Below are 72,089 nucleotides of genomic sequence, written 5' to 3' on the forward strand. Positions count from 1 at the left end.
ACATTACAACTTTTAGCACGCATGTGGGCCTGCGCAGATTTAAGAGATTGAACTTTGGCATCTCATCGGCCGCAGAAATTTTTCAGAATATCGTCAGCCAGGTTCTGTCTGGCATTGCAGGAGTCCTCAACGTCAGTGATGATATTCTCATTTATGGCACAACCCAAGAGGAACATGACAATCGCCTAGAACAAGTGTTTCAAAGACTCCAAGCCTGCAATCTCACTGTCAAACCGTCAAAATGTGAATTTAACCAAAAATCATTAACTTTTTTTGGATACATCTTTTCTGAACAAGGAGTTTCAGCTGACCCACAGAAAGTGGCTGCCATAAAATCGGCTAGCCCACCGCAAAATGTGTCAGATGTTCGCAGCTTCCTAGGACTGGTCACATACTGTGGGCGATTTATACCTGACCTAGCCACCGTTTCTGAACCTCTGCGAAAGCTCACAAAGAAAGACTCTCCGTGGACATGGGGTAATGAGCAGCAAGCAGCTTTTGACGCATTGAAAACCAACCTAACCAGCGACACTGTCATGGCCTATTTTGACCCGTCAAAACCCACACAGCTACTGGTGGATGCTAGTCCAGTAGGCCTAGGGGCAATTCTCACACAAGTGTCTAGCGCAGGCGACATATCCACAATCTCATATGCCAGCAAGACACTAACGGATACAGAGCAGCGATATTCACAAACTGAGAGAGAAGCCCTGGCAGTTGTGTGGGGGTGCCTTCATTTCCATTTATACCTTTTTGGACATCAATTCACAGTGATAACTGACCACAAGCCACTCGTTCCAATTTTCAATAAGCCCTCGTCAAAGCCTCCCCTGCGTCTTGAACGCTGGTTGCTCCGCTTACAGAACTATCATCTCCAGTTGAGATACGAGGCGGGAGCTGGAAATCCCGCAGACTATTTCTCGAGACACCCAGCACCACAGCCCACCACAGGCGACATCCCCGCGACGATTCTGGCGGAGGAGCATGTCAACTTTGTCGTCGTCCATTCGGTACCGAAAGCTATGACCATACAGGAAATTAAGCAAGCGCTGGATGCCGATCACCAACTTCAATTTGTGATAGAGACGGTTCGGTCCAAGAACAGGAGCAGTTTTCTCGCTGAGGCACGCCTTCACCCTCCTGATCAGGCTGGGTACCTGGAGGTTTTCTTTAACGCGAGACATTCACTATCAGTATCAGACTCAAATATGCTCTTAAGAGATAATCGCCTGGTGATACCTCAGAAACTTCAGAGCAGGGTAATAATAATAATAATTTTTATTTATATAGCGCCAACATATTCCGCAGCACTTTACAATTAAGCGGGGACATGTACAGACAATAAATTCAATACAAGTTAAGACAATTCAAACAATGACATTAGGAGTGAGGTCCCTGCTCGCAAGCTTACAATCTACAAGGAAATGGGGGGACACAGTAGGTGAGAAATGCTTGTTAATTCAGGTCTGGCAATTATAATAGGGATTTTCATATAAAGCTGCATGATCCGGTCATCAGCCCGTGTGTTTAAGTGCAATAGACAAGTATCAAGTGCAGTTATCATGTGCATGAAGGGTGTGGAGACAGATGAATAGTAGGGTGCAGATTCAGAATAATATTTGGAAGGAGGGAACAGGGCAAAGTTAGCTTGCTGAGTAGTTGATGTGATAGGCTTCTTTGAAGAGATGGGTTTTCAAAAGAGATGGGTACTGGATCTGGCGCATGAAGCTCATCAAGGGGTCGTGAAAACGAAGCAGCTACTTTGGGAGAAAGTGTGGTTTCCCGGACTTGACAAAAAGGTAGAGGCACTCGTTGAAACATGCATACCGTGCCAAGCCACTACAGTTGCCCATAGACGTGCACCATTACAAATGACACCCCTGCCAGCCGGCCCATGGATAGCTGTTAGCATCGATTTCTGCAGTCTACCAGATAGCTCCTATCTGCTGTTGATCATGGATGACTTTTCAAGGTTTCCAGTCACCGAACATGTTTCTACAACCTCGGCCAAGGCTGTTTTACCAAAATTAGACAAGATCTTCTCGGCATATGGCATACCTGAGATCGTGAAATCTGACAATGGACCGCCTTTTAATAGCACAGACTTTCAGTCCTTCGCAACCTACCTGGGTTTCACACACCGGAAAATAACTCCTTGCTGGCCTCAGGCCAACGGAGAAGTCGAAAGATTCATGCAATCGCTCAACAAAACCCTAAGGATTGCTACCATGGAGCACAAGGACTTACAGCAAGAGTTGAACGCATTCCTCAGACAGTACAGGGCTACACCCCACTCTACAACGGGAATACCACCTGCAACGGCACTGTTCAACAGGCCCTTACGGGTCAAACTTCCAAGCATTCCAGCAATCTCCGTCCAGACCCCGATTTCTATTAATGACTCCATATCAAAGGAAAAGATGAAACGGTACGCAGATAAGCGCAGCCATCGAGGCAGACAGCCGGCAATACAGGTGGGCGATTGGGTCCTGGCACAAAGGTTAAAAGCGACTAGCAAGTTTGCGTCACCGTACTATCCGGAACCCTTTCAAGTTATAGACGTTAAGGGCACCATGGTTACTGCCCGGAATCAAAGTCGTCAGGTCACACGAAATGTGTCCCACTTTAAAAAACTCCGCGGCCACGTCCCAAAAAACACGCCTATTGAGGAAGCGGAGAGCGACGACTTCCTGCCAGAGACTGGAGATGCCGTAAGCCTAACAGGGGATGTCTCCGGGGATACTCAGGGCTCATCTGGTGATGGGCTGTCTCACCGCTATCCGACTAGGACCTATCGAAGACCACCTGCCCACCTTACAGACTATGTTCTGCAGTGAGACTTAATGTTTGAACGACAATATTCTTCAAATGTTTCAGTTTTTTTTTGTTGTGAGAAAAGAAGAGGTGTGATGTTGTCACATCTCCTGTTGTTTGTGGGCTGTTGCCCTTGTTTGCATTCTTTGCCTAGTAACAGTGATGTAGGGGAGAGGAGGAGTCGGGGGGAGGGACGTAGAGAGGAAGTAGGAAGTAAGGAATAAAGAAAAGCACGGCCTGTGCAGCCAAGCACCAGCACATCAGCGTACGTCTCTGAATTCTTTATCGCCGACATCACGACACTACACTCTCCTTAACTGACTAGAAGCAGGAAGTGCTTCCGCTTCTTATATGATTTAACCCCTCCCAGTGTTTGGGATAATCCCAAACTGTTAAATATACTACCTTGAGTGTTGCTAACTATATCCCTATGCCTTGAAATGGTTCCCCGAGTGAACAGACCTCTCAAATACCTGGGCACAGCCTTGAGGTAAAACCTCTAGGAAAACAGAGACACAAACCAGCTATAAAGGATAAAATGCAAATACTTTATAAAAACAACCATAAAACATTCAAATTCATTACTGATCACAATAACTTTTCTTGACTTGGTTTTGTCTTCTACCCCCATACATTGCCATTGGTGTTTTTCACAGAAGGTTAAAGTAAGAAATTGCAGAGCTTTTTCCACGCTTTGCAATCATAAACACAGGCAGAACATGGATGCCTGTTATGATTGAGTCACCGTAGGAGGCAGACACAAAAATAGAAGCTACGTCCAGAAAACCAGAGAAGTTGGCAACTATCAGATTGCAGACCCCTGAACCTATCAACACAACTAGCAGTAGCCATGGGGGGTTCCTACGATGCCCTAGACCCCTCGATCACAGCCGGAGCGCTAAATAGCCTAAAGACAGAAAAGGAAATCTAAACTGCCCCAGAGCAGACCCCAAAGTAAAAGGCAGCCCCCAACATATAATGACGGTGAAGCAAGATAAAAAAACACTCACACAGATAGAAAGATAGGCTGAGCAAACGATGGGGCCCAAGCTAGCTAAACAGAACAGGAAAGGAAGGTTGCTGTCTGCAATCTGCCAAAACCCTATCAAAGACATAAGCCAACAAGCTGATATGAAAAAGACCCTGAAGCAGCTTGGCTTCAAAAACTAAATCAGCACTCAGGTATTTTCAGAAGACAGAGCTAAAGGAATTCAGTACACCCCAGCAGAGAATGGCAGAAATCCAGAAAAACAAAGCAAAACAAAGTCTAAGCACAAATGCAAAAAGCCGAGCAGAAAACTTAGCTTTAGAGGAGCAGGAATTCAGACTGGTCTCCAAGGATCCCACAGAGAAATCACCTGCAGGGCAGAAGGGCGTCGGCAGCCTTATATCCAGTCAGTAACTCCACTCAGCCAGTCATCATCATCAGACTCAGGTGTTTGATAATCAGGCTCACTACCTTTCTTTACCAGAAGAGGGAGTTCCTCGGGTCTCAGTAGTGAAGGGGAAAATGAACTCACAACAGATGCCATTCGTGTGATGCTCGCGGTTTTCACAGACCCATACATTTGGATTGGTCCTTGTCATCCGTGCTGCTGGGAAAAAACGGACATGTCTCCATGTTTTGCATGGACACTTAGCCCGTGAAAAACACGGAAATGTGAACAGCACCATGAATGTGCAACAAGGATGTTTGAAGGAGGCCTCAGGGGTCACACAAGCATTTACTCTCTCATCTGAGAAAATTGGGTCGATATACAAATTACTCTGATCAGTGTTTGATCCGATTCTCTCAGATGAGGAGAAGATGAAGGAAAAAATGTCTCCATCTTCTCCATTCTGTGAGTCCGTGGAGAAGTGGAAGTGCTGATTGACTTGCATGGCCTAGTGCGAGCTGAATATTGGATCAAAGTCGTGAATGCTGCGATTTTTTTTTTTTCCCGGACCGGCTCTGTCCAAGGAAAAAATCTGACATGTGAACGGCCCCCTAGAATAACATTGGTCTGAGTGCGATCCAATATTTTATCTGTTAATACGGTCATGTGCACTAGCCTTTACAGGTATATTATGAGGCTATTGCGTTGTGATCGGGAGCCCCACAGTGGAATCTGAAATTATGATACTTGGAACATAAAAGTTGTGTGTGTGAAACCAGCCTAGAAACTATTTTACCGTATATATTATGAGATAAAAAGAAAATCTTTGCTAAAAGAAATAGCTAAAAAGTGATCGTGGACTCAAGGCATAAGTCCAACCCACAGCAATCCTGGTAATATGTTGATAAACAGGACTATAATGTGCAAGGCTTTATTCAGACAAGTTAATTCACTTTCCGTATCACTCTGCAACAGTGTCTAATAAGCATCGCCATTTCTGATACCCATAAGTTTTTTATTTTTCCGTTGTTAGAGCTGGTGAGGGCTTGTTTTCTTGCGTGGCGAGATGATGTCTTTATACCTTTTTTAGGTACATAGCAATGTTTTGTTTCAGCCTCCTCATGTGTTGCTTTTTCTTTTGATTCTACTATGAAGTAATATAGTTTTTACCAGATTTGGAGAGCGCTGATGGAAATTCTTAAAAATGTTTGGATATCCTTGTTCTGCCCATTCTGTGCAGCAAGATGTTTTAAGTGCTGTTCCAGCTATGGCCATTAGGTGTCATAGTTGCCTTTCTCTTTCTTACTCATGTGTTTGGAATCTTCTGTTTTCCTAAATGGTTAACTGTTCAGCACCGCCCGTCTTCCTCCCCAGGCTTGCAGCATGTAACTATTCCTGCTGGACTTCTGAGAGCTCACATGTGGTCAGCTCTCTGCCAAACCACTGTTTATAATAAGCAGATTCTGGAAAGATTAATGCAATTATGTGCTATGCATCTGTGTTAGCAGCCATAATGCAGCCCCCCATGACGTTTGCAATGCATGTTCAGCTCCTGTAATGTTATGATAGTTATATGCTTCCTCTGGTCAGTGAATGCAAAGCTGGCAGCCCTGCTGTGTACGTTGCATTGCTCAGCTTCTATATAATGCATTCTCTGTGATATTGTCTTCCTGTACTGACCTGCTGCATTATCTGCTTCTTATAGTTTTTACCTGAATCATTCACATTCTGTACAATCTGCTGAATCATCCATATCTGTGTTCAACAATCTCTGATATCATCTACAACTTTGTACAACAACCCCTGATCTCATCTACTACTGTGTTCTACTATACCATCTGTTATCATCTCCCATTGTTGTCCATATCATCCCAATAAATAATAGACTTAAGCACTCATACAGTCTTGTTACTGGGAGTGGATGAAAGGTTTAGCCGTATGCTGGAATCCACACAGCGTCATATGTGGAAGAAGGCAGAACAGTAAAAGCGGACTGCCGATCGCAGGAGGTCGTTACCCAGGCTATACGGGATCGCTATCGTTCAAACTGCTCCACATATGGGTATTACAGCAGCCACCATACAGCCGCAGGGATAAGAGCCCAGAGCTCAGTAAAAATGGACCGCTGTAATGGACCGCTATCACCCAGACTGCTCCGCATACGGGTACTACAGCAACCGCCATACAGCCGCAGGAAATAAGAGCCCAGGGCTCAGTAAAGGACCGCCGGTCGCACGCAGTGATTGCATAGACTGTACGGGACTGCTAACACCCACACTGCTCCGCATACGGGTATCACAGCAGCCACCATACAGCCACAGAATGCTACTGCAGCCTGCCAAGAAGTGCTACATCTTTCCCGCCATGCAGAAGCCCACCATATATTGACTCAGTTTCTCACCAATATACTCAGCAGTACGCAGTTAAATGCACAATGTCTCGAAAAAGCACATCCTCACTCAAAATGAGGTCACGAGCAAGCTCCAGCAGGTCATCATTAGCAGAGCTCGCTGCTGTCGCTCGTGCTGAAGCCAAAGCGGCCAAAGCAAGATCCTCCTTCACCGAACAAGAGATGCATCTAAAGCTGAGAGAAGCAGATCAAGGTGCCGAAACCGCACATCTGCAGGCACGGCAAGAGACCGAAACCGCACATTTGCAGTCAGAGAGAGGCGGAAACTGAAAGCCGAAACTACAGGTTTGCAGGCAGAGAGAGAGGCAGAAACTGCACGCCTGCAAGCCGAAGCCGCACATCTGCAGGCAGAGAGAGAGGCTGAAACCGCACATCTGCAAGCCGAAACTGCACGTTTGTAGGCAGTGAGAGAAGCGGAAACTGCACGTTTGCAAGCAGAGCTAGAACAACTTACGGCAGACAAAGAGACAGCAGCTGCAATAGCTAAAGTAGAGTATTTGGAAACTATGAAAGATCCTGATTATGAGAGACGCAGCAACATTCTCGGACCAGATCTAGAGCAGCAAGATCCAGCGCAGCGCGTCGCAGAGTACATCCGTCAACGTTCCGGCGTGGATGACAGCCCCGACGCATCATATCGATCAGCCCATGCCAACTACCAGCAATCAAACCCCGAGCTTCACTACCATAGGCAAGGTGATGTCCAGCACAGAAATGTCGACTACAGCTCCCATCCTGCCTTAAAGAGACACCTTCTTCACCGACAAAGTACTGCACAGACTATCTGGAGTCAGAAGCGTCTTACAGGTATGGTGATGCACCACACACTAGACATGACTATAATACACTGACAGAGCCAGTATGGACTTTGCAAAGTTCTTTGCCCGCCAAGAACTGGTTACAAAGGGACTTGTAAAGTTCACTGACAAACCCGAGAACTATAGGTCATGGCGAGCCTCGTTCCGGAACACCATTCATGGTCTGGACCTTTCTTGTAGTGAGGAGTTAGATCTCCTAGTAAAGTGGCTCGGACGTGAGTCGGTCGAGCATGCCAAAAGACTGAGAGACATTAATGTAAAGCATCCTCGCACAGGTCTACGTAAAGTGTAGGAAAGACTTGATGAATGCTATGGTACAGTAGAAGTCATAGAGAATGCTTTATGTAAAAGAATTGATGATTTTCTTAAGATAGGACCGAAAGGTTATCAAAAGCTTAAAGATTTGAGTGATTTATTGATAGAGTTACAGATTGCCCAGGAGGAAGGAGATTTGCCCGGATTGTCAATCCGATAGTACAGAAATTTCCTTACAACCTACAAGAAAAGTGGATTACATGTGGTTCACAGTATAAACAAAATCATAATGTATCATTCCCTCCTTTTACTGTATTTGTTGATTTTGTCACCAAACAATCTAGGATTAGAAATGACCCTAGTTTTGACTTTACTTGTCATGTTCCACTGCCCCTGGTGTCAAACCCAGTAAGACACCCATGGCAGTCCTCAAAACTAACATTGTCTCCACAGGCCCTCCTCATAAGGTGAATGAAACCTCTCCAGACGAGAGCAAGCCTCAGGATATCAGTGAAAATTGTCCTCTACACAAGAAACCACATCCTCTACTAAAAAGCAGAGCCTTCAGGGAGAAGACTTTGGAGGATCGCAAAGGTTTCCTCAAGGAGAACATCTGTTTCAAATGTTGTGCCACAACCTCTCACTTCGCCAGGAACTGCGAAGCTAGCATGAACTGTGCAGAATGCAGCAGCATGGATCACAATACAGCCTTGCTCCCTGGATCACCTCCACGAGAGTTGTCGCAGGCAGAGGAGCATAATGGGAAGCAGAAGGACACTGATGAAGACACCCCTGAGGTCAGCTCTAAATGTACGGAGATCTGTAAGGGACTCACAGGAGGAAGGTCCTGTTCAAAAATCTGCCTTGTCCGAGTCTATCCTGCAGGCCGCAAGGACAAAGCCTTCAAGATATACGCAATCCTAGATGACCAAAGTAACAGGTCTCTAGCCAGGTCCATCTTCTTTGACAACTTCAGCATTGTAGGCCCTGGTTCTCCCTACACCATGAGGACATGTTCAGGTACCGTTGAGATGGCGGGGAGAAAAGCAACTGGATGCAAAGTGGAGTCAATAGATGGCCAAACCTGCCTATCGTTACCGACCATCCTGGAGTGGAACCAGATTCCTGACAACAGGTCAGAAATACCTACACGGGAGGTGGCGAAACATAACCCCTATCTGAAGCGTATAGCCCACCTGATACCTGAGATGGATCCAGGAACCCCAATAGCTCTACTTCTGGGAAGAGATATACTACGAGTCCACAAGGCTAGAGAGTATATAAACGGCTCCAAGAATGCTCCGTACGCACAGAGGCACGACCTTGAATGGGTCATCATTAGAGTTGAGCAAAACAGGTCGGTCAGATTCAAAAGTCGCCGACTTTCGCCAAAGTTGGGCTTCGCCGAGCGAAACCCGACCATAGCGTGAGGTCGGCCATGCGGTCGTTAACCCGAGCGCCAAACTCGGATTTCACAGAATACTTGCACGTGACTTTTTTCAGCCAATGAGCAAGGACATACACTGTGGGCAATGAGATGACATGTGCAGCTTCCGGGGAGAGAGAGAGATTTAGCGCACTTTAAAAAAGCGGTCCGGCATGTAGGTGTCCTCCACTACCTCACTACCTGCCGACTTTGCTTCCCCATTGACTTGCATTGGGTTTCATGTTTCAGTCGAATCGACTTTTCCCGATAGTTGGACGATTTCGTTCGACTCGACTTTTGAGAAAGTCTGGTTTCATGAAACCCGACTCGACCCTAAAAAAGGCAAAGTTGCTCATCTCTAGTCATCATAGGAGACATCTGCCTAGGAGGAGCACACAAGCCAGCCTCAGTCAACAGTATGCTTACCAGAACACTAGAAAATGGACATCCGTCTCTCTTCCGGCCATGTCACAATAGTCTGCTGGTAAAGGAATTGCCAAACAGCACTCCACTACCTTGCCCTTTCTCAGCACCTACCAATGAAGACCATGCCTGTGAAGGTGAACAAGACCACATAGGATGCATGGTCTTCCACAGGACAAAGGAGGATGACAAGGTAGCGATGTCCACAGAAGATAGGATGTCCCTGGACATCATGCATACACAAATAGTCAGACGAATCATACAGTTGGGTCGCACCTTTACCATTTCGGCCTCAGAGAAGGCGCCTACCCAACAACAGGGAACTAGTCTACAGCCGATTCATCTCCCTCAGGCACAAGCTTCAGAAGTCACCTGAGTTGAAAGAACACTTCTTTACCTTCATGGGGAAGATATTCCAAAACAACCACGCAGAGATTGCACCTGCACTTCAGCCCCTGGAGGAGTGTTGGTACCTGCCCATCTTTGGAGTATACCATCCCAAGAAGCCAGGTCAGATACAAATGGTATTTGACTCAAGCGCCAAATGCGAAGATGTTTCATTGAATGACGTCCTACTGTCGGGTCCAGACCTCAACAACAGACTTCTGGAGGTACTACTCTCTTTCCGCAGAGATACAGTGGCATTTATGGTTGACATACAACAGATGTTCCACTGTTTTCTGGTCAAAGAGGAACACAAACTTGAGGTTCTTTTGATACCATGACAAAAATCGAGATAAAGACATCACAGAAACGGGATAAGGGTGCACATCTTCGGGAACAGCCCTTCCCCAGAAGTCGCTATCTATGGCCTCTGAAATTCCGCCAAAGAGGGCGAAGAAAGGTATGGGTCAGACGTCAGATCCTTCATAGAAAAAGACTTCTACGTGGACGACTGTTTGAAGTCCACACCGACAAACGAGGCTGCAATCAGTCTACTAAAAAGGGCTCAAGAAATGCTGGCCCAGTCTAACCTAAGGTTACACAAGATTTCCTCCAACAGCCAAGAGTTGATGGAGGAAGCCTTTCCCTCTCAAGACTATTCCAGTGATCTAAAGGACCTAGACCTAAGCATCGACTCCCTTCCCATGCAGCGGAGCCTTGGATTGCTTTGGGATCTGAAGATAGATGCCTTCACCTTCCAGATCAGCAAAGAGGAGAAACCCTTCATGCGCAGAGGAGTCCTCTCTTTTGTGAATAGTCTATACGACCCCCTGGGATTCGTAGCTCCAGTAACTATCCAAGGAAAAATAATGCTAAGAGACTTCACCCAAGATGCGTCTGATTGGGATGATCCACTCCCAACAGAAAAGGCAGACCTGTGGGAAGAGTGGAGGAGTTCTCTTGAGGCCTTAACCGACCTTCATGTGAAACGACCGTATGCTCCTGTGCCATCCACAGAAGTCAAGATACGAAGACTTTGTGTCTTCTGTGACGCATCAGTCAAAGCGATTGCAGCAGTAGCATACCTCAAAACCATAGACATGGAAGAACAGAGCCACATCGGGCTTGTGATGAGCTGGACTAAACTGGCACCACTCTGTGAACACACGATACCCAGACTGGAACTCTGTGCTGCTGTCCTCGCAGTCGAGTTGGCCGAGCTTATCTCGGATGCTATGAACCTGGAGATCAAGGATACAGAGTTCTACACCGATAGCAAGGTGGCATTAGGATACATCTGCAATGAAACACGATGCTTTTATGTCTATGTCAGTAACCGGGAACTGAGGATAAGAAGATCCACCTGCCCTAATCAGTGGCACTATGTGCCTACTCACCTCAATCCTGTGGACCACGCGACTAGATCCATTGCTCCAAGTCATCTTAAGGACACTACATGGTTTACAGGCCCTGCTTCCTTATACCGTTCAATGCCCCACATCCACAGGCCCAATATGTTCGAACTAGTGGATCCAGATGCCGACGAAGAGCTCCGCCCTCAAGTGTCTGCTCTGCATACAGGGATTTCAAGCCATCACCTGGAATCTCATCGGTTCAGCAGGTTCTCAACCTGGAAATTACTTGTTCGAGCCATAGCCTGTCTAATTCATGTGGCCCAGTCCTACAAGTCAGTGGGTCGCCCTCCCAGGGCCGTGGGGGTACTCGGTACCGGACCGGTGTCAGGGGAATGTGTCAGAGCAGCGGTGACCCGGTCTGTGGCCCTGGGCGCCCAAGTAATGGGGCAATGTAGTTTATGGAATGGAATAGTTCGTGACGCCACCTGTGGTGTTCTGCAACTAGGATGTTAGGCCGACGCTGCATGCAGATCCTCTGGGGCTGGTGGTGTGTTGCAGCCTAGATGGTGTAGCTCCCCACAGGTGAAGCTGTAGCCCCAGGGTAGTGTGGATGCAATGGAAGAGGAGAGGTGCAGGCGGTGTGGAGAATGGTACCCAGCTATAACGGTGCTGAATGTGTTAGCACACAAATGAATGGAGGACACCGGGGCTTGTAGTTCCAAAGCTTTACTCACAGTCCATTGTACACACACACAGGTGCCTGCCTCCAGGCCGTGTCCTCCGGGTCAGAGACTCAATCAACCTCCGGACAAGTTAGGGTTCTCCCCTCCACCGCTCCGCCAACATGTACCCTTCTGAACGACTCCTCTATAGCGCCTTAAAGTGTGAAGATCTCCTAGTACTGAGTTACACTGGAGTTCCTCCTGTCTGATGTTCCCAAGAACTCTACTTGTACGGCAGACAGCTGTAGCCTGCTTCGGGGCCTCCTTTCTCCTGAGTCCCGGCTCTCTATCCAATTGCTGTTGTGCCCCAAGTCTTAGATGGGAGTAGTGCATTTACAGCCAACTACTCCACCGGTGTCTGCTGCAGAACCATAAGTGTCCATACAACCTCGGGGACCGGGCCCCGGCCTTGCGCTGAGAACCTATAGGCAGGGTTCCTCTTCTAACCCACGTCCTCTCTGTTCTCTCTACTCCTTCATTCCGTACTTGTCTTTCTTTCTTATGGAGGCTTAGATTTCAGTTCTACGTCTTTCTCCTTTTCCTTTCCCGTGCCAGCTGGCTCAGATCACTGAGGCAGCTGCAGCACTCCTTCTTCCATCCCTTCTTCCAGGGATCTTCACTCCTGTCTGAGTGACTTCCTACCTGACTGACCTTCTGTCAGACTGACCTGTCCTCCTACACTTTCCCACTTTTATGTATCTTAACTCCACCTACCTCTCAGCACGTCCAGTGTTCCAAGCAAGGAACCACCAAAGGTGCTCTGCTACCCTCTGAGCAAGGATCCGCAATATGGTTGTGCAGAACTACCCTGTTGTGTGGGGTGCGAGCATTGGAGTGTGGAAAGGAGTTCCCACCTTACCCGTATGGTGGGGCACTACACCTTAGGAGGTGCAGTACCTCTGTAGCGACTGAGCCTCAGGGGTGCCATATCAGCATCACCTGCAAGCCAGGGATCTTGTAAAGGATGGCATCACTACAAGTATGCGTTTACTGCCCTCAACCAAAAGAGCCAAATAGTGGCATCCTTTGATGCCAAGTGGGGAGTGTTCTGTCTATTCTGTGCAGCAAGATGTTTTAAGTGCTGTTCCAGCTATGGCCATTAGGTGTCATAGTTGCCTTTCTCTTTCTTATTCATGCGTTTGGAATCTTCTGTTTCCCTAAACGGTTAACTGTTCAGCACCGCCCTTCTTCCTCCCCTGGCTTGCAGCATGTAACTATTCCTGCCGGGCTTCTGACGAGCCCACATGTGCTCAGCTCTCTGCCAAACCACTGTTTATAGCAAGCAGATTCCGGTAAGATTAATGCAATTATGTGCTATGCATCTGTGTTAGCAGCCATAATGCAGCCCCCCATGACGTTTGAAATGCATGTTCAGCTCCTGTAATGTTATAGTTATATGCTTCCTCTGATCAGTGAATGCAAAGCTGGCAGCCCTGCTGTGTACGCTGTATTGCTCAGCTTCTATATAATGCATGCTCTGTGATATTGTCTTCCAGTACTGACATGCTGCACTATCTGTTTTTTATAGTTTTTACCTGAATCATCCACATTCTGTACGACAATCTGCTGAATCATCCATATGTGTTCAACAATCTCTGATATCATCTACAACTTTGTACAACAACCCCTGATCTCATCTACTACTGTGTTCTACTATACCATCTGTTATCATCCCCCATTGTTGTCCATATCATCCAAATAAATAATAGACTTAAGCTGGAGTCACACATAGCGACTCACCAGCGATCCCGACAATGATATCAATGTGTCTGGATCGCTGGTGAGTCGCTATGTGATCGCGGGTGAGCTGTCACGTGCGTCCCTTAGATACCCGATGTGTACGTTAGTTACCAGCTCCCTGCATCAGCGCGCTGGTAACTAACATACACATCGGGTATCTAAGGGACGCACGTCCCTTGGATACCCGATGAGTACGTTAGTTACCAGCAGATCGCTGGTCTCCCGCCTGTCACACGCAGCGATGCGTGCTAGCCAGCGGGAGACCAGCGACAAAAAAAATGTCCAGCGGTTTCCTACAGCGATCAGCAATACCGGCAGGGGGGCCGGTCGCTGATCGCTGTCACACACAGCGATCTCGCTGGTGAGATCGCTGTTGTGTCACAAAACTTGTGACTCAGCAGCGATCTCGCTAGCGAGATCGCTATGTGTGACGAGGCCCTTAAGCAGCCATACAGTCTTGTTACTGGGAGTGGATGAAAGGTTTAGCCGTATGCTGGAATCCACACAGCGTCATATTTGGAAGAAGGCAGAACACTCCTCCTATTGAAGAATTCAGTGTTGTGACGACTGAAAAAAAAATTTGTTTTTCCTCTTTACCAATCTAGTTAATTTTATATTTTGAGATATCGTACTATAATATCAAATGTGTGTGTGTATATATATATATATATATATATATATATATATATGTACATTTTAATTTTCACTTTATTTTTTAGTCATCTTAGAAGACATGAACCTGCAATTGTTTTATCGCTTGTACTATATAGAGCAATGCCACATTGATGCTGCATATAACAAAAATCATGGTCTCCTATGATGCCCAGCCTGTGGCTGGATGTCAAAGGAGAAAGACATGGGATCCCTAGCTAGCATGGCAACCGACTGGCTCCCAGCCATCGCATCATGGGTAGGGGAAAGATCGGCCCTCAAATGAATGCCCGATGCTTAAATGCCGATGTCAGTGATTGTCAGTGGCATTGAAGGAGTTAACAGCAGCGATTAGGGGTGGTGCTGATCTCCAATGTTAAAGACAGATACCAGCTATGTAATGTGTGAATCTGCCCTGTGTAGAGCTCCATAGTGTATATATCTGTCATGGAGCTTTAAGAAGTTAAATACCCCGAAGCTGGAATTGGACTGGTTGCTATAGGCAACGGATACTTTTTAGTTTTTATAAATGAGACCTCTGTTCCTACGGTAACAGTGAACTGCTGCAAAAGGGAGGGAAATGTGGTCATCAGGCCTAGAATTCCAGAATCGGGCCCAGAATTGTCACGGAAGTAAATTTACATAAATACCTTCAGACACTTTAGACAAAGTAAAAGTACATTTGTAGGAGTGGTGGAGGCAATGGTCTGCTTTCTGACACTATAAGGGGTTTAGTGTGTTTTTCTGAAGGTAGAACCTACTGGGGCTGCAGTTTAGCCTAGGTAGGGTTAACTGTAATGGCCGACCCAGTTGAGGGAGGGAGGGAGGAACTGAGAGTTAGTGTGAATTTCAGGAATGGAGTGTGTGTGGAGCGAAAGTTGACAACAAGCAGCCCTGACAGGTTAAGGGCTGCTAGAGACAACACGGGCCTAGTACCTCAGGGCGGTGGATTGCCAGAGAATCCCTCAGCACAAGTCCCCTTGCTGGTAAGGTGACCTCGAGATAAACGTTGTAGTTTGGGGGCACACGCTTCCTGCGAAGCTGCAGGAGATATTATACTCAAGCTCTCAGAGGCGGAGTGAGAGGCGAAGAAGAATCCCTAGGGCTAGGAAGTTAGCAAGAGGGATGCTCTGCCTATACTGAGAAGTAGGGCTGAAGTTGTGTCTGGTACCTGTGGGAAAGATGATGAGAACCCTTTGGGCCTTATCTTTTATGCCTGCCTGTAAAGACTGCCAGTTACCCAGTAAAAGTTTGTTTTTTTTGTGAATCTCGTGTCCCTTGGATTGATTGCTGCAATAGTTCCAGAAGAGGAACTCCTAGAGTCGTAGGAGGCCTGCAGGCTTGAAGTAAATGTGATGTACCACACACACAGCAGCACACCAGGATGGGGACACAATTTGTCTGTAGGGTGACAAAGCAAGCAGGGGCAGCCCACAACTACCTCGCTCAGGCACCTTCCAGATTCACTTTAACTTTTGGGAGCTTTCCAGCTGTTCTTCCTCTTTTAGTTGCCAAGTATTTTATAAATACTTGTTGTTAATGTTAATAACAGGGGATGTGACGTCTGGTGGTATTTTTGACATCACCTAATACTGGATGCCATTATTTTTTCACAGCATGATGTCAAAATGACTGTGAGTCTATATAAACTGGTGTTCTGGTGGCAAATTCTCATTTCAAGAAATGAAGACGAGGAGAGTGGAGGTTTGAGGATGCAGATGCTCATTTCATGGGAAAAAGGCGAGGAAAGTGGAGGATGTAGGATTGAAGACACAGATTCTCATTTCAGGAGGTGAAGTTAAGGAGAGTGGAGGATCGAGGATACACATGCTCATTTTATGTGATTAAGAAGTAGTGAGTGGAGGATCCAGTTTCGAGGAGACATATTTTCATTTCAAGAGATGAAGACAAGGCGAGAAGAGCATCCAGAATCAGGAATACAGATGCTCAATTTATGGGATGAAGCGGAGGAGTCAGGACCGAGGACACAGATTCTCATTTCAGGAAATGAAGACAGTAGAGTGGAGGATCAAGGACAGAGGACACAGATTCAAATTTCAATAGGTGAGATAAGGATAGTTGAGGATCGAGGATACAAATTATTATTTCAGGAGGTGAGAACACGGAGAGTGGAGGATCTAGAACCGAGGACACATATTCTTATTTCAAAAGGTGACGACGAGGAGAATGGAGAATCTAGGATCGAGGACACAGATTCTCATGTCAGGAGATAAAGACGAGGAGAGCGGAGGATCCAGGATCGATTACACAGTTTCTCATTTTAATAGGTTAAGTCGAGGAGAGTGGAGGATCAAGGATCGATGATACACATGCTCTATTCATGGAATGAAGACAAGGATAGTGGAGGATCCAGGTTCGAGGACACAGATGCTGAAATTTCATGGGATGAAGATGAGAAAAGTGGAGGATCCAGAACCTGGGACACAGATTCTCATTTCAGGAGGTGAAGACGAGGAGAGTGGGGAATCCACGCCCGAGGACACAAATTCTCATTACAATAGGTGAAGATGAGGAGAGTGGAGGATCCAAGAACTAGGATATAGATGCTAATTTTATGGGATTAAGAATTAGAGAGTGGAGGATCCAGGACTCAGGATACAGATTTTCATTTCAATAGGTGAAAATGAGGAAAGCGAGGATCCAGGATCGAGGATTAAGATGCTCATTTCATGCAATTGAAATTTTTTTATACCCTTCTCCTGACGTTAATAATGTTTAATAATGAGATCCCTTTGCTGTGTTAGCTGTTTACGGACCATGGCTTTTGCTGTAAAATCCAACTAAGAAAATATCAGGAAAATCCTAGTAGAATAGCTAAACTTTATATGGGGCTAATCAGAATCACTGTAAATGACCACAGCTGTGCATTGACTACTATTAATAGGAGTTTAAATGAAATTAGCTAATTCTGAACACAAGCACATTCCCAATTAGAAGATATATGTTCACACTTATGAATCCGCATTATTTTAGTTTTGTTATTTGCATTCGCCCAATCCCCCCCAAAAAAAAATATATATATATCAGTTTATCCCTCAGTTGATTTATACAGACTATGAGTGAGATTAAAGGTGGAACAAATTCAGAAATTATTGTTCTTGGTGTAATTTTTTTTTCAAGTCAAAAGACTGGCATTTTAACAGTGGTGTATGTACTTTTTATATCTACTGTATTCTGTAATCGCTGCTGATGTCTTGGTTAACATAAATCCAAAAATTATACGAGAGTATATTAGTTCTCATGGACTTTTTATGGCAGCAGGGGTAAAACCATAGTGAGTGCAGAGTTGCGCCACGGCCTTGGGGCCCAAGAAGATCCAAAAGGTCCCTTTGACCCATATGAGAAGACCAATACTATTAAAGACCCATGATGGTTGGGGACCCTGTTGGAAATTCTGCATTGGGATCCAAGAGTTTCAAGTTTTGCCTTTGTATGCTAGTATGCCATTTAATAGGCTGGTTAAACATACGGGTGCCAAGATGACCATGGTTGCAACTGCAGCCACTTAATAATGCCAAAGGTTAAGAGAAGTTGGCAGGGATGTTAATTACAGAAAAATACTATGCACTACTCACTGATACAATTCCCTATTTTCACTCTGTTTCTTCCAAGTGTATTAAGATTAAATAGTCCGAAGAGCAGAAAAGCCGCAGGGAGTTCTTTATGTGTACACAATATATCCTGTAATTAGCAACCAAATCTTCCTCTTTAGTTTACAGCTGTAAAAATTATTGCCTTTCAGGTTTTACCATAAGTTTGAGAAATGACCCAAGGCGATGAGAAAAAGACTCCTCAAACGTACCGTAATTTCATTTTAATATCCAGCAATACAGATTATTATACCAGAATAAGTGCACACAATGATTTCCAGCTCCTTCATTTTTAAATACACGTATAAAAAGGGATCACACTGAGCAGACGAGGACACGCTTTTCTTTGCAAACGACAGTAAAACAACAAATTATCTGTTCATACACGTAAGATTACTGACTGTCAAACTATGCCGTGATGTCGACACGTGGTGGAAGTGAGGGCTTCATTATAGTGGGGGATGCAGTCACACTTGGGCCCTAAAGCCTGGAGTCATTCAAAAGATTCCTCTGGCCCATTTCAGAAGACCAATACATTATTAAAGGGAAGCTGAGAGCTGATATATGCCGGCCGAACCATGGTAAAGTGCAAGAGTTGCGCCACGGCCCTGGAGCCTAAGAAGGTCCAAAAGGTCCCTTTGACCTATGTGAGAAGACCAATAATATTAAAAACCCTTTATAGTTGGGGATCCTGTTGGAGATTTTGATTTGGGGGTCACAAATTTTAAGTTACTTTTTAACTCATTTAAAGGGTTTATCTCATTAACACAAGTCTGTCCATATATCTTTATAGGGCATATCGACGTTGTATATGGGGCACACATTGGTCAACCTTCCTTTGATCAAAACGTGGTTCCATAAGAGCAACTACCGTTTTGGCTTATGCAGCTTGTCAAAATGTTACAAGGTCAGACGTCAGACATTTATTCAAAGATTAGGGCCAGATGCAGATTCCCTTAGTTCAGTGCTAAAAGTTAAAGAAACTGGACCCTGGCAATCAGGACACACTTCTGTTAAATGAGAAAACCCTTTTAGGTCAGTGGGGAGCAACTAACACAAGGAGGCTCAAACTTTACATCCATTTGCACTTGTTGAGTAACTTATTCCAAAAACAATACATACAACATAGATTAGATAAATGTTGGTCAAAGCCGCTGAAACCATGGATGTCTGAACTCTTCCTTGATGACAGATATCAGGGGTTGGTGGGGGGACAGGGTAAGGCATAGTATAATTCAACATGCTCTACCCTTTTGTTTGCACTGGAGATAAACTATGACCATCTGGTAGCGGCTTGCACCCACAGGGACAGACAACCCAAAAAATAGTGTAAAAAAAGGGAAAAGATGCAGCACTCACCCAGATTTGCAGTGCAGTGTTTCTTTATTCAACCATTAAAGGTCACATTATTGTGTCCTTTATTGTGTGACCTTTAATGGTTGAATAAAGAAACACTGCACTGCAAATCTGGGTGAGTGCTGCATCTTTTCCCTTTTTTTTACAAATTTAGCATGTTTTTTCTGATGCTGAGCACTGCTTTTCCCTGCAGTGTTTTATACACTGTGTGTCTGTGATTGATCCTCGACTTGTTGCTGGTGAATTAGAGCCTTGGTGCCGTTCATCTGGGCTTTCTTTGAATTGAACCCAAAAAATAGTGTTGGTTGATATTGTGGCCTTCTTCTTTTATCATGGATGTCCAGCAGTGCATTACTATTGTGACTAGGTATTGGGAAGTATGGCTGCGCTCTTTTTATCTGTTTTTTTTGTTTAATGTGGGAACACAGATGTCATATCTCCTCCAGGACCTGCTCCTGTGACATCTGCTTCTGTGATCAGGCGACGCCATATTCATTTTTCAGGGGCTAGTGATGGAGGACAAGTGAGAAACAGAAGCTCTGGGCAGCACAGACTCTGTACAGACACTAAGATTAGGGTTGCTGGGACCTGTAGTCCCAGCAACAGGGAGAAATGCAAACTACTACATCTGGGCAATAAAAATGAAAAAAGCATATACAGAATGGGAGGAATAGGGCTAAGCAACAGCACATGTGAAAAAGACTTGGGTATACTAATAGATCACAGACTGAATATGAGTCAACAGTGTGATGCAGCAGCAAAAAAGGCAAATGCAATTCTAGGATGTATTAACAGAAGCATACAGTCTAGATCACGTGAAGTCATTATTTCCCTCTACTCCTCTTTGGTCAGACCTCATCTGGAATATTGTGTCCAGTTTTGGGCACCACATTTTAAAAAAGACATCAACAAACTGGAGCAAGTTCAGAAAAGAGCGACCAGAATGGTGACCAGTCTGCAATCCCTGTCTTATGAGGAAAGGTTGCAGGATTTGGGAATGTTTAGTTTGCAAAAGAGAAGACTGAGAGGAGACTTAATAGCTGTCTATAAATATAGAATCATAGAATCATAGAATCATAGAATCGTAGAGTTGGAAGGGACCTCCTGGGCCATCTGGTCCAACCCCCTGCTCAAAGCAGGATTCGCTAAATCATCCCAGTCAGATGTCTGTCCAGCCTCTGTTTGAAGACTTCCATTGAAGGAGAACTCACCACTTCTCGTGGCAGCCTGTTCCACTCATTGATCACTCTAACTGTCAAAAAGTTTTTTCTAATATCTAATCTGTGTCTCCTCCCATATCTAAAGGGCTGTCACATTGTAGAAGGATCAACTTTATTCTCATTTGCACAAGGAAAAACTAGAAGCAATGGGATGAAACTGAATGAGAGGAGACACAGATTAGATATTAGAAAAAACTTTTTGACAGTTAGAGTGATCAATGAGTGGAACAAGCTGCCACGAGAAGTGGTGAGTTCTCCTTCAATGGAAGTCTTCAAACAGAGGCTGGACAGACATCTGTCTGGGATGACTTAGCGAATCCTGCTTTGAGCAGGGGGTTGGACCAGATGGCCCAGGAGGTCCATTCCAACTCTACGATTCTATGATTTTATGATTCTACCATACAGACTGGTAGTGTGGGTGTGTGTGCTGTCCAGCTGAAGGAATCAGGAGTATTGGCAGTATAAGGTATAATCACATTAACCTTTCAATCATGCTTGGTAAACGCATACACAAGGTATAATAATGTATAGACAGATGGTGAAAAAGTGTGTCTATACTGCATATATATACACACACACAACTAACAATATACAGTATATATAAACCTATAAAGCACAATCAGTGGTGCATCAGACAGGATAATGTATAGCCTGAGCCTGTGACTCACCATTCTGATCATCCAGGTAACCTTCCTTGTATATATATATATATCCTTCCCATGTGCCTCTGTTTTTACATATATGCCACTTCAGTCCTATAGGCATTAATCCTCTCAATGGTTTTCCATACCTTGTCTCCTATGCATCTTAACTTTTACAAAGGTGTCACTATTCAATAAGTTTTTATTATCCCACCAGCCGTGGGCACCCTCGTTCAGTCTTCTCTTTGAATTATCTACAACATCTTCGCACCCAGAGACTGAGGCTGTGTTCACACGTTGCGTTTTTTTTACGGTTTCACCAAAAAATCCGCTTAAAAAACGCTTCAAAGAAGGTTCCCATTCATTTTAATGAATTCCGCACTTTCTGTGCATATTGATGTATTTTTTTCTGCAAAAAAACCGCTTTGCAGTAGAAACCGCAGCATGATCATTAATTTCGCGGAGAATTCTGCATTTCTTGCTATTTTCTATGTGTCTAGGGACGCGCGGAAAAATCTGCATAAAAAACGCGCGTTTTCTGGGAAGGAGTCCTGTTTTTATGCAGAAATTTTGTGCATACGTGTGCACAAAGCCTTACTGTACAGCAGCTGATTATCCTGTACTCTATACACTGCACCTCTTCTTTACTTGCAGACCGAATATTAGGTCAGACCTCCTCTGGTCATAGGCTCAGGCTACACGCCCCCTGAAGCAGCAACTAAGCGAAACGCGCGTTGGGTTCTCCCTGTTCACACTCCAGCCAGGTTGGTCCTTGATATTATATGTCTATATTGCCCTATATGTCTACATTGATTTTTTTGAACCACTGAATCTTATGGGTAAAAACGCTGCTGCCATTTTATACATATCTCTTTTGTAGGTCCGTTTTTTGGTCCACACATACTGCACTATTGCACTTTATATTGTATATTATTCACCTTTTGAGAGATATTGGCTGTTTTACTTGTGAGTATATATGTTTACTTTAAGAACGTCTCCTTGTGACCATACACAGTATATATACATATCTTTTTGCATTGTATATCTGGCAGCAATTTCCTATTGGCATTCTCATATTGGTGGTTCACCATACATATAGTGGACTGTGAATTTTTGTATTATTACTCTGGTTGTATTTGACGTATACAGACTCTGCTAACATTTGTATCGACGTAGTTTGAGTTTGGTATCTAGGTGTCGCTGATTCCCTTGTTCTTACATTGCTATATTATATACTATATTTTTATAATTAATTTTGCAATAATACGATTCTTATATTTTATCTACTGCCCTTTTGTCCTTTTTTTTATTTGGGTTTTTTTTATATACATTATCATATCTGATGCACCGCTGCTTGTGCTTTATAGGTGTATATATACTGTATATTGTTTGTTGTGTCTATACATATATGTACACACTTTTTCACCATCTGTCTATACATTATTGTAGCTTGTGTATGCGTTTACCAAGCATGTTTGGAAGGTTACTCCTGTATGGTGTCCTATATTTGGTCACAACCTTGTATATTGTATGTATATCCTTTTACTATATACAGGAGTGCCCGCACTCTTTTGCCTTTAGTGCCAATTTTCCCAGTTTTTTCTCTCAATAAAGTTTATTTTTCTAATCATTTCTAGTTCCATTTTTTTCAGACATCTGTGGGGGGGTTTTTTTGCCTACAAAATGTATTTGAAAAAAAAAAAAACCAACAAAAGCGACATACGTGTTTTCGATATGAGTCGCCGATCTAACTTGTCCCTTGGAGTGAATGGTTCTGCCATATGCATGTTGTGCTGTCAGCTGAGTGCTGAGGTGTTGTGGAGTTTTTGGGGTTTTTTTACTGTGTAATGGGTAGGAGAACACAGGAATTTTTTTTTTTTTTTTTTTTGCACATACAAAAATCTTCTGAAACATCAATGGTGAATACTGCCACGAGCCAAAAACAAGTAAAAAAAAATGACTGATAGTCCTTCCTCTGACTGAGGCTATAGGCCAACAGCACTTATGTCCTCTGCCCCCTCCTGTCACCTGGCAGCTGAGCTCTAAGTGCTGTTTGATAAGGACATACAGCATCCATAGCAGGCAGGACGTGTAATATACAGCCTCCTATGCCATTCCATATACAGAATAAGCCGTCCCCACATTTACAGCACGTGATAAAGCAGAAAAACCATCGCTTTTCCCTCAGCAGCACTGCACGAACGCTCACCGAAAGGTGGCGCCATAGAGGCAGCTGACCGCGGAACTGTTTCTCTCCAGTCTCTATTCCTGACCGGGAGGATTTCTCTACAACCCCCTGTGCATCGGTTACCAAGGAAACGGATCTGCAAACAGAAATCTGCTCCGTCCGGGTCCGGGAGGTCTGATGCAGCTTCTCCGTCCACAGCCGGGAGTCGTGCCGGTAACAGCAGCCATCTGTGGGGGGGTCGAAGGATGAGTAGGTAATGACATCCCTGAGCTGCCTGCCTGGTATGGAGGCTCCTGCCTCTGGTGTCCTGAGCAGCAGGGAGGGGGGATTTCCATTGGAAAGCATGGAGCTACTTACAATGAAGTCACAATACAGACTGTGATTATTTTTTGGGTGTTGTTGCAGTGTTTTGTGGGGGGGGGTTTTGGCGCATTTAATATTTTTTATCTTCCAAATGCTGTATACTCAGTGGCAACAGTGGATGAAGTCGCCACCGCCCCGGTGCCCGCACCGACAGGTACACTGATCAGAGCAGTCATAATGTTGTGGTTACTACGCTCAGATCACAGTAATGAGAGGGGAATCCATCCGACGTCGAGTACACGTCACTGTCTAAAAATACCGCCACATGGTGCCCGGACTTGTGCGCACCGACTATTTGATCTGAGCAGAGAAGCCATAATGACGTGTCATCTCCAGTCAGATCAAAAAAAGTTGTCAGAGCCGCCCGGGCTGGAAATGCCAAAATTTGCAATTTTCTGGGGTGTTGCGCCAAATTTTGGTCACATACATCTTAATCAGTTTTACATCATAATTCATGCATAAACTGCTTGGTGAGTCAGGGCTTATATGTGGTGTTTGTTTACACGTGGGTATTAAAAAAATTACCTAAAAAAAATCTACGTGTGAAAGAGTCTTATTTTCACAACAGTGTCAGTTTTCAATGCATTTTTTGGGGGGAGTGGGACATATTTTGCTTTATAAATGTAGCAGTTAGATGGTACATTACGCACACTTAATCTATTGTGCTGTTTTTTTAAAGACTTTTAGGTGCTTTTTTTTTTTTCTCAAATACAGCATGCTTTGTGTGGCTTTCTTATGTTTATCCATAGGCGTTTCAATGGTAAAAAAAATCTAAAGCATTATAAATGCTTGTAGAAAACATGAAAAATGATGACTTTTATTTCTTTGTTATAAAAAAAAAAAAAATGCTGTAAAAGAGACTGGAAGCTTAATTACATTCAATCAGGCCTGAAATAGCCAATAAAATGTATTTTCTGGGAATATATATATATATATATGTATATGTATACATACTGTGCTATGTTTTTTGGGGTTTTTTTTAGGACTAAAGTCAGTGGAGTCGCTTGTAAAGTCAATCTATCCAAGGTGAGACCCTTCCTTCCTGTATGTAAAGTGTCTAAACGTGTGATCATGAAGACTGATGAATAGTGTAAAGCTACCTAACCTGGGACACTTGGGCATTTGATCTGTGTTCTCCCACACATTGTTTAGTATATATAAAAAGCCTACAAGAAACAAAATGATCATATACCCTGCTGCAACTAAATAGGTAAAACAAGCAAAAGTGCATTTAAATAACATAGGGTTCCTAGTAATCGCTGTTTTTGATTAAAAAAAAAAAAAAGCATGAAAGCCATCCCACCATCGGCAAGGTGACCCTGTTTGGGATGGTCTTACACTGTCTAATATTAAAAACCTTGCCATGTGTCATACCATGTGTCAGAGTTGACCTCAATGTGTATAAGGGCAGACAAAAGACCTGATCCCAAACAGAAGATACAAGCCATGGAAAGCTGTTTAAATGTAATATCCAGCTCCCTGGCTTGCACAAAATGCAAAAATACAAAGAAAAAAAAAATTGTATGCCAACTTAATCCCAAGCTCAGTTTTTGTGTTTTTTTTATTGTGTAGTATATGCATAAGATCATTCATGCATTGGTACAACTGCTGGTGAGTAGGATTTCAGCTGCAGTGATTCTTTGACTATGCTTGTTTTAAAACCCACACAGTCCAACTGTGTGTAGGCGTAGCTATGGCCAAAATCCAGCACACCTGAATTTTGCCACTAGCTGCACCCAAAGTTTGAAAGGTTTTATATGCAGCTATCGGGCAGCCGCAGGTGGGTGAGCTTTTTGGCCACAGCAATAGCCAGATTGTGTACTAGCATGGCAATCTTGAACAGTAGGATAAGGGCAGTTTCACACGTCCAGATAATTCCAGTACCGGAGCTATCCGTATCCGTATCCGTATGCATACGTATGCCATCTGTGTGCTATCCGTATGTCCGTGTTTACCATCCGTGTGCTGTCCGTGTGTCCGAAAAATTATTTTCAATGTTAACCCTTTGACTTTTAAAAACGCACACGGATCGTACACGGACAGCATCCGTGTGCGGTACGTGTTTACACGGACCCATTGACTTGTATGGGTCTGTGTGATCCATGCTGTTGCACAAAAACAGACATGTCAGCGTGTTTTGCACACGGACACACGGTCTGTGAAAACACACTGACATCTGCATAGACACATTCATTCGAATGTGTCTACGTGTGTCAGTGTCTCCGGTACGTCAGAAAACTGTCACTACACGTACCGGAGACCCTGACGTGTGAAACTGCCCTAACAAGGTGTGACTAATTTCAGACTGGCAAGGCTCCTATAATGTCCTAATAAATTTAATAGGAAAATGCAGAGGTATCCATGAGTTGGGAGGCCCCCATTCATATTAGATTGTCAGCCGATCCCACCAGGCAGGTTCGGATGACCAGGGGTATAATGCTTTGTTCCTGTGACCCCATTGCCCTTGATTGAATCTGTATGCCTATTGTGATTTGAGTTGGCCTATTGTGTGGTCTGTGCATAATGATAGAACTATGCTAGATCTATAGCTAGTGTCTGACTTGCTCTCCTTATAATCTGGTCCTTTCCTAACTGAAAGGGAAACGCAATGTAAAGTATGTAAAATACTGTATCTGCAGTGGTGCTGGATTTGTGTTTCTGGCTGATAACCCAAATGACTTCTGTGTAGATCTAGATTATTGTTTTATTTCCTGTTTCTTAAAAGGGTATTCCCATTTCTAAGACCGTATCCCAGTATTTAGTAATAATATAAGCATTTCTAATTGTAGGTATTTGCTAATATTATGATTATTACACCTACTACATACTGGGATAGGATCTTGGAGATGGGAATACCCCTTCAAGTTCTGTGTCAGAATGGGCAAACGCACAGTCTCACGTGACTGACCATGCCCAAGTGTAATGGTAACACCAGACATCCAGGAGGTGCGGTCATGTGGGCGATTCGTTCTTTGTGACAAGCGCATGTTGTTCTGAATCGTGCGTGTGCGCTGCATTCGCAGTTCTGACTGTTTGCACACTATTTTATGGTCCTTTTCTGACTGTGATTTCTTTTCCAGGCATTGGGAAAGCTGGAAGTTCTTGACCCAGAAGGTAAATATTTGTTTTATGATTTTTTTTTTTTTAAACCACTTTCCGAATGTAGCTTGAGAAATTTACAATAAGGCCGGAGTCACACTGGCGAGGAATACGGGTGCGTGAGAGGCGCAAAAAGCACGCATTAGACACGGACCAATGATTCTCTATGGGGTCACTCGCACCAGGCGTATATTTCTCCTCCGTATCCTACGCTGCGTGCCACTCGCAGCATGCTGCAATTGTCAGCGTACTACGCCCGTAGCACGCCAATGCAAGTCTATGGGTGCGCAAAAAATACGGATTACACACTGAACACGAGCAATACGCAGGTCTTTTGGCTGGTGAACAGGAAATGGGTCAATCCATCATCAGGAAGCGTAGACATGCAAATGAGCTCAAAAAGCGCTCCAGACATCCAGGAAGTCCGCCTCCACGGAGTACAGCAGCAGCATGGCGTCCACTTACATAAATGTGGAGATGCTAATTGTGCTGGTGCAGGAGCGTCCAGAAATATGGGACCCACGCGATGCAAACTATGCGAACCGCACAAGAAAGGAGGCGTCATGGAGGCGCATCTGTCGCCAGATGTACCATGACTTCGGTGACAGACCACGTGATGAGCAGCAGAAAATTCGTAAGTGCACCCATAAAAATGTAATTAACGTTAGCGCGCGCTATAAAATGACTCTACTATCAGCCCCCCCCCTTCCTGGGCATGTAATTTTAGCCTCATGAGGCCGTTACATTAGGATGTGACACGTGGCTTCACACAGCCATAATTAGGGGTTTAGGCCACAAGCTCCTCATCCTCCTAGCCACAAAAATTAGTTTCATGGGAGCTAATGAGACCCTGGGTATCGGCCCAATTACATATGCCACCATGGGTAGAACGCACACCCCATAAGGCCCAATGCCTAGACTACTGTTTGAAAATGTGACCTCTCAAATATGTGAGTTTGACAATCTTTCCTGTCACATTGCAGTGGAAGATGTGATGAAACGGTGGAGAAGTATCCGGGACCAGTACCGCCGGGAACGCCAGCAGCGGTCCAGGAGTGGGGATGCTGGCCATGTCAAGCGGAAATATATATATTATGACCGGCTGAACTTCCTCGCCCCAATTCTGGCTCTGAGACCGTAAGTAGATACCTCACACCACATGACACAAAAACATTACACAAATACTTTACAGGGACAAAAATATTGATGTATTTTTGCCTCTGTTCTATTTCATAACAGAACTCAATCTAACCTTACGGATCGAGGAACGGCCTCAGAGGCAGAGCCCGTTATTGATCCTGTAGGGGATGAGGTGGCTGGCCCATCTTCTCCCCCTACAAGAAGGATGTCTGAAGAGGAGGCATCACAAGAGCACACAATGGCTGCCCGACACAACACACCACCAGGACGGTCTGCAGCTGCAACCTCACCCATCCTGGAAGAGATGGGCAACTTGAGCAGCAGCCCAACTGCCCAGATCAGGCCCTCCCCACAGGCTGCTCTAGCAACACGGCGAATAAGAAGAAGGCGCCAGGTCGCCATTCAAGAGAGCAGGACCAATGTGGACACTGGGGTGCTGAATTACTTGTCCAGAGTCACTACAGATGATGGTGAGGAGGCCTATGCACGTAGCCTCACCCTTTATCTCCGTGCCCTTACCCGTGAGGTCAGGCTCCGTATTAGGGGGTGTATTCAGATCCTGCTTGATGCAAGCACCCCCCCCAATACCCCATATGAGGTGTTTGAATTTCTGGAGAGGTGGCAGCTGTCACCAAGAAATTTAATGCGCATGAGACCATCCACACAGATGCGTGCTCAAGCAGGGTCTGAACAGCCCCTAATACGTGGGCCAACACCTCAACCCCTTCCTCCCCCTACCCATCCTTCTATTCCGCAGCCCCAAATGTCTTCATCAAGCCAACCCCACCAATATGGCCACTTGTACCCACCCAGTGTTGGAGGCTGGTCCCAACCTGGTTGGGGACGATCTGGCTTTCTTGGTGGGTATGAGCCACGGGCCTACCATAGCCAACAAGAAGCCCCTCACCATCATCATTATTACTCTGGCCAGTATCACCAACAGGCCCAGGAGGCTGGACAACAACAGCATCATGGACAACAGTATGGCCCCACACAGGGCGATGTTGGCCACAATGTCCAGCAGCACCCACAGGCTGATCCTCCACGTTCCCCTTCCCCTACATATGAGGATTTATGAATCAAAACTTTGGAGATGTCCAGTGACATGTAACTGGTGCTTCTAATCTAGACAAAAAAACAGGTGTTCTCCTTCACCAACATTTAGAACATAATTTAACACTCACATTTGTAAACAATGTTTTCCAAACATATGAAACAATCCATCATGACAGGCAACGCTACCTCACGCCTTTCACACAGATATTACATGTGTGTATAAAAGAGAATATTTAAATGCGCTATACTGTTACCTGAAAGGATGAAAATACACTAATCACTTGTTAATGCATAGGAAAGGTGTGCTTGCCTTAGTTAAGTAGTCAACTTTGTTATTAGCATTCTCTAGTAAACCAATTTGATGCGACCAGCATTCTCTATGTCTTAACAAGTGAGTTTTGTATTTTCATCCTTTCCAGTATAGCATGCTTAAATATTGTCTGTTCTACAGACAGGTAATATCTGTGTGAAAGATGTGAGGTAGCCTTGCCTGTCATGGTGGAATCTTTCTATGTTTGGAAAACATTATGAGGAAATGTGAGTGTTATCTTATTGACTTTATTTTGGTGATGGAGCTCACCCTTTGTTGCCTATTCCAGGTTAATGTAGGCATGCAGCAATGTTGTTATTGCATAATGTTTGTTGCAGTTTTTTTCTGGTATGTTAATGTTACATCAAGTTAACGAAGGCCCAAAGGGTCATTTTGGCCATTGCCAAATTTGTGTTATGGCAAAATTATGTTTGCCTTTAAGCAAAACCCAAAAAAAAAGGCAAAACTAAAAATTTGTCTACTCTAGTTAACGTCTCTGTGTGATTTCTCACTATCCCTCACAACATACTAACAGACACCAACCAATGCAAAGAAACACTCATAGAATCATAACAAGGCTTGAGTAATATATATTTAGACACACTTTGACCAAAAAAAAATTAGAACATAGACACAGCATTCTCTTGCCAAGAAGTTGCCCCCTCAGGTGAGATAAAGTAATTAGTGAATATATCACGCACTTTGAGTCCAGAGAGCGGTCTACGTTGAGGGATGATAGGTGGTCTCACCCTGCGCACATTGTCCGGCCTACGCACAACACCATCAGAGGAGGAGCAATCATGTATCCTGGTGAAGTTATGCAGAACAACACAGGCTTTCACAACTTCATTCACATTTTGCTCACTCAACTGAATGGCAGACTGGAGTACCCGCCATTTGGCACAAAGAATCCCAAAGGAACACTCCACCAGTCGCCTAGCACGTGATAGGCGCAAGTTAAAAATTCTGTGCCTGTGGTCAAGGTTGCGCCGGGGATATGGCCTCATGACATTACGTGATAACTGAAAGGCCTCATCTGCCACAAGGACATAAGGGACTGATTGTTCGGGGGAGCCTGGTAGCTGGCGTGGTGGTGGTAGATCCAACTGGTTGGTGCGTAGCCGCCGACCCATTATGGAAGTATTGAAGACTCCATAGGCCCCAATGTCAACAATTATAAACTTGTATTGAGGGTCTACCAGAGCCAACAATACAACAGAAAAGTATTGCTTATAATTGAAGAATTGGGACCCTGAGTTCGGCGGCTTACGCACCCTGATATGTTTGCCATCCAGGGCCCCAATACAATTTGGAAACTGGCAGTCCTCCTCAAAGTCCCTTGAAATCCTTAACCAGTCTTCCATCCTGGGCTCAGGTAGGAACACCTGATGGAGTCTTGTCCAGATTTGGGCACATGTAGACCTCACTATGCCTGAAATGGTGGACTTTCCAATGAGAAACTCATGGTGGAGGGCGGCATAAGACAGGCCAGTGGACAGGAAGCTGTAGAACAACAGAAATAGTCCAGGTTAGAATGGCTAAAGTAAAAAAAAATCAGTTACATGCCGACCAAACTTGGTAGGAAATGAGAGAGAACAACACACACATATTTGGTGGCACAATGAATAAGTGATATGCAGGACATATTAGATGTAACATTGTGCTGTGTCAGGTGAAACATATTTTGAGTTAGATGAGGGTATTAAACATTGTCCAAGAAGGCCAAAAAACATAAATTAACACACACATTATGAACATAGAGAATGTGGTTGTGGAGTACATACCGTATTGTGAGTAGAAGTCGCTCCTCTGCAGATATGGCTTGGCGCATCCTAGTGTCCTGAAATGTGATCCCAGGGCGCACTGTCTCCAAGAGGCGATCAAATGTGGAAATGCTCATTCGACAGTACTGGTAAAGTTTGTCCGGATGCTCCCGCAGAGACGAATAGAGGCGGTGAAAATGCCCTCTTGTGAGTCGTTGCCTCAAAAGTGGATGGACCCACATGCGTCTCCTCCTCCGCGGATCCACTATCACAGGATATGGTTGGCCAAAGCGCCGTGACAAAAGCCAGGTAAAGAGAACCTGCTCGGTTGCATTGAATGTCAGACCCTCTGACATGCTGCACAAAGAACACCAACACACCTCGTGAAAGCAAGGTGAGAAATGTACAGAATGTAGGCAGCCACCTGTTTCTGAGTGTCTAAATAGGGTGCAGGCTAATGATTTAAATAGTTTGCAGGCCTCAAAACCGTTAAATGTCCATTTTGCAAGGCTGCGAGAAAATCTCGCCATACGGATTGCATACGGATTACATACGGAGACACACATGCGCAAAATATGCGACCTCACCTTGCTTACGGATGACCTACGGAGCACTATTTAGTGGTCATTGATCCGTATTACGCATGTAAAATACGGAGCGTATTTTGCGCAGGTTAGTGTGACTCCAGCCTAATAGTGCAGCACTTTGCACAGCAGGGACATGTATGTGGGCTGCTGGGTAGGAAATAAGCTGGGGGTCTGTCATCTTCTTATCAATGGCGGTCCCACTAATCAGAATGTTTAGATCTAACTTCAAAGAACCCCTGTGAGATATCCTTTATACAGGTGGTTTTATAATGTTTATCAGATCTTACCAACTTTCACAGAGATTTTATTGCATCCCTTTTTAGCTTACAGAAAATGCACCTTAGCAATAAATCACCAAAATAAAAAAAAGTTATTCTGCTCCTAGATTAACATTATTAATGCCCTCAGTTCACGCAATTGTAAATTCATTAAAAGGAATTTGTCACCCCTAAAATGCATTTTAAACTAACTATACAGTTAAATAGGGATCTAAGCTGTCAATATAAAAAATCATACTACCATGCACTGCCTGAGAAAATAACTTTTAATGCAAACGAGGGGGCTTCAGTTCAGTCACCTTGGCGTGGCCAAAGGCTCAGTGCTCCCATTTTTAGGACTTCCGCCACTTTTATTGACAGCGCTTGCTTTCTCAGAGCAAGCGGTGCCAGAACTCCTATTGAAAAAAAGGAACGGAACCGCTTCCAGAAACTAATTTGTGCACCAATGATTATGGAGAGATTAGTTATAAATGAAATTATTTTTTTTATATACTGTATATATCATATAAAAATATTCCACCAGCTACCCAACCGAAAAGAAAAAAATCTGAGCATATAGAAAAAACAAAACGAGCATTAGAAACATTAGCTAATCATTGGCCAATGAGAGAACAGATACAATTCTAACAATGTAGTGTATTACATGTCATAAAATAGCTGCATATAAATGATATGGTGAAGCCGGCTTTTGGTGTCTGGACCAATGGTTATCCAGATAGTCACCGATGTTACGCCACATTAGTCATTTAATTAATCATATATTGGCATTACAATAGTAATGTTTGTAAATATAAATGTAAGGTAACACCACAAATATCCCAATTGGTGTTCAAACCTTCTTGAAGGTGACCAACAAACCCAATGAATATAATTAAGGCAAAAACTCAAAATACAAGTAATACACCAAAAGACATGAGTCTAAATTACCAAATGTACAAATTTTATTAAATGCAATAGCATGATATACATCACTCAATAAAGAACATAAATAAAATAGGAACACTGCTATCCAAATGGGGAGCCTATATTGCACAATTGCCCAAGACAGTATGTAATAATAGAATAAGTGCATAAAGACTTCATACATATGCTAAACAGAGGTTACAACCATGAAAAATGCATCTGAACTGAAAAGGACTTTCCACAGTGGAAACAGGCATAACCAATCAACAGGTTCATATGGATTCCAGGTATACATATTGTACAACTCAGCTATCACTAAGTACCTCGACCATATAGCATTACGATATGAACCCAATCAAAGTTTAGTAGATAAAAGGTATTTAAACCAAGGCACTTACATAGTTAAAGTGTGTGGCACTGGCTTCCCTGTCGCCCCAACGCGCGTTTCGCTTCTTCGTCAGGAGGCGTGTCTATGGGCTTGTTGAACGGGCGTTATATACTGTGGACAGCCAATCACATGGGAACAACCGTCCACGTCACTAAGTCGCGCCGAAGCGCATCCCAAATGCGTGTCATCACTTCCTGCCCCATGGCGCATGTGCCGCTGACGTCACCTTCCTTGAACAAAGAGACTACCGGTTCGCAGACGTGGAGTAGGAGCGGCGACGCGTCGCTATAGCGACCGCGCAAGCGCACTCCTCTCCTAGTGTCTGCTTGCCGGACAGTCGTAGCTGACGAAGCCGGACATGCGCGCTGGGCAACAGTGGTTATATTGTCATATACAAGGAACTATGTAATGGATCACTTCTTGAAGGTGAGTAGTTTCTTTCCATGGTACTGGTCTCTACATTTTTCAATTCAACAAGCATAGGACCCCAAACCAAGCACCGAATTCTGAAAATGGATGGTAATGAGATCCATTCACACATCTTCATTAAATGCTGATGGCCACGTAGGTGTTCTTCCAATGGGAATGATGGATTTCCACTATTTACTCACAAGCCATGTCTTTCCTTGATTCGACATGCGGTATCAAGTCGGAGGTTCGATCTAGAGAATGATCGGATTCTTTACTGTTGGCTTGCAAATTCCCTAGTCCATTATTCAGCATGAAAACATACAGGGAGGCTGAGCACCGTAGTCATCTAATCAGCGGGCACAAAGTCCTGCTCCGTCATTCAGCATGAGGTCATGCAGAAAGGCCGAATGCTATTTGAAGGTCCTTGAGGGAAAGATCAGGGGCTTTTTTAACCATAACCTTTCATCTCTAGGAGGGATATTAAATATATGAGCATATAACAAAAAAAAAACATTAATATTTGTTGCTTCTATGCATTCTCCATTATAGATGAAGATTATACAAAAACCAGCATGTCCGGGTCTCTGTAAGTTTCATTGTCTAAACCGTGCAATTCTATAAATACACTCGTAGATGTAAACAATTTATTGTTTTTTTCTCTCATCACACCGATCATTGAGTCTTTTTGCAATACTTCATTACTGACAACTGACGTGAAGTGAAATGCATTCATTTGTTTACCCCTGTAGACTAATTATTAATTGTTATTGGACAAGTTGGATTTATTTGTTTTTTTGTTTTTTATTTGTTTTTGCAGAAAGTTGAAATCTCAAAGTACAGAATTTGCAGCAAAGGTATTTCTTGGAAATATTTATTGTCATGTCTCCAAATGTTATTCACCGGCAGATATGGGTTTCTAGCACTAGCATGAAGCAGAGGTCAATAAAAATAAACCACAGGACTGGAAAATTTGATCATAATATTTGATAACTTTTATGGCAAAAAAACGATTAAAAGACAAAATTCATAATGGTAATTGTCCCAACACAGAAGACACAAATTGACTTGTGTTGGTGGGTGAACCAAAGGGGAAAAAACCTGGAAGTAATAGTCAAAGTGGAAGAGTTAAACTGCAATCAGTTAATAGTGACATATGCACAATGAAAATAAGGGTGGCATGAGAGGTGAAATTGTATTGAAGTAAAAAGTCAATCAATGTAACATTTTAATAGTTTATATCCTGGCAGCCATGATGAAAAGGACTCACCTACCAAACACACCCGGGATGGGCTCGCCCACCAAACACACCCTGTATGGGCTCGCCCACCAAACACACCCTGTGTGGGCTCGCCCTCCAAACACACCCTGTGTGGGCTCGCCCACCAAACACACCCTGTATGGGCTCGCCCACCAAACACACCCTGTATGGGCTCGCCCACCAAACACACCCTGTATGGGTTCGCCCACCAACCAAGCACATCTTCTATGGGCTCGCCCACCAAACACACCCTTCATGAACTCACCCACCACACACACCCTGTATGAGCTCAACCACCAAACACACCCGGGATGGGCTCGCCCACCAAACACACCCTGTGTGGGCTCGCCCACCAAACACACCCTGTGTGGGCTCGTCCACCAAACACACCCTGTGTGGGCTCGTCCACCAAACACACCCTGTGTGGGCTCGTCCACCAAACACACCCTGTGTGGGCTCGCCCACCAAACACACCCTGTGTGGGCTCGCCCACCAAACACACCCTGTGTGGGCTCGTCCACCAAACACACCCTGTGTGTGGGCTCGCCCACCAAACACACCCTGTGTGGGCTCGCCCACCAAACACACCCTGTGTGGGCTCGTCCACCAAACACACCCTGTGTGTGGGCTCGTCCACCAAACACACCCTGTGTGTGGGCTCGTCCACCAAACACACCCTGTGTGTGGGCTCGTCCACCAAACACACCCTGTGTGGGCTCGTCCACCAAACACACCCTGTGTGGGCTCGTCCACCAAACACACCCTGTGTGGGCTCGTCCACCAAACACACCCTGTGTGGGCTCGCCCACCAAACACACCCTGTGTGGGCTCGTCCACCAAACACACCCTGTGTGGGCTCGCCCACCAAACACACCCTGTGTGGGCTCGTCCACCAAACACACCCTGTGTGTGGGCTCGTCCACCAAACACACCCTGTGTGTGGGCTCGTCCACCAAACACACCCTGTGTGTGGGCTCGTCCACCAAACACACCCTGTGTGTGGGCTCGTCCACCAAACACACCCTGTGTGGGCTCGTCCACCAAACACACCCTGTGTGGGCTCGTCCACCAAACACACCCTGTGTGGGCTCGTCCACCAAACACACCCTGTGTGGGCTCGCCCACCAAACACACCCTGTGTGGGCTCGCCCACCAAACACACCCTGTGTGGGCTCGCCCACCAAACACACCCTGTGTGGGCTCGTCCACCAAACACACCCTGTGTGTGGGCTCGTCCACCAAACACACCCTGTGTGTGGGCTCGTCCACCAAACACACCCTGTGTGGGCTCGCCCACCAAACACACCCTGTGTGGGCTCGCCCACCAAACACACCCTGTATGGGCTCGCCCACCAAACACACCCTGTATGGGCTCGCCCACCAAACAAGCACACCTTCTATGGGCTCGCCCACCAAACACACCCTGTATGGGCTCGCCCACCAAACACACCCTGTATGGGTTCGCCCACCAACCAAGCACATCTTCTATGGGCTCGCCCACCAAACACACCCTTCATGAACTCACCCACCACACACACCCTGTATGAGCTCAACCACCAAACACACCCGGGATGGGCTCGCCCACCAAACACACCCTGTGTGGGCTCGTCCACCAAACACACCCTGTGTGGGCTCGTCCACCAAACACACCCTGTGTGGGCTCGTCCACCAAACACACCCTGTGTGGGCTCGTCCACCAAACACACCCTGTGTGGGCTCGTCCACCAAACACACCCTGTGTGTGGGCTCGCCCACCAAACACACCCTGTGTGGGCTCGCCCACCAAACACACCCTGTATGGGCTCGCCCACCAAACACACCCTGTATGGGTTCGCCCACCAACCAAGCACACCTTCTATGGGCTCGCCCACCAACCAAGCACACCTTCTATGGGCTCGCCCACCAAACACACCCTTCATGAACTCACCCACCACACACACCCTGTATGAGCTCAACCACCAAACACACCCGGGATGGGCTCGCCCACCAAACACACCCTGTATGGGCTCGCCCACCAAACACACCCTGTGTGGGCTCGCCCACCAAACACACCCTGTGTGGGCTCGTCCACCAAACACACCCTGTGTGGGCTCGTCCACCAAACACACCCTGTGTGGGCTCGCCCACCAAACACACCCTGTGTGGGCTCGCCCACCAAACACACCCTGTGTGGGCTCGTCCACCAAACACACCCTGTGTGTGCGCTCGTCCACCAAACACACCCTGTGTGTGGGCTCGTCCACCAAACACACCCTGTGTGTGGGCTCGTCCACCAAACACACCCTGTGTGTGGGCTCGTCCACCAAACACACCCTGTGTGTGGGCTCGTCCACCAAACACACCCTGTGTGTGGGCTCGTCCACCAAACACACCCTGTGTGTGGGCTCGTCCACCAAACACACCCTGTGGGCTCGTCCACCAAACACACCCTGTGTGTGGGCTCGTCCACCAAACACACCCTGTGTGTGGGCTCGCCCACCAAACACACCCTGTGTGTGGGCTCGCCCACCAAACACACCCTGTGTGTGGGCTCGCCCACCAAACACACCCTGTGTGTGGGCTCGCCCACCAAACACACCCTGTGTGTGGGCTCGCCCACCAAACACACCCTGTGTGGGCTCGCCCACCAAACACACCCTGTATGGGCTCGCCCACCAAACACACCCTGTATGGGCTCGCCCACCAAACAAGCACACCTTCTATGGGCTCGCCCACCAAACACACCCTTCATGGGCTCACCCACCACACACACCCTGTATGAGCTCAACCACCAAACACACCCGGGATGGGCTCGCCCACCAAACACACCCTGTATGGGCTCGCCCACCAAACACACCCTGTGTGGGCTCGCCCACCAAACACACCCTGTGTGGGCTCGCCCACCAAACACACCCTGTGTGGGCTCGCCCACCAAACACACCCTGTGTGGGCTCGCCCACCAAACACACCCTGTGTGGGCTCGCCCACCAAACACACCCTGTATGGGCTCGCCCACCAAACACACCCTGTATGGGCTCGTCCACCAAACACACCCTGTATGGGTTCGCCCACCAACCAAACACACACTTCATGGGCTCACCCACCACACACACCCTGTATGAGCTCAACCACCAAACACACCCGGTATGGGCTCACCCACCACACACACCCTGTATGAGCTCAACCACCAAACACACCCGGTATGGGCTCACCCACCAAACACACCCTGTATGGGCTCGCCCACCAAACACACGCTATATGGACTCATCCTGTATGGTAGGTTAGCCCATTTCATCTTGGCTGCCAGGATGGGTAGTTGGAGGACGTGACAGGTTCCCTTTAAATATGTCATTTTCTGAGCCATTAAAAATGTTATATTGAGGCAGTTAACGATAAATATGTACATACTATAGTCAATTAAAAGACTGTCTTTGAGGTCCACTAGTTTTAGTATTATATCTTTAAAGGAGCCTGAGTTGTATTTTCTTAATTCAAAGCTCCAAATCCCATTCTAAAGGGCCTGTTACACTAAGCGATATCGCTATAACATCACTAGTTTTGTGACGCAGCAGCGATATTGCTAGCGATATCGCTATGTGCGGTACTTACCTCCGACCGGCTCCCCCGCTGATTGCGCGAGATCGGCCTGGTCCATTTCTCGTCGGCCACTTCCTGCTGTGGCGATGAGCGACGCGTGGACGCAGGCGGGAGGACGTCAGGATCGTCTCGTCTGACAGGTAAGTAGCGACCACTGCTATGTCGCTGGTGAGATCTGCCTGTTTGGTAGCTCACTAGCGACCACTTAGCGATGCACCAGCGATCCTGACCAGGTCGTATCGTGGTCGGGATCGCTGGTGCATCGCTAAGTGTAACGGTACCCTAAAGTTAAAGGTATAGTGTTCTATTGGAAGGGCAGATAACACCTCTATACACAGCTGATCATACAGAACCCACCAGTCAGGATAGGTGATGTCAAAGCTCCCCCTCCCTTCACACCTTTGCACACCCTCATCAGATGCTTCAGTGTAAAAGATTGAGAAACAATAACTGTTAAGGGAGAAGCGCATAATAGTTAATGAAGTATACATGCATCATCGGCCATGTCCGTGCCTTTGATGCGGGCTCCGGTGCTGAGCGCTCACCCTGCACTTGATGGTTGATTTAATCAGCCATCTAGTGCTTCTAACAGCCGCAGGTGGATCTGACATGTTAACCAGTTAAATGTTGCTGTCAATAAAAACATCCGCTTAGGGTGCAAAAAATAAGCCCTCACCCAGCCCCAGATCACGAAAAATTAGAAACGCTGTGCGTCTTGGAAAATGGCGACAAATGCAAAAACGTTTAATCATAGGAATTTCTCAATTTTTTTTTCACCACTTAAATAAAAAAATAAACTATGCATATTTGGTATTTGTATACTAGTACTGATCTGGGGAATTATATTACCAGGTGAGTTTTATCATATAATGATGATGGTAAATAAAAAACCCAAAAAATAATTGTGGAATTGCACTTTCAACTCCTCCTGCAAAAATCAAGCTGTCACACAGCCGTATTAATGGAAACATAAAACAAAGTTATGGCTCTTGGAAGAAGGGGAGAAAAAAACGCCCAAATCTCGCCGTGATGAAGTGGTTAATATAGGAGACAGGTTATACAATAGGGTTGACTGACCTGGGGTGGTTGGGTTACAGGTTCAGATAACCAGCTGCCGCTGCCTCGCGGCTCGGGGACAATCCACCAGATGGAAGCTTTCCAATCTAGGATAAAAATCACGTTTATAATCGGCTGGGCTGCCGGAAAAGAAGTCTCTTGCTGCAATTTTCTGTGAAAATGTTTATCAACCACTAGGCGTTTCAACGCTGCAGCGACATCTTTCTCAATCTCAAGTATGCAAAAAACAAACCAAAACATATGATTGTTAGAGATAGTGTTAGTCCGTTTATTGCTGCTACTTGTAGATTTCATGAAACTACAGAAAGTAGGTGTATAAAAAAGTCCCAGCATCCAGGGTGAAATGTGCTAGATTTCTATTTATTTTCAATAAAAATTATGATATGGAGAAAAAAAACATTGCCAAATTAAATTTTTAAAAAAATTCCATCACAAAAGCCTGAGTTAAAGGAGTTGTTTACTACTCTGATAACCTCTTCTAAATTACTATGTTTCTCCCCAGTAAAATAATAACACTTATACTCCCCGCCGGTGCCGTTCCAGCGGTGTCCTTGCCGTTCCAGCTGTGTCCTTGCCGTTCCAGCGGTGTCGGCAATGGCTCTCCCGGTGATCATGTGACATTGTTACGTTTCTGGAAGGTTTCTACCAATATGCAACTATATATTTGACCCTGAAAACTAATCTATATATATAAAACTCAAAATCAACAGTTCTCGCCCGATTTGGGTGAAATTTGGCACGCCCCCTAACCACCCACAGGAGCAGAATACTGCACACGTTACATCTCGCTAGCGTCACCCCGTCATAAGATCGGGGCCCCCAAAGTTAGGCCCTATACTTAAAATGGGGAAATGTGAAATCTGTAGTAGCCCGCTCTATACAGATCCTCAGTTCTCCCCCGATTTGGGTAAAATTTGGCACACGCCCTCTCCACCCACAGGAGCAGAATACTGCACACGTTAAATCCTGCTAGCGTCCCCCCGTCATGAGATTGAGGTCCCCGAAGTTAGGCTCTATACATATAATTGGGAAATGTGAAATCTGTAGTAGCCCACTCTATACAAATCCACAGTTCTCGCCCGATTTAGGTGAAATTTGGCACACTCCCTCTCCACACACAGGAGCAGAATACTGTGCAGGTTACAGCTCGCTAGCGTCAAACCCATGAGATTGGGGCCCCCGAAGTAAGGCCCTATACATATAATGGGGAAATGTGAAATCTGTAGTAGCCCGCTTAATACAAATCCACAGTTCTCGCCCGATTTAGGTGAAATTTGGCACACCCCCTTCTCCACCCACAGGAGCAGAATACTGCACACGTTAAATCTCACTAGTGTCCCCCCCCGTCATGAGATCGGGGCCCCTGAAGTTAGGCCCTATACATATAATGGGGAAATGTGAAAGTAAAAGTACTGAAGGGAAAACAACAGTTGTGACTGACAGGGTCGGATTATAGCGACGGCGCCAAAGAGTATACTACATAATATGTATTGAATATGTAAAATCAATAAAAATGTTGAAATTTTAAAAAAAAAAAGTTGTTGTTCACATCAATGTTACAACAAATTAGTAAAATGCCAAAATAATAAAAATTTAAAGTGGGAAAAAAAAGTTACTGTAGCACTCTGAAAATGTCAAATTCAGGGTGACACTGAAAATGTTACTTTAGCTACCATAACCAACAATTTAACATATTTTCCGCGAGCGAAGCCGAGGGTATTCTACTAGTACTTGTATAAAAGAAAAATTCCCTATATAATGTATGTAATGAGATGACGATGTGGAATCAGTGGTGCTATATAAATAAATAATAATAATCTGTTATATGCAACGTGTTCTGTGTTTACAGTGTTTTTATAACATTTGTTCTTTTTTTGTAGCGACCTGAAAACTTACAGAATGGGAAACTACAAGTGCTCGGACCCAAAGGTAATCGTGTTACTGATACAGAAGCCTCCAGCCAGGCGTGGTGTTCGTGGATTGATTTCTTTTTATTTTATGAGCAGTGTTGTAATATATTCTTAATTTACTTTTTACAGAGGAAATGATTATTCATCCTTGTGATCCAGCATCAAGGTACCGTAGCTTACATATCTACTGTTTTAAATTTCCTAATATTTAATATAAAGTATCATGAATTATACTTCTTAAATATCAATGAAACCTGTCAAGCTTATCACACTAATCACTAAAACCAAGGACCGTTTTCTCCTCATCTAAGAAAATCGGCCTAATTCTGCTAATTAGACTGGTCAGGGTGTGAACTGATTTATCTCAGAGGTTGAGAGGGGAAAGAAAATTCTCTACCTTCTCTACAATGTCTGTCTGTGAAAATTTCGACAACACTCAGATGTCATCCAAGTACAGTCCAAGGACCCGAAGTTGAATCGCCGCACGCCATCTGATTTTCAGAGGCATGCTGCGATATTTTTTTTTTCCTTGGACTGATTCTGTCTTATGTGTGCACTGCCCCATAGGATAACATGGACAGATAGCACTTGTCCGAGTTATACGTCCTCTGTACGAGCCCTAAAGAGTACAAGCGTCCTGTGACTTCTGGCAGCATTTTTGTCAATGCTCCATGGAGACCTTAAAGAAATAAATTCCAATCTTTTAAGTTTTGCTTTCTTGTCCTTTTCTGTAATTTGTCTATGGCTAGTGGGGATTTCTCATGTCATAATGTGATGATATATCATCACTTTTTGAGGTCTGAAAACCTCTCAAAAGGGTTTGTTCCACTATAAAATGATCATATTTATTGTATAGATCCCTAAAAAAAAACTGTGTTCCATAAAGAGTTACGAAACTTACAAAATATGGGACGATCTGGTGTTCAGTGTGTACACCAATGCGCATGTCCGCCTAATGATCTGCTGCTGGTCACACATGCTCAGTCTATCACTCTCCCAACAGTTCTGTGCATAGTGATCATCTGTTTACCCTGGAGCAGCCAATTGAAGTAGCCATCTGCCCTGCTTGTCGGGCACAAGAACGGCACCTATACAGCTACAAAAAAAGACCTTAAGGACTATATCAGCAGCAGCTGCCAGAGGGGGAAGGAGACTGATTCTTTGAAACAGCACTAAAGGGGGAAATGTGAAAGCAAAAAATATATAAAAATACAAAAATTGTATTTTATGCTAAATACCCTGCAAATTAGTTCAAGCATTTCAAAACTTTTAGTATGAAAATGATTCAGGAGAACTAAGGATTAAGAAAATCTGATATTTGTTCCATCAGATTGAGTGAATTCATCAATTAGAACTAATTTTTATAGCAGGAGAGACATAACAATCATATCTCTGATGATCATTGCTGCCATGGCCATCTGGCTAGGTGTAGGGAACAATGAAGAGATACCAGACGTTTCTGTAACATTTACATGTTTGCAGATTGCGCCGCTCCCTAATTCATCTTCATTTCCTGATCAATGGTGCAAATCCCATGTGGGACACAATGCATGGAAAAATTGATTTCTCCTCTCTCCAGCAGATTATTAGTGACATTCCCTCAGTTATTAACTGTAGCAGAGGATTAACCGTGCCAGTGTATGACCTTGTGCCACTGCGTTCAGAATTACACGGTTCTCATTTACTTCTGTAACAGAACAACCAATAATGGTCATACACCTAAAATGCATGCAGCTGTGAAATTAAAAATACGTCATGAATGACTTGAGGTCTACCCGAAATAAACTGGGGAAGCTATTGGTTAAATTACTATTCTCTAGTAGGGTTACCTTATGAATTACCACAATGTTAGCAGAAGATACTTTAACATCTCTTAGGGAAACAGTAATGATGTTTTTGCTATATAATTTGAGAACAACATGACGTTGTGGCTGTAACCCTGATTCCAGCGATGTGTCACTTACTAGGCTATTCCTTTAAAATTAGTGATTTATCAGCAGTAGATTATCACTACAGGACTGGCTGCCTTATGCCTTCTAGTCCTGCTGTTCTGTGTAACCCCGCCTCCACCACTGATTGGCAGCTTTCTGTCAATATGCAGTGTACACAGAAAGCTGCCAATCAGTGGTGTGGGCGGGGTTATACTGAGCTCAGCATTCCGAGGTCTGCTAGATCTGCAGCTCAGAAACCGTGATTGTATCAAAATGACAGCAAGCAACCCAGTAAGTGATACATTGCTGGAATCAAGGTTTAAACCCCTACATCATGCTGCTCTCAAATTACATAGGAAAAACTTGGTGACAGAGTCCCTTTAAATGCCAGACACTTTTTTTGTTTTTCATTTTATTCTCACCTTCTTCCCAGAGCCATAACTTTTTAATTTTTTCCTCTACTTAGTCTTGTAAGGGCTTGTTTTATGCAGGAAGAGATGTAGGTTTGAGTAACACCATTCACTTTAACATTTAATCTTTTAATCTAGCGTAAAATTCTGGTGAAATTGTAAAAAAAAAAAAAAAAAATGCAAATCGGGTATGGATTTTGTTTTTTACGGCGTTCACTCTATGGTAAAAATGACTCTGAGACATGATTCTCCATACAATTTAGGTGATACCAAACTTGCATATTTTTTTTATTTATTTATTTAAGTGAGGGAAAAAGATTCAGAAGTTTGTAAAATAAAAAGAAAAAAATTGGGGTTTGTATCACCATTTTGAGAGCTCTGTAACAGGCTAACCGTTGTTTTGATACGAACCTTGAGTACAGTTTGATATGTTTTTTTTATTACATTTTTTTACGGAGGAGTGTTGATTGAAGAACCGCAATTCTTTTTTTTCTCATTACGGCTTTTATCATATTGGTTAACTATTATTATATTTTGATACACTAGACTTTAACGGACACGGAGATACCAAATAATGTTTTTATTTTACTTTTAGTTTGTAGTAGATGACACATGGGGTGACTAAAATTTTTCTATTAATTTTTTTTTTTTTTTTTATTTATAATTGTCCAATCTCTTATACGACAGAATACCACATTATATAGTAAAAATCTTGGTCTCCGTTGAAACTCAGTCCAGAGTACCAAGAAGGCTACCGTTGAAGCCCATCGTTGCCACATAATTGTGTTATGGGGGCCAATAGGTGTAGTTTCCATTTACGGTAAATGCCGTTTCATTTATTACTAAACTAAGCTGTATTTTTCCGTAGACCTGGCAGCGCAACTGGAAGACAAGGATCAGCCGGGAGAAAAAGTTATATCCCTACAAGACAAATCCCTCTGTGTACTGTAAAGCCCTCTGCTCACAGGTATACGGGAAAGAGTCACAGCCATCAGACTTTTGAGTGTGCCATAGTCACCCCACTCCATGGGTGCATTACTGTTGAGGAATTTGGTGTAAATTTCTGCACATTCCTATTTTTTTGGATAGTTTTAAAAACAAACATTTATTACACCTCACTTACACCTTTAGTATTTAAAGTGCACCTGTCACCTGGTTTGGCCGCTATGAGATGCGGCCACTGCCTTTCAGGGCTTATCTACAGCATTCTATACAACTGTAGATGAGCCCCCGGTCCGACCTGCAAGAGAAGAAAAATACATTTCTTTATCGCCTTATTGGGGGACAGATTACCATGGGTGTATGCTGCTGCTGCTAGGAGGCTGACACTATGCAAAAAACAAGAAAATTGACTCCTCCCCGGCAGTATACACCCACCGACAGATACCAAGTACCTCAGTTTGTGCTTAGTGTCTGTAGGAGGCGGACCGGGATCTCCCCAGATCCGCATCTAACCATTTTCTTTTAGGTTTTGTGTGTGTGTATTAATCTTTTCCCATTTATTTTCCAGATTCTACATCGGGAAACAGGGGGTAAATGTTCACTCTGCTTTCCCATATCATGCGGCTGAGCGAGCAGTGTGGTGTCGCCCACATCGCAACTCTCAGTACCGCAGGCAGGACTTTTTCCATATCACCATTCGGTGCTATGGGCGGACGACAGGTGGCCGGTCCTTGCCAAAACAACTCCTCATCCCTATCCCAGGACAGGGCTGAGAGGAAGACGGTAGTCGCCATTGCTCCCAACAAAAGGACGCCGTCTTCTACGTGACATGGGTAAGAGGACCTCTCCCAGCGGCCTGTCTGCTATACATGCCCCTGCGGTCATCCTCTTCAGGGACGTCAAGTAAGATCCGAACGATCCCTTTAGCCCCGTATGTTTTCACAAGCGGTGGTTTCAAACTTTGAATTTCCCGCCTCTACTCCCCCACTGCAGCCGCGTGCCTCACATCGCAGCCGCGCTCCGGTTATACTAGGATCAGGGAAAGAGGCACACAAGGTCTACTAGGACACAGGGGGGTCCTTGTAAGCAGCGGTTCAACGCAGGCTCACCTTTTATTATCGGCGCCGCGGGCATCAGTATAAGAGCTCGGCGGGGAGGGAGACATGGTTTCACTTTCACTTTCAGCGCGCTCCCTCCTCCCTGTTCTGAGCGCGCTCCCTTTTCTCTGGGCGTGATTTTCCACTCTGGGCGCGCTTTTTTCTCACGCCCATTTCACACCAATCACAGCGCTACTTTCTTTTTAAGGATGTCAATCTCCATTTTTACCGCGCCCCTCCTCTGCCATTGCCTAGTCGCCACGACGCCACGTACCGCCCACTGAGATCACAGCCAGCTTCCTTCTGCAATTTCACTGGCTTCCTGCGCTGCTTGGGGGACACGTCAGGGTCCAGCTCGTCAGAACTTCGGTAGGCTCGGCGCTTAATGGAAAAATTGTCTCTCCTCTGCAGCCCTACTATTTAGTGCAGCCTTTAGTGCAGCCATTGTGCTCAACATACCTATGTTTAACCCTTCAACGGCGCTATCTTTCAAGCCCACCGTTATCCACTACGCTTGTGCACTCTGTAAAAGGAAGTGGGCGTCAGGTCAGTCGTCTCCCCTCTGCCTGTCCTGCAGACCTTCAGCTATGTCGGCCTCTCAGGAGCACACCGATTCCCGGGATGAGGGCACTTCCCCTCTCCCAGAGTGGGCCGTTGCAATGTCCCAGTCGGTCTTCGATCTGACTAAAGTCTCTCAGTCCCTGGTCCAGGTCCTAGAACGTTAGCCTCAGCTATCTACAGCCACCTGTGCACCGACCGCCTCTCAGGGTGAGTCATCCGCACCTGACCGCGACCTTCAGAGGGACAGGCCGAGTAGGATTTCTAGCTGTCTGGCTCGTCTTCCAGTTCGCTAGGCCCGTCGGCTTCTCCCAGGTGTCCTTCTCCGTCTTCAGAGGACGGCCCTAGGTCTGACGATCCCCAATCGGGATCTAGTTCAGAAGCAGATAATATATCTAAAATGCGGAATATGGTCGATAGTCTTCTTTCTGCCATCTTCCAAACCTTGGAAATTAAGCAGGACGAACCTCCTCCAATGAGCGAGGCCTCCATCCCGAACCCTTCCAAACCACAAGGAATTCGATACTACTCTAACCAAACATTGGGAGCACCCTGAACAACGCTTTTCAGGCCGCAGGTACTTAGATGTCCTGTATCACTTTGATGTAGATCTTCTCACAAAATGGACCAAAGCCCCCGAGGTGGATCCTCCCGTCTCTGGTATAGCCTCTAAGACGGTTCTATCCCTTCCGGACGGGGCATCGCTTAAGGATCCAACAGGCAGGCAGATATAATCTCTGGCTAAGTCTATTTTTGAGGCATCCGGCGCCTCTCTCTGTCCTATTTTCGCTTCCTCCTGGGTGGCAAAAGTCATTTCAGCTTGGGCAAAAACTCTTCGCAGAGGCATCTTAGCGGCAGCTCTCCAGGACGAGCTGGCAGATCTAGCAGATCAAATTAATCATGCGGGTAAATACCTCTTAGCCGCCTCTTTGGATGCGGCTGGGTGCGTAGCAAGGGCTAACAGCAACATAATAGCCGTACGCCGAGTCCTTTGGCTAAAGTCATGGAATGCAGATACCACCTCTAAAAAGTCGCGTACCAATCTGCCTTTCCTTGGTTCTCGGCTCTTTGGAGCCAAGCTAGATCAAATAATTTTGGATGCCACTGGTGGTAAGAGCACTTCTCTCCCTCAGTCTCGGCCAAAACGCTTTTTTAACAGAAAGGGTTTCCGGCCGTTTAGGCCCTTTCCTGCCTTCTCGTCCACAGAAAAATCTACCCAGCAAGGTTCTCCTCCAAGTGATGGGTCACCCCCACCTGGAAGTTTTTTCCAGGGTGGGAGGCAGACTTTCCTTTTTCGCGGACGCTTGGCTGTCTGTTGTCGAAGATGCTTGGGTCAGGGAAATCATCGCATCCGGATACAAGATCGAATTTGCTTCCCAGCCAAACAGACGTTTTTTCCTGTCTCGACCCCCAAGACAGCGGTCCCACGTTCCAGGTTTCTTTCAAGCCGTCTCCTCCCTTCTTTCCGCCGGAGTGATTGTCCCCGTTCCCTCAGACGAACGGTTTTCAGGGTTCTACTCAAATTTTTTCGTAGTCCTGAAAAAAGACGGGACCCTTCGACCAATCCTGGACCTCAAGTTGCTCAATCGCCATGTGAAGATTCTCCACTTCAAAATGGAGTCTCTTCGATCAGTGATAGCCTCAATGGAACCCGGAGAATTCCTCTGCTCTGTGGACATACGGGATGCTTATCTTCACATCCCTGTTTGTTTGCAACATCAGAAATATCTTCGGTTTGCGATTCAGGGAAATCACTATCAATTCACGGCTCTTCCCTTCGGCCTAGCCTCTGCTCCCCGTGTTTTCACGAAGGTGATGGTGACGGTCATGGCCATCCTTCGATCCAGGGGGATTCTCATCATCCCTTATCTGGACGATCTCTTGTTCAAAGGCTCGTCCCGTCAAGACTGTCTCCTGAGTCTTCACATAACCCTGGATACCCTCGGCCGTCTCGGATGGTTAGTCAACAAAGAAAAGTCCATTCTCAGACCCACTCACCGTCTGACCTTCCTAGGCATGGAATTCGACACGAATCTGGCCCGGGTGTTTCTTCCGAGGGAAAAATTTGCGTCTCTGTTCAAAGAGATTCGAGCTCTCAAACGGCCGAAGCCCATTCCCCTTCGGCTCTGCATGAAAGTTCTGGGGAAGATGGTGGCTTCCATGGAGGCAGTGCCTTTTGCACAGTTTCATCTTCGCCCCCTTCAGCTGTCCCTCCTCTCAGCTTGGGACAAGACGACGTTGTCTTTAGACCGCCCCATTTTCCTCCCTCTCAGAGTGAGGCATTCCCTGATTTGGTGGGCAAGGCCTACATCAGTCCTCCAGGGGAGGTCCTTCCTCCCGCTCCAGTGGCAAGTCATTACCACCGATGCCAGCCTTCTAGGTTGGGGAGAGGTTTTCCATCAGGGAACGGCCCAAGGACGCTGGAATCCACAGGAAGTTCTCCTCCCTATCAATCTTCTCGAAATCAGAGCAATCTTCCTGGCCCTTCTTCGCTGGCAACCTCTTCTCGTCGGCAAGCCGGTCCCCATTCAGTCGGACAACGCCATGGCTGTGGAGTACATAAACCATCATGGCGGCACGCGCAGCAACCAAGTGATGTCAGAAGTGGCCAAGATACTGCGCTGGGCAGAACAGTACGTTCCAGCAATCTCTGCTGTTCACATTCCAGGGGTGGAAAACTGGGCAGCCGACTTTGAGTCGCCAAAGCCTAGCGTCAGGCGAATGGTCTCTCCATTCCACAGTCTTCGATCAGATATGCCAGCGCTGGGGTTATCCGGATGTCGACCTCATGGCATCTTGGATGAACCACAAGGTTCCGCGTTTCGTAGCCAGGTCCAGGGACCCTCTAACCGTCGCTTGCGACGCCCTAGTAATTCCGTGGTCCCAGTTCCAACTCCCTTATCTGTTTCCACCTCTTGCCTTGATCCCAAGAGTGGTCAAGAAGATAAAATCGGAAGGCGTGCCAGTGTTTCTTGTGGCTCCAGACTGGCCAAGAAGGCCTTGGTATGCGGAACTGGTGAACATGCTCGCGGACGTCCCCTGGAGGCTTCCAGACCGTCCGGATCTTCTCTCGCAAGGCCCCCTTTACCACGAGACTTCTCGGTCTCTGAATTTAACGGCATGGCCGTTGAGGCCGCAACCTTAAGAGAATCAGGTTTTTTCCAACCAGATGATTCAGACGATGGTCAAAGCCAGGAAACCAGCCTCTTCCCGCATCTACCATAGGCATTGGAAGGCCTTTTTCCGTTGGTGCGACGATAAGTGTCTTTCCAATGTCCTTTTCCATTCCGTCCATACTGGGTTTCTCCTGTCTAGCTTAGATTCGAGTCTGTCTCTCAGTACCCTCAAGGGCCAGGTTTCCGTTTTGTTTATCCTTTTTCAAAGGAAGCTCGCTTCTTTACCGCAGGTTAAGACATTTCTCCAAGGAGTCGCTCATGTGGCCCCTCCTCATCATTCACCGATAGAACCGTGGGATCTCAATCTCGTTCTTAGCGCTCTCCAAAAAAGCGCCGTTTGAGCCCATCCAGGACATCCCTTTGTCTTTTCTTTCATGGATGGTAACCTTTCTGATTGCCATAACATCCATCAGAAGAGTTTCTGAATTAGCGGCCCTGTCATGTCGTTCTCCTTAGCTGGTACTCCATCAGGATAAAGTCGTCCTCAGGCCCGTTCCTTCTTTTCTCCCAAAGGTGGTATCCTCCTTCCACATCAACGAAGATATCGTTCTTCCATCATTTTGTCCTGCTCCTTCTCACCCTCTTGAGAAGTCACTCCACAAACTGGACGTTGTTAGAGCCTTGCGTGTTTATCTCGCTAGGACTGCTTCACTTCGTCAATCCGATTCATTGCTGGTCATCTCTGGTCACCGGAAAGGGCTTCCGGCATCCAAATCCACGATCGCTCGCTGGATTCGTTCTACTATTCTGGAAGCATACCGTCTTCAGGAAAAACGGCCGCCTCCGGGAGTGAGAACTCACTCCACCCGGGCGGTGGCAGCTTCGTGGGTCGTTCGACACCAGGCTTCGGCTCTGCAAATTTGCAGGGCTGCGACCTGGTCGTTCTTGCATACGTTCGCGAGGTTCTACAGGGTTCATACCCAGGCTTCGTCTGATGCAGTCGTTGGTAGGAAGGTCCTGCAGGCGGCGGTGGCGCATCGGCCGACCTAAGCCCTTCCTGTTCTTTCGTTCCTTATTGCTGTTCCCGCCCTTGGGACTGCTTTGGAACGTCCCATGGTAATCTGTGTCCCCCAATAAGGCGATAAAGAAAGATGGATTTTTGGTTCTTACCGTAAAATCTCTTTCTTGGAGCCTTCATTGGGGGACACAGCACCCTCCCTGTTTAAGGTGTACCGTGTTGGGTCCTTGAGTCCCTTGTTGGGTTGGTACATATGTTATAGTTCCGTGGCTTCTCCTACTGCTTTCTCACCAACTGAGGTACTTGGTATCTGTCGGTGGGTGTATACTGCCGGGGAGGAGTCAATTTTCTTGTTTTTTGCATAGTGTCAGCCTCCTAGCAGCTGCAGCATACACCCATGGTAATCTGTGTCCCCCAATGAAGGCTCCAAGAACGAGATTTTACGGTAAGAACCAAAAATCCATCTTTTATTATACTCACCCGGGGGGGGTTGTCCGATGCGGTTCGGTCCCATGGGTGTCGCAGGTCCAGGTCCGGTGCCTCCCATCTTCTTGCGATGCCGCCCTCCTGCTTGCTTCATCGCTCTCCGCCATCGCGCACCTGCGCAGGCGTACTTATCTGCCCTGTTGAGGCCAAAGCAAAGTACTGCAGGGCGCAGGTGCCGGGACAGATCAGAGAGGTCCAACGCCTGCGCACTGCAGTACTTGGCTTTGCCCTCAACAGGGCAATTTAGTACAACTGCACAGAAGTGGGATTCCGGAGAGCGATGAAGCAAGCAGATGGGGGGCGCCGGACCTGTGACACCCATCGGACTGGACCGCCCCCGGGTGAGTATAATAAAACTTATTTTTCTTCTCTTGCAGTTCTGATCGGGCAATTATCTACAGCATTATAGAATGATGCAGATAAGCCCTGAAAGGCGGTGGCCACATCTTATAGTGGCAGGTGCACTTTAATAGGAAGTAGGTAACTTGCTGTTGGGAGTATGAAGCAATCTTAGACCCACATATTCTCCAAGTACTAATGGGGCGATACTTGCCTGTGATTATTTGCAGCAGTAATATTCCAGATTACAGTGTTGCAACCATTGTGCAAACGAAGATGTCAGACGAAGGTAAAATGCAGAAGACGTCGTTATCTCTACCAGCAAACACCGGTAAAGATATTCAGAAATGTTGAGTGTGGGGGAGGGGGAATGTTTCAGCACTTTTATTGTGCTAAAAAAATGAAATATTAGTGACGTTATTTTTGTTAGGTAGTAAAGGTCATTTTTCTTTTTTCCTAAAGTGGTGTCGTTTAGTGGGAGAGGCATGTTCACAGGAGTTGAAATAATTCAACCTATGTGGACATAAATTCACATCCATCGATCTTTTGTGCATGTTTTCCCAGTGTAAATGCTTTAAAAAAAATTGTCATAATGAAGATGGCAAAATATCTGCAACGTGAATATAGCACATTAACACATTGACCGCTGACGTCATTATTGCCCCCAATCAGCGACTATCTGCTGAAGACTTTACTGAGACGCTAAAGGAAAGTCCCTAGGGCGCTAACATTGTTCATTGATTAATTTGGTTATGTATATATCAGTAGGCAGCCCTGACAGAATAAACTCAGCTGCTGAGATATAAGTGGGCAGCAGCCAATGTGATAAAGTATAAACTATAGATAAAAACTGAGACCAGTATACGCCATTGGAAGTGCTAGAAGGATCACATCACTTATTTCTAGTGAATGTTCTGCACCTGAACTATGTGTCATTTGTGCATCACCCGTCCTCACCCCATAAGATCTGCTGTAATTTAATCATATTGCCTTGTATGATTTTTTATTACTGTAGATGAAAAAGGAACCACAGGACCTCAATCACTGGCCATTCATAGTGACAACTTCAAAGGACGTCTGGAGGAGTCTAGTGAGGAAGATGAGAGCGACGATGATGCCGGCCGTGCCCCTATAGAGCTTCTAGCAGAGGTGACATGGCTTTGGGTTAACAAGCGTGCACTTGGTAATGGACCCAGTGGGACTGTAGCAATAGATATAATTAGTACGATGATACTAGGGGCCAGGATTACAGTGGAGACGACCTGAGGCTGTCCAGCTATCCATAGTGATTTCTACAAGCCTGAACAGCAATTCTTACTACAGCCGTGCTCCCTGCCAGCCGTGCTCCCTGCCAGCCGTGCTCCCTTCCTGCCGTGCTCCCTGCCAGCCATGCTCCCTGCCTGCCGTGCTCTCTTACAGTCCAGCTCAGATATTTGGTTTTGCCGTAATTTCTCCTACTCTGTACAAACACGGGGCATGCCCTCCCTTTCTGCGCTAAGTATTTTATCTGTATGGTTTCCCATGGGTGGATGTCTCAGTTGGGGTCCTATCCTGCTCTGCCCTTATTCACATTGATGTCGAGTAACACATGGTAAGGTTTTAATACTAGAGACAGATTAGGACTATCCCGATGGGTACACCTTGTCATGGTGGGATGATTTTTATGCTTTTTTTAATCAAAATAGTGTTAACTATTACTATTTACTTGCTGTAGGGTATGTGATCGTTTTTGTTTCTTTTTTGGGTTTTGTCTCTTAGAACTGTGCATGTTGCTCATTCATTATGTGATCGCTGGTGTGTTTACACGAGCTGATTAGTTACTGACGAAAATGCACCATTGAAGGTGTGCTGTCATGCACCAGTGCATTTTGCTTTGATCATCTAGTGATAATCGTCATATTTACATGGGTTGATTATCTACTAGGGTAAATGCCCCATTGGAGGAGCCGCCATGCCTCGCAGCCCCCATGCCTCGCCTCCGCAATGCCTCTCAGCCATGTTTTCTTCCTTGTCATTAGAAGTTACATATAACATAAAATACATACTGCTTGACATGCCTTAAAGCATGTCAAGCAGTATGTATTTTATTGCTATGTGATTACTATGTTCTTTTTGATTCTTTTTTTAGTTCATCGGTGCCGTAATGAGTGAAGATTACCAAGTGGCACAAAAGCTATGTCAGATGAGTATGTATTTGTTCATATTGCACAGATGAGTATCTGTGATCTCTCCCATTGCACGCCATGTTTGAAGCAGGGTTTAACAAAACTGTTGCCTTGGGTATTACAATGATATATAATAACCCAATAGTGTCAATATTATTATAAAATAAAGATTAGAATTCGTTCTGTTTTAATAGGGAAAGCCTCTGTGGTCCATTAAAGATTAGTACATACAGTATATGCAACTTTGTAATATATCTTCTTAGAGAAATCTACTTTTTCATCTCGAGTAATGGGTAAAATCTTGATTCATAGAAAACAGAGATAGGAGACGATGGTTGGTGTCTTTAACATTTTATGGAGAGAGGAGCTAGAGGCAGACAGACATTCTGCTGCAAGTTCTCCGGACATGATAATTACACTTTGAAGTGTAACTGTTGTTTCAGGAGAACTTGCAGCAGAATGTCGTGTCTGCCTCTACAGTAGCTTCTCACTCCTCCCCTCTCCATAGAACTTTATGAGCACAAACTGACCTCTCCTATCTCATTAATGGGCAAATCTGTATTCACTAAAGACAGAGTTTATCTGTCAATGGAGGATTTAGACAATGAGCAATAAAGGAGGAAAAAGTAGCACATTTCTCTAATAAAATATATTACAGTTTTCCTGTTTTCACTTTTGAGTTATGAAAACAAAGGAAAATGACAGTTACTCTTTAAGATCATACATGTTGCTGGTGGTCGTATGGACAGGATTATGGTGTTGTAGAATTTTATTTTCCAGCATCCATATGGAATTGCTATAGGAACTACTACCACTTGTAGGGGGGCACTTCCAATGCCAATGTTACAGTAGGACATTTTTGTAAAGGTTATCTTATATATCATGGGGTATTCTTATCTTATAGCGTGATGGCATATTAAGATATACCTCTGATATCCCCAATTAATCAGCTATATCGATGGGGTTACAGCTGTAGTTTAACACTGCAGCATTTCTATGTTTTCTCTGGATACTAAGCGCAACCTATCTGTGCAGGAAACTGCAGCTGGGTGGTAAGGACACTACTGTGCAACAAAACCTTAGACGGTCCAGTAGTAGGGATCTCAGAGGTTGGACTCCCACCAGTCATAAAGTGATGAAATATGCTGGAGACATACCATCACTTAATACATTATATGCCGTTGTTTTGTTTTTATATCCGAGCCTGGAAAAGTCAATTGGCAAACAATATTCTGCAATTACACTTTACAGGAAATCGTAATAAGTGTATATAACTGCATCAAAACTCTCTGGATCAGTGCTCAGTTTCACTTTCAATTTTCTCTTGATATGTTTGAAAATACTTGTGTGTCTGGGCTTTTTAAGAATCAGAATGCTCAAGGCCAGATCCAGACGGGTAGATACTGTTCACTATTTTTTACTTTTGAAAAACTATAGAACGGACCCTGGGGTGCTGTAATGGGGCGATTTGTCTGCCTCTGGGGTCCCAGTACCAGATATATCTACAAAGCTTCAAACTTTTTGGAATAAAAAAACATTTTATTGACATTTATAGTCATTTTGATATTATATTAAACATTTTTTCTTCCCATATTCTAGTACTTCTATATGAACCCGACAATCCAGAGGCAACACAGTTTTCACATCTTATTGAGGAAATGCTGAAAATTGGTAAGAATTACTAATTTCTTTATAATCGCTATAGGATAAAGAATACACATAGTTTTAATCTTTTACTTTATAATCTCTTTGCTTTGCATTTCTATCCTATTGCAGTGCCCTTACCTTGACCATCATAAAGTAAGGGTGCAGAAGTAATACATCAGCTGGTTGGCACTGGATGATGCTTGGAGGCAATGCATAAAATGACAAAGACATAGAAAATAATATACTCTTGAGCTTAATGTCTCTACTGCTGTCCACCTTGATAGAATAGACCTGACAGATATGCATTAAGAGTATACATTTTGGTAACAAGGTACAAGTGTACAGTCATGGCCAAACGTTTTGAGACTGACACAGATTTTGGTTTCACAAAGTTTGATGCATTAGCATTTACAGGCAATTTGCATTCGCTCTAGATTGTGTAAAGAGTGATCAGATTAATTGCACAGCCATCTCTTGACATGAAAATTATTCATCACAAATATCCCAATTCTGCTGAATTTCAGGCCTGCCACAAAATCACATGCTTACATCATTTCAGTGATCTTCTTGTTAGCTCAAGAGAAAGTGTTAACAAGGACAAGGCAGCTGATATAATTCACTCAACATGACAAAGTGATAAGAGCAGACTGGTTGCTTTCCAATGGGCTTAAGGCCCCGTAACACACAGCGAGATCGCTGATTTATTTGATGCCACAGCGAGATCGCTGTGTGTGACGGAGAACAGCGACCGCCCCCCACCCTGCCTGGTATCACTGATCGTGCTCGATCGGCCTGGGCCATTTTTTAATCGCTGGTCTCCCGCTGGCCAGCACGCATCGCTGCGTGTGGCAGCGAGAGATCAGCGATGCTGGACGCTGGTTTCTAATGTAAACATCAGGTATCCAGGAGCCGCGGCTCCTGGATACCCGCTGTTTACCTTGGAAACCGGCGTACATGCTGGTTACCAAGGTAAACAGCTGGTATCCAGGAGCCACGCGGCTCTTAGATATCCGATGTTTACCTTGGAAACCAGCGTGTACGCCGGTTTCCAAGGTAAACATCGGGTATCCAAGAGCCGCAGCTCCTGGATACCCGATATTTACATTAGAAACCAGCGTGTACGCCGGTCCTGATCGCTGGAGGGGTTGTCTATGTGACAGCTCACCAGCGATCAGCTTAACGATGTCCCAGCGATCCCATCCATGTTGGATCGTTGGTGGGATCGCTGGGACATCGTTATGTGTAACGGGGGCTTTTGTGCTTAAAATTGTCTTCTATTACCCATGGTTACTTCTAAAGAAACATGTACAGTCATCATTGCTTTACATAAAATTGGCTTTACAGGCAAAGGACATTCCTGCTTGTAATATTGCCCCTAACGCAACCATTTATCAGGTAGTTAAGAACTTCAAAGAGAGAGGTTCAGTTGTTGTGACGCACACTTCAGGGCGCCATAGAAAGTCCATAAAGTGCCAGTACTGTCTACTAAAGAGTACTCTGCAACGGGATCAAATCAACACTAGTGCAGAGCTTGCTCAAGAATGGTGGCAGGCAGAAGTCAGTGCATCTGCATGCACACACAGGGAAGTGAAGACTGTTGGAAGCTGCCTGGTGTTAAGAAGGGCAGCAAAGAAGTCCGGAGAAGAAAAGGTGAATGCTACTAGGAGTCCTGTGACAGCCATCAGTAAAGCATCCTGAGACCATTCATGCTCTTCATCCATGGAATGGGATCTAAACCTCCTCCAAGAGCAACTTCTCCCAAATATCCAGGAGCAATTTGGTGATGAACAATGCTTTTCCAGCATGAAGGAGACCATGTCACAAGGCAAAAGTTAAATCAGTCATCAAAAAGTGGGTGGACAAAAAGAAAATACAGAGCTTGTGAATAAATTCCAAGTACTGAATAGACAAGAATGGACTGTCATCAGTCATGATTGTGCCTTGAAGCTGATATCCAGCTACCATGGCGAAGGGCAGAAGTCTTGACAAATAAGGGTCAGCTCTGTGAATATTTAGCCTTTGCATAAACCTGTTGTATTTGTAAAAAAAAAAAAAACAAGTTTAAAAACACATAGAATGCTTATAATTATGCTTCAGTAACCATAGAAGCATCAGATTAGAAACATCTAAAAACACTAAAACAGCAAAGTCTCAAAACCTTTGGCCACAACCGACCATAAGTTATGTAGGACTCCTTCATGAACAACTACAATAGAACTCCAGTAGCTTGTAGGTTTGGTATGAGTTTATCTTATTTTCGCCCTGCTGAAAAGGTAAGGTGGATCTACAGTGGGTACGGAAAGTATTCAGACCCCTTTAAATTTTTTCACTCTTTTTTTTCATTGCAGCCATTTGGTAAATTCAAAAAAGTTCATTTTTTTCTCATTAATATACACTCTGCACCCCATCTTGACTGAAAAAAAACAGAAATGTAGAAAGTTTTGAAAATTTATTAAAAAAAAAACAACTGAAAAATCACATGGTCATAAGTATTCAGACCCTTTGCTCAGACTCTCATATTTAAGTCTCATGCTGTCCATTTCCTTGTGATCCTCCTTGAGATGGTTCTACTCCTTCATTGGAGTCCAGCTGTGTTTAATTAAACTGATAGGACTTGATTTGTAAAGGCACACACCTGTGTATATAAGACCTCACAGCTCACAGTGCATGTCAGACCAAATGAGAATCATGAAGTCAAAGGAACTGGCCAAGGAGCTCAGAGACAGAATTATGGCAAGGCACAGATCTGGCCAAGGTTAAAAAAGAATTTCTGCAGTACTCAAGGTTCCCAAGAGCACAGTGGCCTCCATAATCCTTAAATGAAATAAATTTGGGACCACCAGAAGTCTTCCTAGACCTGGTCGTCCAGCCAAACTGAGCAATTGTAGGAGAAGAGCCTTAGTGAGAGAGGTAAAGAAGAACCCCAAGATCACTGTGGCTGAGCTCCACAGATGCAGTAGGGAGATGGGAGAAAGTTCCACAAAGTCAGCTATAACTGCAGCCCTCCACAAGTCTGGCCTTTATGGCTGAATGACCTGGCGGAAGCCTCTCCTCAGTGCCAGACATATGAAAGGCCGCATAGAGTTTGCTAAAAAACACATTAAGGACTCCCAGACTATAAGAAATAAGATTCTCTGGTCTGATGAGACGAAGATAGAATTATCACCAAAAATTTCTAAGCGGTATGTGTCGAGAAAACCAGGCACTGCTCATCACCTGCCCAATACAATCCCAACAGTGAAACATGGTGGTGGCAGCATCATGCTATGGGGTGTTTTTCAGCTGCAGGGACAGGACGATTAGTTGCAATTGAAGGAAACATGAATGCAGCTAAATACAGAGATATCCTGGATGAAAACCTCTTCCAGAGTGCTCTGGACCTCAGACTTGGCCGAAGGTTCACCTACCGACAAGACAATGACCCTAAGCACACAGATAAAATAACAAAGGAGTGGCTTTTGTTTGGACAGCTTTGGACCTAGTGTGTTGTACAATGATTTACAATTGTATTTATTACATTGCAGAACAAGAGCTAAGTAGTGACGATGAGGACAGTGAAGACTCAGATGAGGAGACGGATGAAGAGACAGATGAAGAAGACCCCAGTGATACTGATGATGATGATGACAATGAGGATGAGGAAGAAAACCATTGTACTGCCAAACACCTTTCATAAACCTAATCATTAACCACTCTGGTTCAAAAATGTCACTCTGCCAAAAATCGTCATCTTTTGTTCAAGTCAGCGACAAACATTTTACTTTCAAATAATTTACTGAATTTTTGAAAAATTAAACAAATGTGAAAGTTACGGTAAATATGTGCATATTTTGAAGATAAGAGGAAAATTCTAAAAACGAAAATTGTATTACTTTTACAAAACAGAACTAGAGTTAAGCAAAAAAAAAAAATAGCAGGCCCCTGGTTTATCAGTCACGTTGCACCTCGCCTTTTCTTTTCAGTGGGCTCCTGTGATGTTACACATTCATTACGCTGCAATGTAATGACGTTGTGGGGACCACTAATCGGAAGAGGTGCAGAGAGTAAGAGGTTTGCAGTACTCCTGACCAGTGGCTATAGATTATTGATTTGGCAGCTGGTCCAGGGTATTAAGAATTATTGTGGTCAACTCTAAAAAAGACATTTGTTATTTTTAGGGTAAAATGTAGTATTACTTGTCAGCTATTGAAATGAATGGTCATCTATTTGAAACATAGGCTTTAGGGGTTTCTGTTACTTAATTGCTTTCTGCTCTGGATCACGGAGATGTACAACTTTCCTTTTTGTCGCCCCTGTGCCCTAATGAGACAAGAATTGTTTTGATGTGACAACGCCTTAAAACAATACTATTTTTTTATGTAGATTTTCTTTACCTTAACATCATGTCTTCCATATTTTTGAATAGATATGGCCCCATTTAAAGTCTCATCTCCCTCATAGACTTTATTAGGGACTGTCAGGATTGTTCTATTTATATTGTCAAAAACAAAATAACACAGAGGGTGTCAGAAACCCAGGTCTATAACGCACGAGAGAACAGAGCCTTACTGGACTAACCAATGGTAGTTGTCACAATGTGACTGAAGCGGTGTGACACGACCCCACAGGAGGTTGGTTAATGGACGGTACAACATACAAAGGAACACCAAGGAAACTTTAACAACAGTGGGCCCCGAGGAAGTGCCCTGATGTTACTAGCGTCCCTATACGGGTTCTTTCACCCCGTCGCTGAGAAGGATACCTAATCCCTCACTTGCCCTGCTCCTATCCCTAAGTATGGAACTGGCAGGTGAGAGCACTGGTCCCACCGCTGCACTAATACAACAAAAGGTAGGGACAGACACCAAAAGGGACAGGGTAAGCAAAAAATGCAACACAGCTCCCTCTGCTGCAAAGCACCACACAGCAGAATAAGGCACCTGACAAGCGAACTCAGCAAAGCATCACTGCACCCAGAGAGCTCCTTCCTGCAGCTTGGTTGTTTTAGAATGAACTAACATCGACAGTCAGCTGATGCACCAGGTGACCTTTTGAAGGATGGTGGGAGTGGTCACCACCCACATCAGCAGACCCAGCAGCAATGCAATTACACCAGCAGGCCAACGGGGAAAAACTAACATTAACCCCTGATGGCCTGAAAGGAAAAAAAAGTTTTAATGTGAGAAGCCAGATCTGCCTCAGATCCAAAAATGGATTGTGACAGTAGTAATGTTTTAGAAGATTCATATTAGACAATTATAGATTTTTTTTTTCAAAGATTTGCAAAAATATAGATGCATTAACCCCTTAATGACAGCCAATATGACTTTTCACTGACCTTAAATATAAGAGAATATCATCTCCATACAGGTGACAATCCAGCAGCTGTAAACTGTACACTATAGCTGACAACTTGCTGCATCACAAACGATCAGTGTTGGCACCGTCCATATCTGTTTAACCCTTTAGTTGCTGCTGTCAAAAGTGACTACATCAAATAAATGGTTAATAGATTGTGGGGCTTCCGCTTTAATCTAATTTATTATAAGATGCTAGAGAGATAAAAGCACAAATAGGGTCTTATCCTATGGTGAAGACAAGATATAAAAATCAGATTGCACTCACCTTTTCAAAGTATTGGGGTGTGTAGTAGCTCATCAGAGCCGACAGATGCAGCAGGACCACTGCTCAGGCAAATGACCAAACAATAGTATTCAAATTGGACAGATTTGTGGTGAAAAACCCGCGCTGCTGTACAAATCACAATCCAACAGTAAAGATGAAAGTGACTTTTTATTTTATTTCTCTACGCGTTTCAAAGTCTCAAGGACTTCTTCTTCAGGTATCAATCTCCTGAAGAAGTCCTTGAGACTTTGAAACGCGTAGAGAAAGAAAATAAACCATCACCTTCATCTTTACTGTTGGATAGTGATTTGTACAGCAGCGCGGGTTTTTCACCACAAATCTGTCCAGTTTGAATGCTTTAATCTATTTGACACACCGAGATCGTGATTGTGTGGTCCTGATGTTTGCCATAGCAGTTCTTTGCCAACTAGCAAGAGTCTAGAGTCTCCTGGCTATTGCGGTCAGTTCAGAAGTTAGTGACATTTAGGTGCTAAACAAACACTTTTTTTTCATTAATTCCGGAAAATCACCAGAAGGGTTAATAAACTATCTGACCGCAGTTTTCAATATGTCAGGGGGTGGTGTTTTTAAAATGATATTATGTTTGGGATTTTCCAATATATAGGACCCCCAAGGTCACTTCAAACCTGTATAGGTCCCTCAAAAAAAAAAAAAAATTTTGCTACATAACCTCCTAAAAGGCTAACAAAATAAATGTAGTGTTTTAAAAATGGTTCTGATGTAAGGTAGACATGTGGGAAATGTTATTGATTAATGTTTTTCTGTGTTATGACTATCTGGATTAAATTGATAATTATTCAGCGTTTGAAAATTGCAATTTTTTTAAAAAATGTTTCAAATTTCTGATTTTTTTTTATATATAAACATAAAACATATTGACCTAAATTTACCATTATCACAAATTATAATGTGCCACGAAAAAACAACCTCAAAATCAATGGGATTTGTTGAAGTGTTCCAGAATTATTACCACATAAAGTGACACTGGTCAGAATTTAAAAAAATTGGCCCTGTTGCTAAGGGTGGTTTCACATTAGCGTTTCAGGGCGCAGCGATGGCCTGCGCATGGCCGCCGCTAGGCCCCGCCCCCTGCCGTGCCTCCTCTGGTAGCTCCGCCTACGGGCGCATGACGCTGCATGCGTCCTGCGTCCCCTATCTTTATCACTGGGGACGCAGGCCGTGCGCAGTATGCATTTGGCGGCGCATGCGTCCTTTTGACGGTGCGCCGAGCGCAACCAAATTGCAACAGGTTGCGTTTGGCACTGGTCGGCACACCGTCAAAAGGACGCATGCGCTGCCAAACGCATACCTGCGCACGGCCTGCGTCCCCAGTGATAAAGATAGGGTACGCAGGACGCATGCAGCATCATGCGCCCGTAGGTGGAGCTACCGGAGGAGGCGCGGCAGGGGGCGGGGCTAAGTGTCGGCCGTCCGCAGGCCGTCATCGCGCCCTGAAACGCTAATGTGAAACCACCTTAAGTCAGGTGGTTCATGGTGCTGGGGGTTTGAGACAGGCTCCATCATTACAAATATCCGTGTTTTACTGTGAAACGTCACAGTGCTTCGGACAAAACATTTTGAATTGCATGACTGAGCGAATTAGTCACTGAAGGCTGGCCCACTTCTCCCGGCCCGCTGGCGCTGGCTTTTTCTGGTCCCGCATTCTTCTGGCCCCTCTGGCTTCTCCAGGTCCGCTTTCTTCTCCTGGTCTCGCTGGTCTCTCTTTGCCCACTGGCTTCTCCAGGTCCGTATTCTTCTCCTGGTCTCACTGGTTTCTCCTTGTCCGCTGGCCCCGATGGTTTTTCCTGGCTCCACTCTACTAGACTGACTGTTACGCCTACAGGGCGTGAAGATGTATAGTGGACTTGCTAGACCACCGATGGTGCAGTGGTAGCTGTATACCCGATACACAAAAGGCGGGAGAATGAGCTTCAAAAAGCCAAGGATGTTTATTAAAAGAAGCAAACAAATGGAAAAGGTGCCTAAGGGAAGAACCCTCTGGACCACGACACAGAACCACGTAGTGGAGCACCGGGCAACGTGTACAGGGATTCCCCCGTTGCAACACCAGGTGACCTTAATGCCGGGATACCCGGACCACAGGGGCGACCCGTACAGACCGTATAGAAGAGGTGGTGAGAGTCCCGGAAGCTCTGTGTGATCTCAGAAAGGCTGATCTAGCCGGCAGAGATATCTGGATGGTTCAGAGGAGAGCCTTGGTCAGCCTGGGGTAGAAACCGGAGTGTCCAGAAGGATCCAGGACAGGGAACTGCCAGCAGAGGAGACAGAGGTATTAGTATAAAGACAACACTATCCTTAGCATGCAGAGCTCAACAGAGTGTGGCCTGAATGGGAGACAACAATCCAACAGAATAAACACGTGGCTCGGGCACCTCCCTCAAGGGAAGGATGCCTTTTATGCACAGAACATTACAGCACAGACAGCCCTAATAGAGATCAGGTGCCCTGCTATTTTATGAATATGCAGGAAGCGGGGCACACCTCCTAAGAGCATTACAGGAGACCTGCCAAGAGGATCCAGGTTCTTAGCAGAGAAAGGAGCCGCTGATCGTCTGGAGCCACGGACAGGGTAAGTAGTACCAGTGGAGCTGCGTGATAGGCACCGGCTGAGGGCAGGACACTGACAGATCTCTCTACATTGGCATTCTTAGTGAGGACAGCCAAACTGCCTGAGCTACTGTTCTGTCTGTGAAAAGCAGGTCTGAGATTTGCTGTCTAATTGACTTCTAAGGGTGTGTGTACACACTGCGGATTCTGCTGCGGATTTGGCCGCTGCGGGTCCACAGCAGTTTTGCTGCGGTGTACAGTACCATTATTCCCTATGGTAATAAAAAAAACGCAGTGTAGACGGTGCAGATTTTTCCGCGCGGTTTTCCTGCAGTTTTGAAACCGCAGAAAGAATTGACATGTCAATTCTTTCTGTGGATTCCGCTGCGGTTTGCCATCTCCTCCATTGTGGAGATGAAAAACCGCAGGGCAAAACCGCAGGCCAATCCGCAGGTAAAACCGCACGTCTTTTGACCTGCAGATTTACCTGCGGATTTTACAAAATCTGCGCAGCCAAATCCGCAGCGTGTGCACGTACCCTTAGGGATTGTTTTGTGGCCATGCTCTGTGACCTCTGCAGATGCCTTTGTGCAGGGAAGAGGTGAGCTTTGACCATTACCTATTGTGAATGGTGGATCCTGTTTTATCAATATGCGGTGTTACATTTTATTGTAATCCTTCCGGAGATGACTACTAAGAAGTGATTTCTATAGAACATGAAGTTATCAGCCTGTTGTGAGGCTCAGTGGTAAGTGCGAAAATGTAAGATTTTAGCACTGCTTATTCATATAGTGAACACTGGCCTTAAATGAGGCCTTGGGCATCTTTTCGACACGTGACCATATGTATGCAAATCACATGCTTGCGGTCAAGCACCTGCTACTCCCAGCACCAGAGAATCCTCATAGCACACATTGCGAGTGATGTGTAGTGTCACAAGTCTGCAGTCACATAGAGTACCTACAGACTCGTAGCCTAAGGTCAGACAACACCTTTAAAGCGTACCTGACATTTCAGGAAATTCCAGAATAAGCTGTATGCACATTAGAAATATTATTTCTTGCCATTTTATGAATGGCATTTTGTTACCAGTATTCCCCTCTGCATACTCTGTCTAGTTTTTCATCTCTGAACTTCTGTGAGGAGACTAAGTGCTATAAAGTCTCCAATACACAAGACACAGAGAAATAATGAATTATTGCTTCTTTCCCTGTTTATCACATTACAGAAATAGCAGCATTAGTACTGAGCTGTGTGGCTGTGAATCTAGGTCTGCAATAAATTAAATCGCTCACTAACTGCAGCACAATCTGCTTGTCTATGCCTCTGCTTGTTTTCTCACTCTGCTCCTCTGTTCTCCTCCCACATTCTCTCTCCATAGGAGATGTAACATGACACCTCAGTGAGATGGTGACATGCCGATGACCATTTAAAATTAATTGTAAAAACATACATATACAGTGGGGAAAAAAAGTATTTAGTCAGTCAGCAATAGTGCAAGTTCCACCACTTAAAAAGATGAGAGGCGTCTGTAATTTACATCATAGGTAGACCTCAACTATGGGAGACAAACTGAGAAAAAAAAATCCAGAAAATCACATTGTCCGTTTTTTTTTCATTTTATTTGCATATTATGGTGGAAAACAAGTATTTGGTCAGAAACAAGCAATCAAGATTTCTGGCTCTCACAGACCTGTAACTTCTTCTTTAAGAGTCTCCTCTTTCCTCCACTCATTACCTGTAGTAATGGCACCTGTTTAAACTTGTTATCAGTATAAAAAGACACCTGTGCACACCCTCAAACAGTCTGACTCCAAACTCCACTATGGTGAAGACCAAAGAGCTGTCAAAGGACACCAGAAACAAAATTGTAGCCCTGCACCAGGCTGGGAAGACTGAATCTGCAATAGCCAACCAGCTTGGAGTGAAGAAATCAACTGTGGGAGCAATAATTAGAAAATGGAAGACATACAAGACCACTGATAATCTCCCTCGATCTGGTGCTCCACGCAAAATCCCACCCCGTGGGGTCAGAATGATCACAAGAACGGTGAGCAAAAATCCCAGAACCACGCGGGGGGACCTAGTGAATGAACTGCAGAGAGCTGGGACCAATGTAACAAGGCCTACCATAAGTAACACACTACGCCACCATGGACTCAGATCCTGCAGTGCCAGACGTGTCCCACTGCTTAAGCCTGTACATGTCCGGGCCCGTCTGAAGTTTGCTAGAGAGCATTTGGATGATCCAGAGGAGTTTTGGGAGAATGTCCTATGGTCTGATGAAACCAAACTGGAACTGTTTGGTAGAAAGACAACTTGTTGTGTTTGGAGGAAAAAGAATACTGAGTTGCATCCATCAAACACCATACCTACTGTAAAGCATGGTGGTGGAAACATCATGCTTTGGGGCTGTTTCTCTGCAAAGGGGCCAGGACGACTGATCCGGGTACATGAAAGAATGAATGGGGCCATGTATTGTGAGATTTTGAGTGCAAACCTCCTTCCATCAGCAAGGGCATTGAAGATGAAACGTGGCTGGGTCTTTCAACATGACAATGATCCAAAGCACACCGCCAGGGCAACGAAGGAGTGGCTTCGTAAGAAGCATTTCAAGGTCCTGGAGTGGCCTAGCCAGTCTCCAGATCTCAACCTTATAGAAAACCTTTGGAGGGAGTTGAAAGTCCGTGTTGCCAAGCGAAAAGCCAAAAACATCACTGCTCTAGAGGAGATCTGCATGGAGGAATGGGCCAACATACCAACAACAGTGTGTGGCAACCTTGTGAAGACTTACAGAAAACGTTTGACCTCTGTCATTGCCAACAAAGGATATATCACAAAGTATTGAGATGAAATTTTGTTTCTGACCAAATACTTATTTTCCTCCATAATATGCAAATAAAATGAAAAAAAAAACAGACAATGTGATTTTCTGGATTTTTTTTTCTCAGTTTGTCTCCCATAGTTGAGGTCTACCTATGATGTAAATTACAGACGCCTCTCATCTTTTTAAGTGGTGGAACTTGCACTATTGCTGACTGACTAAATACTTTTTTTCCCCACTGTATATAATAATTGCTTATGTAAAAAGTTCATTTAAATGTTATAATAATATATTACATTTATGCCTTTAATTAGATCAATACACCAATACTGGGGTTGTACATGTGACGCTTGCACACATGACCATATCACGTGATGCGTATTTGTAATGACCGAGTCACATCATCGGCATTTTGATGACCAAATCACGTTATGCGGATGTGCTATGACGACAACAGCATATCCAGGAAGTAACTCGCGCATGGACCTGCACTTTACACACCAGTAAATAATTGATGGAGGCAATTGCCTCCATATCATTGGCAATTGATAGTCTAAATAATCTTCATACAAGCAGCCCTTCACCCCTGGATGAAGCATTTCATTGCATAACGCGCGTCGGGGTGGTGGGTTCCTGGATACTTACACTGCGGGCAATGTTGCCTTGATACATGTTGGTATGAGTATGGTTATAAATCCTTTTATAGAGGGTTAAGAAGTACTTTGTAAATGACATAACCTGTTACTACTATTTGATCTATGATATAGTCAACAGACTTTTTTTGTGTAGTATTTCTGAGTGTGCTGTCACCTGTATAGTTATGAGATACTGATGTAGACTTTCACAAATTATTTTTTCAGTGATATAGCTTGTTATTGTGTCAAATATAGCGTGGCACTACCGCAGGGTGCGCAAGTAGGTTTCCCAGACCAAAGTGAATAATAAAGTAACTTGGCACTCAGCTGAATAGTCCTTTGCAAATTAGATTTATTTTATAATTTATTGCAGTCCTGGAAACGTTTCGGCCTATTATCGGCCTTCCTCAGTCTGCCGACTGCTATCGCGAAATACTAATCCGGTACCCAAGTAAGAATTCCTATGGAGATCTATTTCAGAATGTCATGTTGATCTAAATGGTATCTCCTATTATTATAAGAGTAGATAAAGTGATTTAAATGCCTTGCAAAAGGGAATATATAGCCATACATAAGGAGATATATAGATCTCCTTGGAGTTATCATGGACGCTTGATCTGTTTAGAACTAGTGCTGTATAGTCCAGGAGGTAAATGGGTCCATATGAGGCTGGTTTAAATATGGAAGCGGCATACACTGGTGGGATGCGGTATTCCCCCGCTCGTCAGCTGGCCAGACTGAGGAAGGCCGATAATAGGCCGAAACGTTTCCAGCACTGCAATAAATTATAAAATAAATCTAATTTGCAAAGGATTATTCAGTTGAGTGCCAAGTTACTTTATTATAGCCTGTTATTGTGACATAGATACATTTATGTTGCCTATTATACTGTTATATATTTTCTCAGGTTACACTATGCTGTTTTATACATATTCGTGACATCACTTCCTCTCTATATAAAATATATTTTTTATACTCCATCCCTCATCACACCATTTCAATTGTTATTTGCAACATTTATTAGGACTACTATTGACTATTATATTACTTTATAATCCAGGAATACCCATCTGTTATTAGATCAGCAACACGTCATTCTATTTGTAAAGTAGATGATATATTTTCAGATTATTTTGTATTGCCGCCACATGAGCCGGGATGACTTGCCTCCAAGCTGAGCTGGTCGCACTATCACGCTCAAATGATCTCACATTAGTTGTGTCCAGGGGCTTCAAAACAATGTCCTTTGGATGACGTAGCCCCTGTGCACTAAGAATGGTTTATCTTCCAGCTATTAATGTCCTTGTCTTAGACCCATGACGAATTAACTCTGTGTGGGGGTCTCTCTTTGTTGACAGTAGCGTGCGTTCCTGGGCAGAAGACGGTGTTACTATTTAGAGGCACAAATCGCCCGCAAAGTGACAAGGTACCTGTAAGTCGTGCGAAGGGGCACGAGCTCAAAATAGAAACCTACAGAAGACGTCTCGTAATATACCGACCAAATAATGCACCTGCCACTGAATATAAAATTAATGGTGGATGATTGCGCCCTAGCGATGAAGCAGAAAGTAGTTTTATTTATAACCTAACACAATGATTGTTGTTTTAAGACAAAGATGAAGCCCTTTATCAAGTCAGCGCCGTATCTTAGCTGGTACCGTTACTCATTGTCTATGTGCTCTGTTATAAATACTGGCTCATAATTCATTATCACCCCCGGATCTGCGCTGGATCTTCTCAATTTTGGTTATGGAGCAGCTGGCTGTCTTTTTGCCTGCAGCGTAACGTCGGGTGGAAGGCTTATGTTTACAGCTAGAGAGCTAAAGCAAGACTATATAAGTTTTCCATCAGTAATGTTCCCTTATTTTACCCACAACTTATGGACAGACGTAGAACAAATGTAGCAAACAAAATTGGTTAATTTCTTTTGCTTGCTTGGATTTTTTTTTTCTCATTTTGGAAAAAAAAATTCTAACCTGGTGAAATGATCTATCTACGTTCACACATTTTTTTCGTAGTCTTTTGATTGGACAGTACATACGGTAGTTTGGTGAGGTTTCTTTCAGCATCCACTTCAGAAAATCGACATGAACTTTTTTTTTTTTTTTTTAATACACCAGGAGTTTTTCAAAACCTCTTCAGGAAACAAAAAAAAGCTCATAAACGCCTCCTAAGAACAGTAAGGGTATGTGTACATGACTTATTTAAGAATCTGTCTGAACCGCCGAGAATTCTATGGCGAAGCAGTTTTGGTGGCAGCTTTTCTGCATTTTTGCCACACATATTTTCAAGTATATAGAGTGAGCGGCTTCCAAACAAAGCCACCCCAAAAAGTAACATATTACTTCTTTTAACCGCTTAAAGGTTTCTGAATGGAACATGTGCATCTGCAGTGTCGTTTTAATATTGCTGGACATTATGTTCATTTTTTGCAGCACTTTTTTCATGCAGATTGCAAGTGGAATCCCCCTGAAAAAGCCATTGTGGGCAGTTCACATATCCTAAATGAGGATTTCCCATAGAAAGGAACAGGATGAATTTTCTAAGTAGTTTTGATAAATGTTTTTAAGAACGATCCAAAAAGTTCACAATTTCGTGTTGAACATATCCTTATAGTTTTGTATTTAGACTAGTTCCAGATCATTAATATATTCTTAAAGTGGAAATGTTCAAAGCGAAGAATATTCTGTTTATTCTAGTACAACAAGACGTACATATACTGTAAGTTGGACGGAATCACCAACTGTTTGTTAAATAAAAAGTTACCATAAATTAAAGTTTGGCCAGTGCTGGTCGAAAAAAAAGAAGAGTTTAAGTAAATGTTTGACCTACTTTTAACTCCTTACACACTTATAAGCGTGTCCATAGGGATTTATTGCCAGATGAAGGCCAATAAAAATGGCTTTTTAGCTTCTGCCTAGTACATGTTAGTATGTGGCAAAAGAGAAAAAGGGATGAATTGCTGCAACTTCTAATATATACTTACCTTGTAATGTCTTCACATCCTGTTCCGTCCAGATGTATCCGGATCCCAGAATTCCAAGTGGCGGAAGTTCACCGACCGCCATATTGGGACACCCAAGTGATGGGTGTCTCAATATGGAAACTGCTGGTGGTACCACACCACATACACTGTGGCTGATCCCGGTGGCAGATGTGCTACATGTCTACAGTTAGAAGAAGACACATAAAAGAAAAAGCACAGTGGAGGAGAGAGAGACAGCAGACAAGGGAGAGAGCACATGGGGTACACAGGTCAAAGAAGAGATGGCGAGAGAAGGAGACAGCAGATGGGGAGAGAGACAGAGAACGGGGGAAGACGGCTCAAACGGGACAGCACATGAGGGGAGAACAGCACAGGAAGGAGAGAAACAGCAAACAAGGGGGATAGCACATGGAGTAGACAGGTCAAAGAAGTGAGCACAGACGGGAGAAGTGAGCACATGGGGAAAGAGAGTGGATAGGTGGGTGAGCACATGGGGGAGAGATTCTCAACGCTGCAAAGCCTGCCCCCATCGTGACATTACCGCCCTCCCGATGCGATAGCCTCCATCTAGTTGTATTATAAATGGGAAACACTCCAATAGTGATGAGCAAACGTGCTCGGATAACGTCTTATCCAATCTTGCTCAGGTGTTATCCGAGTATCTGGGAGTGCTCGTATATTATGTTTGAGTCCTTGCGGCTGCATGATTTGCGGCTGTTAGACAGCCTGAACATGTGGAGATTGCCTGCTTGTTAGGGAATCCAAATTATATAGCGGGGGTGTCTCAAACCAATGTCAGATATTTAGAGGTAGCAAATTGGTATATCATGAACAATAAAACATAACCTTTAATGATTCTTTAAAAACCATACATCAAATCAAAACAAACATGTGCCAAAGTGCAATTGTGCAGTGTTCTATTAAAAACAAACCGTTTTGTACTAAATAAGGTACCATATGGCCCTGGACATTAACGTATTTCTTGTCCAGGTGTTTCAAAACCTGGAATCTCTGACCATATGAGCCTTGTATATTTGTAATTGTGTGCCGACAGGCCTTTATGTCATCAGAATTAATATTACTTAATAGACATATATCCAGCCCGTATATAAATTAGCACAGCATATGTACAGCATCGGTCAAATGCATAAGCATAAAATCACCTCATGAGCAAATTGTATCCATTTATGATACCACTATAGAAACTGAGACCGCTGTACTTATCTTTAAACGCTTCTATAAAGGACGGATGATCAGGTAAGGTCCATCTGAAAACCCAAAATCGTGACCCGATCTCCAGGGTGACAATCCTGGAGATCGGGTCACGATTTTGGGTTTTCAGATGGACCTTACCTGATCATCCGTCCTTTATAGAAGCGTTTAAAGATAAGTACAGCGGTCTCAGTTTCTATAGTGGTATCATAAATGGATACAATTTGCTCATGAGGTGATTTTATGCTTATGCATTTGACCGATGCTGTACATATGCTGTGCTAATTTATATACGGGCTGGATATATGTCTATTAAGTAATATTAATTCTGATGACATAAAGGCCTGTCGGCACACAATTACAAATATACAAGGCTCATATGGTCGGAGATTCCAGGTTTTGAAACACCTGGACAAGAAATACGTTAATGTCCAGGGCCATATGGTACCTTATTTAGTACAAAACGGTTTGTTTTTAATAGAACACTGCACAATTGCACTTTGGCACATGTTTGTTTTGATTTGATGTATGGTTTTTAAAGAATCATTAAAGGTTATGTTTTATTGTTCATGATATACCAATTTGCTACCCCTTGTTAGGGAATCCCCACATGTGATCAGGCTGTCTAGCAGCCGCAAATCATTCAGCCGCAGGGACTCGAACATAATATATGAGCACTCCCAAGATACTCGGATAACACCCAAGCATGGTCGGACAAAACGTTATCCGATCACGTTCGCTCATCACTAGTCCTAAATCTAAAGTTTTTGTGTTAGTAAATGTGCCAGTTTCTTAGGTCTCATTCAGACGTGAGTGTTTGTTTTTTCACATACGCAAACAATCAGTCCAAGTTACATATGTGTTTTAGATCCAAGTTTCGTCAGTATTTGGTCCATGTGTCAGTTTTTGCCGTCAGTTCTTTTTCATATATGAAAAATGAAATGACAAAGCTTCTCTTATACACTGCAGTGTCAATGATGTCATCTGTTTGCTGTCCATGATTTTCATGGAACCATAGACT

The 72,089-nt window shown here is 44.5% G+C and overlaps 2 protein-coding genes across 6 annotated transcripts; both read left to right on the forward strand.

The window, feature by feature from the left end:
- Positions 1 to 23,407: 23,407 nt before the first annotated feature.
- Positions 23,408 to 59,036, forward strand: ERICH2 (glutamate rich 2). 5 transcript variants are annotated; one of them, XM_073545846.1, is made up of 14 exons: positions 23,415 to 23,643; positions 23,860 to 23,907; positions 24,737 to 24,779; positions 26,834 to 26,867; positions 34,238 to 34,274; positions 34,506 to 34,542; positions 41,480 to 41,528; positions 41,639 to 41,675; positions 44,719 to 44,817; positions 51,637 to 51,737; positions 52,422 to 52,555; positions 53,535 to 53,592; positions 55,171 to 55,242; positions 58,743 to 59,036. In XM_073545846.1, exons 5-14 carry the CDS (start codon positions 34,261 to 34,263, stop codon positions 58,892 to 58,894), a joined length of 753 nt encoding a protein of 250 aa, XP_073401947.1. In that variant the 5' UTR covers positions 23,415 to 23,643; positions 23,860 to 23,907; positions 24,737 to 24,779; positions 26,834 to 26,867; positions 34,238 to 34,260; the 3' UTR covers positions 58,895 to 59,036. The 5 variants fall into 5 exon arrangements, with proteins under 5 accessions (XP_073401945.1, XP_073401944.1, XP_073401947.1 ...); XM_073545844.1 differs by lacking the exon at positions 23,860 to 23,907 and having other exon boundaries at positions 23,408 to 23,643; positions 51,637 to 51,695; XM_073545843.1 differs by lacking the exon at positions 23,860 to 23,907 and having other exon boundaries at positions 23,412 to 23,643.
- Positions 26,925 to 30,178, forward strand: LOC141049404 (uncharacterized). Its single transcript, XM_073545842.1, has 2 exons — positions 26,925 to 27,989; positions 28,092 to 30,178. The coding sequence occupies exons 1-2, from the start codon at positions 27,763 to 27,765 to the stop codon at positions 29,068 to 29,070; spliced, it is 1,206 nt and encodes a 401-aa protein (XP_073401943.1). The 5' UTR covers positions 26,925 to 27,762; the 3' UTR covers positions 29,071 to 30,178.
- Positions 59,037 to 72,089: the final 13,053 nt, after the last annotated feature.

The sequence above is a fragment of the Dendrobates tinctorius genome, unplaced genomic scaffold (assembly GCF_039654945.1).
Source record: "Dendrobates tinctorius isolate UK_male_01 unplaced genomic scaffold, ASM3965494v1 ptg000143l, whole genome shotgun sequence".
NCBI lineage: Eukaryota > Metazoa > Chordata > Amphibia > Anura > Dendrobatidae > Dendrobates > Dendrobates tinctorius.

Coding starts and splice junctions, on each gene's coding strand:
- ERICH2 (XM_073545843.1), top strand. Junction 24,780..26,833: donor GTAAAGTCAATCTATCCAAG/GTGAGACCCTTC, acceptor TTTCTTTTCCAG/GCATTGGGAAAGCTGGAAGT. Junction 52,556..53,534: donor CTATAGAGCTTCTAGCAGAG/GTGACATGGCTT, acceptor TTCTTTTTTTAG/TTCATCGGTGCCGTAATGAG.
- LOC141049404 (XM_073545842.1), top strand. CDS start 27,763: ATGCCTAGACTACTGTTTGAAAATGTGACCTCTCAAATATGTGAGTTT. Junction 27,990..28,091: donor CCAATTCTGGCTCTGAGACC/GTAAGTAGATAC, acceptor ATTTCATAACAG/AACTCAATCTAACCTTACGG.